This window comes from Spinacia oleracea, chromosome 1 (genome assembly GCF_020520425.1).
Source record: "Spinacia oleracea cultivar Varoflay chromosome 1, BTI_SOV_V1, whole genome shotgun sequence".
Taxonomy (NCBI): Eukaryota; Viridiplantae; Streptophyta; class Magnoliopsida; order Caryophyllales; family Amaranthaceae; genus Spinacia; species Spinacia oleracea.
The window spans coordinates 89,139,055-89,211,143 of NC_079487.1; the positions used below are offsets into that span (position 1 = coordinate 89,139,055).

Genomic DNA, 72,089 nt, shown 5'->3' on the forward strand with positions numbered 1-72,089 from the left:
AAATTGCTTTTCTAGTATTATATGTCGACGACATAGTACTTATCGGAAATGACATTCCTATGTTGAACTCTGTCAAGATTTGGCTTGGGAAATGTTTTTCGATGAAGGATCTAGGAGAAGCACAGTACATACTGGGCATCAAGATTTACAGAGATAGATCTAAGAAGATGATTGGACTTAGTCAAAGCACTTATATCAATAAGGTGCTTGAAAGGTTCAAGATGGTAGACTCCAAGCGAGGCTACCTACCCATGTCTCATGGAATGACTCTAAGCAAGACTCAGTGCCCAAAAACACTTGATGAGCGTAGACGAATGAGTGGGATTCCATATGCATCATTGATTGGTTAAATAATGTATGCTATGATATGTACACGCCCGGATGTTGCGTATGCACTCAGTGCTACGAGCAGATACCAGTCAGACCCAGGAGAGGCACATTGGACTGCATCCAAGAACATTCTGAAGTACCTAAAAAGGCACAAAGATGACTTCCTGGTCTATGGTGGAGATGATGAATTAATTGTTAAAGGCTATACGGACGCAAGTTTCCAAACCGACAAGGATGATTTCAGATCACAGTCTGGGTTTTCTTCTGCCTCAACGGAGGTGCAGTAAGCTGGAAAAGTGCTAAGCAAAGCACCATTGCGGATTCTACAACTGAAGCGGAGTACATTGCTGCACATGAAGCAGCAAAGGAAGCTATATGGCTAAGGAAGTTCATCGGTGAACTTGGTGTAGTCCCCTCCATTACAGGACCAATAGCTATGTATTGTGATAATAATGGAGCTATTCCACAGGCAAAAGAGCCTAGACACCACTAGAGAGTCAAGCATGTACTTCGTAGATTTCACCTTCTACGAGAGTTCGTTGAAAGAAAAGAAGTCGAGATAAGCAAAATTGGAACTGATGACAACATCTCAGATCCATTGACTAAACCTCTGCCGCAGGCGAAGCACAACTCGCACCCTGCAGCTATGGGAATCAAGCATATTGGAGAATGGCTTTGATGTCCTTATTTAATGTTTTAAAGTTTTAGAGTTTAATACTTTGTAAAACATTATTGGTTAATCATTCACATTAATGAATATAATTCATTTTTCCATTTAATTTGTGGTTTATTAAATGATGAGTCCCTTCAATTTGACGATATATTGAAGATAGACTGTCAGGACCAGTCCTGTGACTAAGAAATGTCTATCAAGTGAACTTGAATGTCAAAAGTTGAAAAGGTCCCTGGTCGGGGTTTTTCTATAAAGATGGACGCATAGAAAACGTTAGACGACTAGAATGCAAGATGACTAGTAGTTCTGTTTCTTGAACTATGTGGACATGGCAATGTCGTAATCATTTGCATAGATACTTTCTTTGGGAAGACTAGTATCAGACATACCTATGAAACTTAACTGTAAGAGATGAAAATCTGTCATAAGTAAATTTCATTAAAATTATTAGACACTAATCCTCAATACCTGAGTGATTTGAGATTACTTATTTGAGAGCTGCTTACTTTGACGTTGTCAACCGTCGCACTGTAAAAGGAGGATATAAAGGCAACGCTCAGGTAATCACCTATCAAACGAAGTCTAATCTCAAGATCGCAAGATTGGGATTGTCCTCCCATAAATTGGGATGAGATCCTGAAAGTTGTACAAGGCCACTCGGAGAGCTAGAAACTGTAAAAATGCAAGGCCGTGCTCAGATGAATCATAGGCTATGATTATCTGTTTATTTGATCAGTTGAACTCTGAAACCGAGAAACACCTCTGGACATAATAAGGATGGCAACTCTTACCTTATGTTCAACAGCAAGCATCGAGTGACAAAGGAATTAGGAAATGCACACTTGTCCCTAAGGACAAGTGGGAGACTGAAGGAAATAATGCCCTTGGTCCAAGTATGCATTTAATATTAAGTCTAATAAATGTGGTTCAGTATTAATTAACAAGTTAATAATTCAGTGAGATCAAGTGAGCTGAATGCCTAGCTAGAGGCCGCTTCAGTTCAAGTGGAATTAATAATATTAATCCACAGCTTACTCTTGACTGGACCCGTAGGGTCACACAAATAGTAATTAAACGGATCAAGTATTTAATGGCATTAAATACTCCATCTATGGATATTCGGAATCGGCGGATGTTGGTTTCAGTGGGAGCTGAGATCGTCAAAGGCAAACAATGAATACTCCGGAAACGATGATATTGCCAGAAACGGAAATATGGATCGTATCGGAAATATAAATATTATCCAAGTCGTATATGTTGCCGGAAACGGAAACATGGTACGTATCGGAAAATATTATCGGAAATGGAAATATTGCCGGAATCTGAAATATTGCCGGAAACGGAAATATTGTCGGAATCGGAAATATTATTGGAATCGGAAAATAATTCCGGAAACAGAAATATTAAATATTTGTTCGAAGCGGAAATTAATTCCGGAATCGGAAATGATAAATATTGTTCGTATCGGAAATGAATTCCGGAATCGGGAAATTAATCGGAAGCGCATCGTACGAATTAGCATCGGACGAGACTTGCTAGACGAAGGCCCATCACGAAGCCAGGCCCGCGTCCAGCAAGCCAAGCGCGCCAACACAACGCAGCCAAGGCCACGCCAGGCCCAGCGCAAGGCCAAGGCGCGCGCGCGGGTGGGCTGCGAGCTGCGCTGCTCGCGTGGGCTGTGCGGCATGCTCGTGCTCGTGTGCGTTTATGTTCGATACGAATCCTAAAGCTAATGGGATTCGTGCAATGATTAATTCCTAATCCTAATAGATAGAAATTAGTTTAAAAATAGTTTTAATAAAATTCTAATTAAAGCTAATTAGTATTCTAATAGGATTCCAAAACCCTCTTCATAGCCCTATAAATATGTGCCTAGGTTCACAATTTATGGACGAGTTTTCAAGTATTCAGAGTGACATTTTAAGAGCAAAATTTAGTCATAATATTGCCCATATTAGCCGGAAATCTTAAGTACCTTAAGGGCGATTCTAGTTGGTCAATCTTAAGGCGGATCCGGACGTCATGTGGACTTTATATGGAGGGGCGACACTTGGAGTCCTAAAGACTTGTTCTTGTTCGGTTCGGGCGCAGCTAGGGAGGGCACGCTACAAAGTGTATGCATCCTAGACTAATTATTTGATCATGTGTAATTAATTTGAATCATGGAATATAGATTTTTCCGCATGATTTATGTTGTTCATATGTATCATAACCTAACACAAAGGACCTTGGTGATACAATCAAAGAAGGAAATAAAGCAACAAGTCAAAACAAATCTAAGGCTATGATATTTCTTCGCCATCACCTCCACGAGGGTCTTAAGATTGAGTACTTGACTGTAAAAGATCCACAAATCCTTTGGAGTAATCTAAAGGAGAGGTATGACGACCAGAAAACTGTGATATTGCTTAAAGCTCGTTATGATTGGTTACATTTAAGACTACAAGACTTTAAGTCTGTAAGTGAATATAACTCATCTATGTTCCGAATTACTTCACAATTGAAGTTATGTGGAGAGAAAATCACTGATGCAGAAATGTTAGACAAAACATACTCTACCTTTCACGCAAATAACATTGTCCTGCAGACACAATACCTGAAAATGGATTTAAGAAATATTCTGAACTTATATCTTGTCTCCTTGTGGCTGAGCAAAACAACGAACTATTAATGAAGAATCATGAATCCCGTCCAATTGGCCCTACTCCATTCCCTGAAGCGAATGTGGCATCTCATAATGGGAAAGAAAAATATCATGCCAACAACAGTGGTCAAGGACGTGGACGTGGACGTGGACGTGGATATGGATATAGTCGAGGTCAAGGTCGAGGTGGTTCTTTCAAAAACTCGTATCCCCACCAGAAGTGGGACAATAAATATGGTAACAAACAAGAGAAAGATAAAAATGAGAATGTGACCAATGTATGTTACCGATGTGGAGGAAAAGGTCATTGGTCTCGTACATGTCGTACACCAAAACACCTGGTTGAGCTCTATCAAAAATCATTGAAGCAAAAGGGAAAGAAAGTAGAAACAAATCTTGTGTTCAAAGATGGAGAAGGTGATTTTGATTGTGGAAATACAGCTCACCTAGAAGTTGCTGATTTCCCCACCGCCCCTGAAGGGAATAATTAGTCCTCAGAGTCGTTTAAGGTCATTTAAAGAATAAAACTTTGATTTCTTGGATTCTTGTTATTTTATTTTGGATTTTTGTTTGTTAGAACTATGGTTTTATATGACATTGTTAAATTTCGGTTATTAAGTTATTCTTTTTGATATTTCATTTATTTGAAGAACATGAATACCCCTCAAGTTCAGGTAGCAAAGAATGTTGAAGATTTATGCCTAGCAGACAGTGCAACTACTTATACCATACTGAAAAGGAAGAGATATTTATTTTATTTGACAATGAAAGAAACTAGTGTGATTACTATATCAGGTAGTACAAATATAATTGAAGGCTCCGGAAGAGAAAATATATTATTTCCCATGGGAACGAAATTTGAAATCATTGATGCATTATATTCTCCCAAGTCTCAGAGAAATTTATTGAGCTTTAAAGATATTCACATAATGGATATCACGTTGAGATAATAAGTGAAGGAAATGTTGAATACCTTCACATCACGAGCATTACCCAAGGCACTAAGCATATTTTGGAGAAATTACCTGCATTCTCCACTGGTTTGTACTACACTAAAATCAATACATGCAATTGAAACATATGCTACAGTAAACCATAATTTTATTGATAATTTCATTGTTTGGCATGACCGGTTGGGCCACCCCGGTTCAATAATGATACGAAAAATAATTGAAAATTCACGTGGACATTAATTGAAGAACCAGAAGATTCTTCCTAATGATTTCTCATGTGCTGCTTGCTAACAAGGCAAATTGATAATACGACCTTCACCAGCCAAAATAAATTTTGAATCTATCAATTTTCTGGAACGTATACAAGGAGATATTTGTTGGCCAATTCACCCACCATGTGGAACATTTAGATATTTTATGGTTTTAATTGACGCATCTAGTAGATGGTCACATGTATCCTTGTAATCAACTCGCAACCTGGCGTTTGCGAGACTACTTGCTCAATTGATTAGATTACGAGCACATTTTCCAGATTTTCCTATGAAGGCAATTCGTCTTGATAATGCTGGTGAATTCACTTCTCAAGCTTTTGATGATTATTGCATGTCCATTGGGCTAAGTGTTGAACATCCTGTAGCACATGTTCATACACAAAATGGTCTGGCTGAATCATTAATCAAGCGTCTCTAGTTGATTGCTAGACCATTACTTATGAAGTCCAAACTCCCAAATTCTTCTTGGGGACATGCTATATTAGATGCAGCAACATTAATTCGCATCAGGCCAATGAGTAATCAAAAGTTCTCCCCATCACAATTGGTTTTTGGTCAGGAACCAAATATTTCCCATCTGAAAATCTTTGGATGTGCTGTATATGTTCCAATTGCTCCACCACAGTGTTCTAAGATGGGCCCTCAAAGGAGGTTAGGAGTATATGTTGGATTTGAATCCCCATCAATAACTAAATATCTAGAGCCATCTACAGGGGATCTATTTAAGACTCGATTTGCAGACTGTCACTTTAATGAGTCAGTCTTCCCAACATTAGGGGAGAAAATACACAGCTGGAGAAGGAAATCAGTTGGAATGAATTATCATTGTCTCATCTTGATCCTCGTACTAAACAATGTAAATTAGGAGTACAAAAGATAATTCATTTACAAAGCTTAGCAAATCAATTTCCAAACGCATTTACTGACCAAATAGAGTGACCAAGTCACATATACATACCAGCTGTAAATGCTCCAATTAAAATTAATGTCACAGCAAGACAATATCAAACTGCTAGTGAGTCTACAGCACGCCTGAAGCGTGGTAGACCTATTGGTTCCAAAGATAAGAATCCTCGTAAAATAAAAGGAGCGGCGATTGATAATGGCCAGAATGAGGAAACAAAGAATTTTAAAGAATATCCAGAAGAGACTTTAGACATGAAGAATGAAAAAATTTAGGTACTTGATAATGAAGAGATCTCAACTAATTATTTCATGTCTGGAATAAAATGGATCCGAAATAAAATCGACGTCGATGAAATTTGTGCATGCAATGTAGCAGTGTTATGGATGAAAATGAGGATCAGGAACCAAAGTCCATTGAAGAGTGTACACAAAGTGATAATTGGCCAAAATGGAAGGAAGCAATTGAGGCAGAATTAAAATCTCTTGCAAAGAGAGAAGTATTTGGACCAGTAGTCCGTCCCCTAAAGGTGTAAAACCAGTCGGATATAAATGGGTCTTTGTGCAAAAGAAGAATGAAGATGGAGATATTGTGAGATACAAAGCACGTTTAGTTGCAAAAGGATTCTCACAAAGACCTGGAATCGATTATGAAGAAACATACTCCTCTATGGTGGACGCAACTACTTTCAGATTCTTTATCAGTTTGGAAATTAGAGGACTTGATTTACGTTTAATGGATGTAGTCAAAACCTACTTATATGGCCCATTGGACAATGACATTTATATGAAAGTCCCAGAGGGATATAAACTGTCAGAAGCAGCAAATTCTAGTTCTCGAGAACATTACTGCATAAAATTAAATAGATCTCTTTATGGATTGAAACAATCAGGGCGTATGTGGTATAATCGCCTAAGTGAGTACTTGTTAAAGGAAGGATATAAGAATGGCCCCATCAGTCCATGCATTTTTATAAAGAGATTTGGAGCAGGATTTGTAATAATTGCAGTGTATGTTAATGATTTAAACATTGTTGGGACTCCTAAAGAGATATCATATACAGTGGAATATTTGAAGAACAATTTGAGATGAAAGAACTTGGAAAGACAAAATTTTGCTTAGGGCTACAAATTGAGCACCTAAAGCATGGAATCCTTGTGCATCAAACAACATACACAGAAAAGGTACTGAAAAGATTCTCTTTGGATCAAGCACATCCGTTGAGTAGCCCAATGGTTGTAAGATCACTAGATGTGGATAAAGACCCATTTCGCCCTCGAGAAAACGATGAAGAAATCCTTGGTCCTGAAGTACCATACTTAAGTGCAATAGGGGCATTGATGTACCTTGCCAGTCATACGAGACCCGACATATCATTTACAGTAAATTTGTTAGCAAGGTTTAGCTCATGTTCAACTCGAAGGCGTTGGAATGGGATAAAACATGTACTTCATTACCTCCAAGGAACGAAAGATATGGGATTATTCTTTTCTAACCAGACCTAAGAAGACTTAATTGGTTTCGCAGATGCAGGCTATTTGTCTGATCCCCATAATGCTCGATCACAAACAGGATATGTTTTCACATGTGGTGGTACTGCCATTTCTTGGCGTTCCATGAAGCAAACTATTGCAGCCACTTCTTCTAACTATGTGGAAATTTTAGCTATCCACGAAGCTAGTCATGAATGTGTATAGTTAAGGTCTGTAATTCAACATACACGAGAAAATTGTGGCATATCCATAGGGAAAGAAGCTCCAACAGTTATGTATGAAGATAATGCAGCATGAATTGCACAGCTCAAGGATGGATACATCAAAGGTGATAGAACAAAGCAAATTTTACCAAAATTCTTTTTCACCCATGACCTGCAGAAGAATGGTGATGTACAAGTTCTGCAGATTCGTTCAAGTGAAAATTTGGCAGACCTATTTACCAAGGCGCTTCCAACTACTACTTTCAAGAAATTAGTTTACCAGATTGGATTGCATCTTCTCAAAGATCTCAAGTTATGTAATCATGAGGGGGAGTAGATGCGCGCTGCACTCTTTTTGGTTTTTCCCACTGGGTTTTCCTGGTAAGGTTTTTAATGAGGCAGCATTGTTCGCGCATTAGGAAATATTTTATTTTAAGAGAGAAATTTTAATTTTGTATAATGGACATCCAAGGGGAAGTGTTATGAAATAATATATGGATGCCCATTATACCCCCGTCAATATTTCCGGAATATTCTAGGGTTCAGTAAAACCCTAACTATTGTACCCTATATATACCCGGTACTATATGAAATAATATAAAACCCTATTTTCTCTCTTATTCTCTTCTGTTTATTCACAACAAAAACATATTTCAAGTTTATGAAAATAGAAAGAATATAGTTACAATTTCAACAAAGCTCGAACAATTGCACACAATACAAATAAATGGTAAATTCATCTAAAAGATGTACACTTTGACCTACACTCGCTCCGTATTTAATTAAAAGATACACTTTGACCTACACGTAGTTTAGGATAGTGGGGTGAATTTATTAAAATAAGATAAAAGTGAGATAGTGGGTGAATTATTTATTGTAGTAAAAAGATGATGTGAGTAAGAGTGGGGACCATAAGATGGAAACAAATGTTAATATAATTGGAAGTGGGACTGTAGACGCCTACATTTGTCCCTGCGCCCGACACAGTGTGTTCGATGATGAAACCAAACACCTCTTGACTAAGATTTCCTAAGCATGCAATGAACGATCCGTGACTGACTGATAATCCCGTAAACCACATTTCCATTTTTAGAAACTGCTATTTATAGTAACCGCTATGCTTAAACACTGCCTAGAATAGTAACCATGTTAGATAAAATATCTAAGTGTTTGAATCGGAAAAAAAGGTCCTGATCCAAGCGCTGGAATTTTCTAGCGCTCGGCAGATCTCAGTTGGAAAATTCCATTTCCGAAATTTATCTTATTCTGGCCTATTTTGCTATAAATAGGGCCTCTGAAAACCGGAAAATAACACTCAATTCCAACCCTAAACCCTTAAGCTTGAGTATTGACCGAAGCTTTCTAAAGTCCCGATTCCTGTGTCTGCCGTATTTAACACACTGTTAAGCAGACCCTGCCCACACGACTGCCTGATCTCTGAATCTTGTCGAAGTGCTGCTGAAACCTAAACACAATCCTAAGCCCAAAATACTCAAAACTCTGGAAGAATCATGTCCCATAGTTAGTCAGTCGGTAAGTTCGAAAGCCAAACGGAAAGCTAGTAAAGTCTAGTGGTAGGTGTTCTTGAGAACCGCATTAAAGCCTACGCTTTGCTATAACGTGAATTATATTTTTATCGCTTTCCCCACCATATAAATCTGCTAACTTTAATCTGTTATATTGCTCACACCTAAATCGGATAATTCTTGGACAAACCGGTTTATTGTTAAGCCCCTTTATTCAATCTAAATCAGTATTTTGACATCTGTTTAGTAAATATATGTGCATTAAAATCAATCCAGAGTAGTAATGTAGCATAACGCATGTCCCATCATCGTCACAATTGAACTAGTAAGGACCGCGCCGCATGGGCTAATGCTGGGCACTCCCTATAATAGTAAACGTCCCCCGAACTCTCAATCTTTGCTCCGCGGATGTACGTAGAGGGATCTCCAGATCAGGGATCACAAGGGAATCTATGGCCGTCGTGAATCACACATGTTTGCACTCCAGGCATGTCACGATAACCGGGTTTTGTTAGTTTTTTAAAAACTGAATGGCGACTCCTAAAGACTAGTAAAAAGAGGCTAACACACACAGTTAGTCCCTGTTTACTTAATATGCTTGCCACATCCAGAAGAGGGAAAAGTCGTGCGGGCCGTACACTCTATCTTTAAGAGGCGCCCCGTCGTGTTTTTTTTCGATCCCCTCACAGTGGCGACTCCACTGGGGACAATGCTGAAATAATCTATGCAAGTAGTGCGTCAGTGAGGAAGCCGTATAGCAGAAATCGAACGCTACACCACAATTATTTCCATATTAAGTTGGGACAACCTGAATATTCAATGTGACGAATGATCCGCGACAGAACCGCATAATCGAATCTCGGCTTCCTTGGCATGTTACATCTCAGAAGTCCAGACTAAGGACACCTATCAGCCCGGGGGTGCACGCGCTTCGGATGTTATCCACTCGATGCATTCTCAATGTAACACATCCACAAACACTAAACCGCTTATCTCCTAGGTCCATTCATGGTATATGCCACCCCAACACGTACCGGATAGGCCTTGATAAAATTCGTCATGAACCTGGCTACTCTGACAAGGGCCTGTTGGGGGATTGGTTGATAGGTTTGGTACACTTTGACACCCAATCCTTTTTGAACCTTAGAGACTAGCATAAACTAAGTGTGAATTATACCTGAAATCATGCTCGTTGTTAGTTTGATGTAAATTTTTATGTGCTATGTGAAACTAATCAACCAGACACTTAGTTTAGGGTCAACAATGCTTATCAAACTCCTAAAACATACTCTAAACGTCGAAACAATATTAAGGCTACGAATCAGAAATAAAATTCCGCTGTCAGGAGCCTAGCGCCAGAAAAAGTAGTGCAACCCTGACCAGCGCTAGAAAATTCCAGCACTCATAAATAGAGCGCAAGAACATTCTAGTGCACGCGACGAGGAAAAGAAAAATAGTTACAGTGGCCAGCGCACCAAAATTCTAACGCTGACCAGGCCTACGCTGGAAAATTCCAGCGCTGCCTTACTGTACGCTGGAAATATCCTGCGCACACATATTTTTCGTCGCATTTGAATTACTTACCAGAACTCGAAAATTCAGAACACAGTCTATCGTGCAACCAATTCTAAAGACCAAAATACGCATTTGCCTTAAAAGCACTACGTAGGTCTGGCTGAAAATACCCATTCCGGAATGCATATTCAAAATTAAGCCAAAGGTATTTCCACAGAATTGAAGTATCAATAATCCGCATTAGCTTTTACAAATTCAACCTAAAGGCCAGTGCGCACAAATTATTTATCACTTGCGTTGGAATGCTAAACGTTTGAGCGAATGAACGCTCTAACGAAGTATCCATTTTGGTAAAATTCAAGCCACAGAGTAAAACTGACTAAAAGGATAAAAACTGCACAAAAGCCCGCAGGCGCTGGAAATTTCCAGCGCACCACAGGCAAGCGCTAGAAATTTCCAACGCTGCAAATGCAAGCGCTGAAATATTCTAGCACAGCTGGCTTCACTCTCGACAATTTTCGCGTACTCTGGCCTAACAAAAAAAACGATTCGTAAAGTAATCATTGGCTCACATGATACTTTTGAGTGGCACGACAACATTCGAGCTAAAAAATAAATAATTTGACGTTCACCTGAGTTAAGTAATTGTTCTAAACTACCCTTACCCAAGAAATTGAGCCATTCCGAGTCAGTATTAAGTTGGTATACTATAGTACACCAATCCTTCATCCTAAATAATTGTCTTGTAACATAGGGCTAATTCTGCTACTTAGCGCTAAATCAACACATCCCTTGCAGAAATACTTTGTCGTCCCCCATGATCACTAACCAAGGACAACTCTCGACGGAGGATCAATTCCTGATTATGGCTTCGAGTCACAACTCCACAAGGACAATCGCCTCCGAAAGTGCACCCAAACCACGACAGGGATTCTACCTGCCCGTGACACCTAAAATAACGAATGTCTGGATCAGCACGCCCTCGGGCTACTACTCGGCCTCGAATGATGCCCCACTAAGGGAAGAGCTGAAATAATGACTATGGCACTGCAAGATGAGGAATTTGATCCCACTAAGCTGATTACACCCTCTCCAAGACCGACCGCACAACTTAACCGTGGCTGGCGCAAGACCTTCAAATGGACCAAGGCCAAAGGAATAAAATTTAAAGTATCCGCCGGAGAAGTCCAAATGTTCGACGAGTCTGAGTCCGAATTTGAGTCCGACAACGATGAATCCATCAATTCCCTTAAATCTAGTATAGATCCTAAAACTTTCACCCAGGAAGATCTCTTCAATGTAATGGTTAACGATTTTAATAAAATGAGTACAATTCGTGAGTATACGCCCCCTGAAAGTCTTAACAAACAAAACGAATGCCTTGCCAGTAATGAAACTGAAAACGAATATAATGAATTAATCAGCGACACAAATGAGCAAGAATGTAAGACTCCCATAATTGAGGACACTGAATCAGTAAACATTGGAACTGAGGAAGATCCAAGATAATAAAAATTGGTTTAACTTTAACTCCCGCTGAAAAGGCCGATCTAATCTTCACCCTTAAGGAATTCATAGGCGTCTTAATTTGCATGGTCCTACAAAGATATTCCCGGAATAGATCGAGAAATTGCTGAACACAAAATACCTTTGGATCCTAGAATGACACCGGTAAAGAAAAACTACGAAAACTCAAACCCGAAATAGCTCTAAAAATCAAGGAAGAAGTCACAAAATAGTTAGACGCAGGATTTATTAAAGTATCCAATTATCCAGAATGGGTGGCTAATGTAGTCCCAATGTCCAAAAAAGACGGACGAGTACGAATGTGTGTAGACTTCCGCGATCATAACAAAGCCAGTCCCAAGGACGATTTCCCACTACCACACATCGATATACTAGTAGATAATACTGCAGAGCATGCACTTATGTCCTTTATGGATGCGTACGCTGGCTACAATCAAATCCTCATGGCCGAAGAGGACATGGAAAAAACCCCATTCATCACCCCTTGGGGTACATACTATTACACCGTTATGCCATTCGCACTGAAAAAACACAGGGGCAATCTATCAACGGAGGGCGCCACATTACTCCACAACATGATGCATAAAGAAATAGAAGTCTATGTAAATGACATGATAGTCAAATCCAAGGACCGGCAAGGTCACCTACCATCCCTAAGGAAATTCTTCATCAGAATCTTAAAATACAACATGCGACTGAACCCGCAGAAGTGCACGTCGGTGTGACTTCAGGCAAGTTTCTTGGATACGTAGTTAGCACACGGGGCATCGAGATTGATCCATCCAAGATCAAGGCCATAACTAAAATGACACCGCCAAAGTCGGAGAAACAGATCCGGGGATTCTTGGGCAAACTCCAGTACATTAGTAGGTTCATTTCCAAACTTACTATGTCATGCGAATCCATCTTCAAAAAACTCAAAAAATAGGACAAAGCTGAATGGGATGAACAGTGTCAAGAGGCCTTTGATAAAATCAAAGAATATCTAAGTAACCCTCCAGCTCTATCCCCACCAAGGTCGGGCATTCCCATACACCTCTATCTAATAGTCACTGACACCGCCGCAAGTGTAATGCTCTCGCAAAACGTAGAGGGTACCGAACGAGCCATCTACTACTTGAGCAAAAAGTTTATTGAATACGAAACGCGATATACCAAGTTTGAAAAAACTTGCCTTGCCCTAGTATGGGCATCCAAGAAACTCAGGCACTACTTGCTAACGCATACCGTTCACATCGTATCTCAACTAGATCCGCTAAAATTCATACTCGAAAAACCAGCCTTGAGCGACCGTCTGTCACGATGGTTAGTAATCCTCTCAGAATTCGACCTGAAATTCGTACCCGATAAATCCATCAAAGGAAACACGTAGCCAACTTTCTGGTATAACTCTCCACTAACCAAAACACCACCACATAAGCATATCTCCTCCCCGATGAGGAACTTCTGATGATAGAGGATGACTACTGGACACTATACTTCGACGGCGTATCCAACCAAAAAGGATGTGGTGTGGGAGTACTCCTCTTCAGCCCAGAGGGTGCACATGTTCCAATTTCCGTCAAACTAGACTTCGAGGCTACCAACAATGCCGGGGAATACGAAGCCTGCATAGTCGGGCTGGAAGTTGCATCGAGCCTTGGAGTCAAACACCTCCGAGTCTTCGGTGACTCATCCTTAATTATAAATCAAATATCAAGGAAACGGAATGTGTGAAGCACAAGTCTCGCAATGTATCAAGCTCGCCTAGACCAATTAGCTGAGAAATTCGAGGAAATCGAATTCACATACTTACCAAGAGACGACAACCAAATCGCGGATGCACTAGCCAAGCTATCCTCCATGCCCAACATCCCGAATGAAATGGACAAAATGAGCCTCCAAGTCGAAAGGAGAAAAGAACCGGCCTATTGTTGCATCATTGACAACGAACCCGAGCCAGTGGCAGAGGAACCCTTGTATACAGACATACTTCGCTACAAAACAAACGGAGAGTTACCACCAGACACGTCGCCACGGGCCAAACGCGCTCTACGACTGTTGGCTTCACAGTATGATCTATGCCTAGGAGAGCTATACAAATATGCGCCCAAAAAATCAAAATGCTAGGTCTCCATCAAGACCGAGAAAAACGATTAATGGAAGAATACCATAGAGACGTATGCGGCCCACACATGAACGGGAGAATGCTAGCCAAAATAATATCGCGTTCAGGGTACTACTGGACTACTATGGAAACAGACTGTTACCATTTTGCCAAAACCGTGCCCCAAATGCCAAATATTCAGAAATCTGAATCACTTGCCTCCCTCAGAACTGTATACCTTCACATCCCCTTGGCCATTTTCCACCTAGGGCATCGACATAATTGGCAAAATCACACCAACAGGTGTCGGAGGACATGAATATGTCCTAGTCGCGATCGATTATTTCACCAAATGGGTAGAAGCATGCTCGTTTTCCTAGATAACGGCCAAACATGTCGCAAAGTTCCTAGAAAGAAAAATTTTCTACAGATACGGAGTTCCACACGAGCTCATAAGCGACCAAGGTTCCCACTTCAGGGCCGAAGTCCAAGAATTACTATAAAAATACCGAGTTAAGCATCACAAGTCGTCACCGTACAGGCCACAGATGAATGGAGCGTTCGAATCGTCCAACAAAAATCTCAAATTTATAATTGAAAAAATGGCCGAAAATTACAAAGATTGGCCTACTAAATTGCATTTCGCTGTATGGGGATACGAACCTCTATCCGCACATCTATAGGAGAAACACCATACTCCCTAGTATACGGAATGGAAGATGTTCAACCCGTAGAATTATAAGTTCCTTCTCTTCGCATAGTCTTGGAAAGTAAGCTGCCAGAAGTAGAATTGAGCCAGATACGACGAGCTCACTTTACTTGACGAACGAAGATTAAGATCTAAGCACCATGTACAAGTATATCAGAAACTAGCGAGGCAATGCAACAAAAGGGTCTAACCTCGCAACATTAAAGAAGGATATTTCGTACTTAAAGTAGTCTGTGCACCAACCACGAACCCCCGAGGCAAATTACGACCAAATTGGACCGGGCCATATTTCGTAAAAACCATCCTCCCAGGAGGAGCGCTAAAGCTATCTGACATTGATGGGGAAAAATTCACAAACCTCACTAATCTAGATCAGCTAAAGAAATATTACATCTAAGAACAAGCCAAAGTAGAGATCAGTTCAATGAGCAAACATTCATAACTCACAAACCAATAAAAAAACAAAAAAAACCAGAAAAAGTTTTCAGCAAACCAATTTACAATAAGGCATTCAATAAAATTGTTCAGACTTTATAGGCTAGACTCGCACATTTGGCAGAAAATACGCTAGGAGAAATGCGACATAAAAGACCCCAATAGTTAGAATATTCCAGCGCTCCTGAAACAAGCGCTGAATAATTCCAGCTTCACACAGCTGTGCGCTATAATATTCCAACCCCCGCTTTTGAGCGCTAGAATATTTCAGCGACCAACTCAAGTGCTCCGAGATTTCCTGCACACCAACGGGAAAACTTAAAACACTTAGGGGTACAAATCATATGCAATCTCTGTGCGTAACATGGCTAGAACTACACGTGACCTGATTATGAACTAAGGTTACTTGGGACGGATACGTAGCCAATCCAAATATAACGGATTCGGTCCCGATAATCTGCAAAATTTTATTTATTTAAAGCAACAAAAGCATTTCCATACATTTCCACGAGATTCGAAATAAATAAAAAATTAACTAACAACACAAGTTTATTATCTATGCAATAATTCTAAAGGCATCCCTTAACAAGCTAAGGAGCACTTTTACTCCTAGACCTACATTACCAAAAGGGGAGTGTCCGCTCAAACTATGTAGAATTCGGATCAGCACGGGAAGCCATCACCCGTAGATATGTAGCACCACTCTCGAAACGTCGCCAAGCCTTCTCCCACGCATCCACTTCTTCCTAAAATTCACACTCTTCAAAACAATACGTAGCCACAAGCTCCAATGGAAAGGGAGAGCCCCAACCTTGCGAAAGCGATCGTAAAATCATAAAGCACGGTCCGCACTTTCAGAAGCTCTCAGACGAAGAACATGGGGTCTGTACATAAACCAATTCCTCTCACACGCCAAAACTCGCATCTTATCCTTAAACTCAAGGAGAATGTCGTCATTAATAAACATGGCGCGAACTAGAGAATGATGTCAGATAAAGATCGGGGGCACATCCACCCTCTATTTATAATCACGCCTAGTAAGAATTTGAGTTTAATAAAAACAGATATACGAATATGTAATTCCGCAGAAAAAGAAACCACCGCTGGAAATTTCCGGCGCTCAAAATCAAGCGCTAGAAAATTTCAGCGCTGCCAAGTCAAGTACTGGAAAATTCCAGCACTGGCAACTCAAATTCGTATAAACTCCATCAGCCACACATATTTCGATTTTGAAGATCAATTAATTTCCTAATCTTGTGTAAAATCTTTTATAAGACTACCTATCCTAGGACAACTAGGATTGTACTATTTTCATGAAAATTATTTACTCGAGCTCGTTTCCAAATAAAGATTTTACTTTGACTAAGATTCTGATAAGCATTGTGAAGGGGAATACAATTAAATACATATTCAACATAGAGGAACAATCTCCAAAGCCAGGAAGCATGTATAAAGTACATATTAAGCAAACTTACTTTCGAAGCGTGTTTCCCCTAGTTCAACGATTCACGAACACGAACAAAGAAATCCAATTTTCGTTCCTCTACTTGGTTCACCGACATGTTCAGACCCGTCTTAAGATTCGTAGCTTAGACGTCACTCAAGAGTTTTTAGATTTTAGGGAAGAACAGTATGAACGGAGGCAAAGAGAGAATTAAGGTTCTCTTAGATTAGGTTAAACTGAACTCATGTAGAATTAGAATAGTAGTACGGTTGAAAAAACATAATTGATGGTGGTGTGTTATAACCCTAAGGTTATAACATGACCGACCAAGGCACAAGGCCTCAACCGCCCACAAACGCACCAAGCCCACGAGCAGCGCGCTCAAGGGCATCGCAGCTGTGGGCCTTGGGCCTCGCTGCTTTGCTTGCTGCCTTGCTGCTCTCTACGCGTACGCCCAACCATGCCTTGCGGGCTGGCTTCTCGCTACTGGCGAGCTGCTGGCTTGTTGGGCCTTGCGCGCATGTGCGCTTGGCTCAACGGGCCGGCAGCCTCGTCTCGGCTCGTATTCGCGACCAACGCCTTACGGCTATTGTTTATCGTATAGTACTTGACGAATCACCGTCGTACGATACGATTATTCGTTTCGCCTAGCTTACGAATATTCGCAATACGATATACGATTCCGATTCAACGTCATATCTTATATTTATGTTTTTCCGAACTAATTCCCCAAAATCTATTAAATGAATTTCCGATTCATTTAATCCCGTGATCTGTTATATGCCATTGGTGTGACCTTATAGGTTAAGTCAAGAGTAAGCTGTTAGCCTAATATAGATTAGAACTCACTGATCGAAAGCATTGCTTCAGCTAGCTGTTCCGATCACTTGATCTCAATGAATTAATTTCCCGTAATTAATATGAACCTTGGTATTAGACTAATGCACCTTGGGTGAAGGACACATTTCCTTCAGTCTCCCACTTGTCATTCAGACAAGTGTGCACTTATCCTTATTAGGTCGATAAGTCTTTCTCGGAATACTGAGTTCAACTGTTAAACTTTTACAGAAGGTTAAGCCTTAACCATTCTGAGCACGACCATGCATTTTCACAGTATCTAACTCTCCGAGAGGCCTTGTTACACAACAACACCATATCCTATCAAAGATAGGAGGACAATCCATTCTTGCAATCTATGAACACTCACTTTGATTCATAGTACGCCCAATAACTGCTTTTATAGCCTCCTTTTACGGTGGACGTTTTGCGAGCATTAGAGCGAACTAATCTTCAGACGAGAAATCATAATTACTCATGTTCTGAGGAATGGTTCTAATCACCATTAATGAGAACTGCTTATGACATGACTTTAATCTCTTAAAGTGTTCTCATGGTCAATCCGATACAAGATTCAATAAGTATCTATGCAAAATATTCTAACATCCAGTCAATCTAGTTCAAGAAACCGAACTACAAATCTACTTGCAATATAATCTTCATTAGTCATTGGTCGTCCGCCTTTCAATGACCTGGATTAGGGATCCTTTGTGACTTCAATATTCAAGTTCAAGAAGTAATCACTTGTACTTTTCATTTAATAGTAAACCAAATTAAATTAATATGAAAAAAAGAATTTCATAAATATGAAATGGTTAAACCAATTGTTTTAAACACAGATCTAATAAATGTTCTAAAACAAAACATATAAAATCAAAGCCATCCTCCAACATGCTTGATTCCCATGGTTTCTACATGTGCGTTGTGCTTCACTTGTGGCAACGGTTTAGTCAATGGATCCGCAATGTTGTCGTCAGTTCCAACCTTGCAAATCTCGATTTCTTTCCTTCAACGATTTCTCGAAGTATGTGAAATCGCCGAAGTACGTGCTTGGACTTTTGGTGGCTCCTAGGCTCCTTGGCCTGGGAAATGGCTCCACTATTGTCGCAATACAAAGCCTTGGTCCTTTAATGGAGGGGACAACCCCAAGTTCTTCGACGAACTTCCGAATCCAAACAGCTTCCTTTGCTGCTTCTGAGGCAGCAATGTACTCGGCTTCAGTTGTTGAATCCGCAATAGTGCTTTTCTTAGCACTTTTCCATCTTACTGCTCCGCCATTGAGGTATAACACAAAACCAGACTATGATCTGAAATAATCTTTATCGGTTTGAAAGCTTGCGTCCGTATAGCCTCTAACAATCAACTCTTCTGTACCACCATAGATCAGAAACTAATCCTTAGTCCTTTTTAGGTACTTTAGGATATTCTTGGCAGCAGTCCAATGCGCCTCTCCTGGGTCTGACTGGTACCTGCTCGTTGCACTGAGTGCGAACGAAACATTTGTCCTTGTGCAAATCATAGCATACGTGATGGATCCAATAGCTAAAGCATATGGAATTCCACTCATCTTCAGATTTCTTGGGACATTGAGTCTTGCTTAGATATGTGCCATGTGTCATGGGTAGATGGGCTCTCTTGACTTCCATAATATTGAACCTAGCTAGCACTTTGTCAATATAAGTGCTCTGGCTTAGTCCAATCATCCTCTTAGATCTATCCCTATAGATATTGATGCCCAATATGTACTGTGCCTCTCTTAAGTCTTTCATTGAGAAACATTATCCAAGCCAAGTCTTTACAGACTCCAGCATAGGAATGTCGTTTCCAATAAACAATATGTCGTCTACATAAAAGACTAGGAATTCAATTTTACTCCCACTGAATTTCTTGTATACATAAGATTCGTCCTGACTTTTGATGAAGCCAAACTTATAAACTGCTTCATCAAATCGTTTATTCCAGCTCCTTGATGCCTGCTTTGATCCATAGATGGATTTCTTAAGCTAGCATACCTTTCCTTGATTCCTTTGATCGACAAAACCCTCCGACTGTGTCATGAACACAGTCTCTTCAAGAACAACATTCAAGAAGGTAGTTTTGACATCCATTTTCCATACTTCATAGTCATGAAACACGACAATCGTAAGGATTATCCGAATAGACTTAAGCATAGCGACTGGAGAAAAGGTTTCATCGTAGTCAACGCCGTGAACTTTCCTGTAACCTTTTGCTACCAATATAGCCTTGTATATGTACACAATTCCATCTTTGTCTTTATTCAATTTGAAGGCCCGTTTGCATCTGATAGGTGTAAACGCATCCGACAAATATACCAAATCCTAGACTTGATTTTCAGACATGGAGTCTATCTCAGATTTCATGGCCTCTAACCATTTAGTGGAGCTTGGGCTCGTCATAGCTTGCTTGTAGGTCATAGGTTCATCACTATCTAATATGAGAACATCTAAGTTTTCAGTCAAGAGGACGCCTGTCCATCTGTCCGGTTGAACCTTAGTTCTATGTGACCTACGAGGGGAAATAACGTCTTGAGGAACTACTCCCACTGGCTCTTCTAAAGGCCTTGGAGTTTTTTTCACTTGAACTGCTTCTAAAGAGTTCTTGGTTCGTTGTTCGTCTCGAACCTCTTCGAGGTCTATTATTGTAATACCTCGTATTTTTATAATAATTATAAATATATTTTTATTATATTTATGAAGCATTTTATGATTTTTAGAATTTATCTCGCATTTAAATGTTATTTAAATGTATTTTAATTAAGTAGAATATATATTATTTTAATTAATTAAAAACGAATTTAATTTTCGAGTCGAGAAATTTATTGGGTCGCAAGTAATTTTAAAGGTTTGGGTTTTTAAATAAAAGTCCAACTAGTTTTATTAATCGAGCTCAATCAAAAGAATTTAATTCTAACTCTAAAGCAAGCCCAATCATTTAATTGCTAAGCCCAATGTCAAGGTCCTAAGCCTAGCACACTAGGGATTTGAGAGCCTATAAATAGGACTCTCCTCATTAAATGATCCCCTTATTTTTCATTAAAGCCTCTTTCCTTTTCTTGCCCCACACTCTTCCTCTCTCTCCTCTCTTGTGCCGGCTCACCCTCACCCGCACATGAGCACTCACGTGCCCTGTGTCGTGCCTTGTGCCCTCGTTGCCCGCACATCCCTCGCCCACTCCCTCTTTCTCGCAACTGATGAGCGGCATTTATGTCGCTCTAAGCCTAGGATTTTATAGAATTTTATTATGATTTTTTATAGTTTTGTATAGTTTTGTTGCAAATATTCCATTTATGTACTTTTCAGGATAAATCTTGCAAAATGATGGAAAAAGCCTGAGATTTGCTCGATCTGGTCCTGTGCGATCGCACGGAATTTTTGTGCGTTCGCACAGGTTAGGGAGATGGACTTCAAGCCAAGCAGTTTTGTGCAATCGCACAAGCAGAAGAGCTCGTTCGCACGAAAATGGAAAATCGATGCAGTAGCTCTCAGCAGATTCGTGCGACCGCACCAAATCAGCCCGCTCGCACAGATTTTTTGTGGGCTCGCACGGAATTTCTGTGCGAGCACACAGGCTTTATTGAGAGTTTTTGCTAGGATGAGTTTGTACGATCGCACGGGTCACAGGGCCCGTTCGCACAGTGCGAAGGAATTGAATTGTCGCAGAGCCTGTTCGCACCATGTCATAGCCCAATCGCATCGATGCGATCGCACCTGGGTCTGCTCGTTCGCACGGCTGCGCGGGATTCGACTTCGAGATTAAAATCTCTTGTTTTTGGGGTTTAGTATAAATATATTTTCTTTATTTTCATTAATTAGTTAGTTTTAGAATTACATTTTAGAAAGTTTTTGGTAATTTGTTCTTCAAGTAAGAGCTCTAGAGAGAGAAACTAATAATTCCAAGCATTCAAATTCTGTAATTTTCTTCAACTATTTCCTTTTCTTCCTTGCAATTCAATTTTAGTTCCTTAATTCTTCCTTAATTCTTGAACTTGTTTGTTTGTTAATTGTTCTTCATCTTAATTGTTCTTCATCTTCTATTTTCTTGATTTCATTAATCTTAGCTTCTTGATTCTCCATTTCAATTTTCTAGTTGATTGTTAGTTTGATTCCTTGAATTCTCTCATCTATTCTTTCAATTCCATGTTATATAGCTTAGAACTAATGGATTGCCTAGTTGTTAGAATGATTAGTGAGTAGAATTAGGTTAGGGAAAGGGGAGAACCTAGGGTCTAAATTAGGGGAATTAGTTGTTTGATTGTTGGTAGATTCATGTGATTAAATTAGATTTGATGTTAGGAAATTCATGCTAGTGGATTGGTAGTTGCAAATACCTTTCAATTAGAATTCCATGGAACCATAGGATATGTTTGGCAAGAGATTGTGGACTTATCTTGTGTGATCAAATAGCGGTACCTATTATATGCTAGTTAGCCTAATCTAGGAGAGCTTTTCCGCGGATTAGTCGCTTAGCGTCCCCTATCCGAGAGGTGGAGGGGTCGTCTTTAGATGCTATTTGCCTAATTGTCATTTCGTTGCATGATCACCATTGCTAGATAGTAGAATTTGATTCCCCCGACTCCCTAGCTTTCCTTTTCCTTGATTCAACTTAGTTCAATTCTTAGCTTTAGATTCTTGAAAGTCACGATTAAAAATCAAATTGCTATTCGAGCTAGATTAACTTTCGAACTCAACAACTACCGTTTCTTTGGGACGATCCCTTTGCTTACCGCTAGCCGGTTAGTTAAGTGGTTTTATAAATATTGTTTAGTGAGGTGATAGGCTAAAGTCGTATCACCTAATCAAAAATAAACCTAAGTCCACTAGCTAGGTAGCAAGGGAAGTCAGGATCGAATCCACAGGGAAACATGCGTTCTTTCTACTATTAATTAATTAATCTAGACTATTGGGAACAAGAGTTTGTTGATTGATGGTTTGCTAAGACTACGACGATAATCAAACAATTAAGAATAAAGATATTAAAGAATCTAGGGCATAGGTTCACCAACAAATAACAATCCAGGATAATGAACAATCACGATAATCAACAAAGTAATTAATTAGACTAGCATGCTCTCTCGAATCGATACTAATCATAGACTTAGAATTAACGGGCTCTCGCTACGTATTAACTCAAATTCCACCTATTGACACAAGCCTAAACATCAAATTGCATCTCTCGAATCTTAATTTGATATTGCAAAACTACCACAATTATACCTGCGCAAATCTAATTGTATAGTGAAATAAACCAATCAATAGGAATTAATTACAATGCCAACAATCACAATTATTCAATATCCCTTCATATTAATCATGGATCCCCAAACCCTAGAAATTAGACTACTCAAGCATATTAACGATAAACAAAGCAATTAGCATGATTGAAAACATAATTAAAGCAAAACAAATGATTGAAATAAAGAACAATACCTAATTGAAGAACAATGGCAAAGGAAAGCTTGAATTTTTATTGAATTTGAAACTAAGTGTTTTGAACTAAATTTGAGAGAAAACTAAGCTTAGGAAAATAATCTAAGTCCTTAATACTAGAAAATAAGATGTCCTACTAAAACATAAGAGCTTGGTATTTATAGTTTTTGCCCAAACTAAAATTAGGAAACCTGAAAAGAATAAGGAAAGACGCGCGCACAGCGCCTTAGGTTGTCGTCGCCCGGTCGGGCGGCTTTCCGCCCGACGGGCGAGAAGCTCGAAATCCGCCCGACGGGCGCAGGGCTGCCCGCCGGGCGGAGTGAGACTTCTGGAAATCTTCTCCGCGCGCCCGGTCGGGCAGCTCCCGCCCGTCGGGCGGAGGGCGACTTTTGCTTCTGAAGCTCCTGATGGGCGCCCGGTGGGCACCAGGCGAGATCCCGCACGTCGGGCGCCCTCTGCGACTGTCCCTCTGTTTGCTCGCCCGATGAGCGAGAGGAAATCAACCGGCGGAGGGCTAAGTGATCCGCCCTTCATCCACAACACCGAGTCTAACTTCCGGGGCTCAATCATGAATCATCTAAGGCTCCCGCAAGTCGACAAAAGTCGTCCCGAACTCCCTCGGGATCACGTAGTGGCCTAAATCATCAAGAAACGGGACTAAAAAGACCAATTTCTCACCAAGTATTCCTGGAACTCAAGGCACACTCAAATACATAGATTAGTACTAAAAACAGCCCCTAAGAGCTCATTTGACGCATAAAAGTACTAAGGGACGGGGGTGAAAACACTATATAAAACGCACATATCAAACTCCCCCAAGCTAGATCTTTGCTTGTCCCTAAGCAAAGAAGTCATCGATGAATACATAAACCAACTTCACCCCAAACACATCTTAAAACAATGGATACGATTCAAGATAAAATCCAACAAGCATGCGTCAATGTCAACCAATCAAATCTATTCGACCGCTAATCCACCTTAACAATCGTCATGCAAAGCGAACCACAAATGCACAATGGAATTCAAGACTAGTGCTCACACACTCGTCACTCATTTATGTGGCGGATAAAAGATGTACCCGTTCGCTCTCCTCCCAACATATAAGTGAACAATGCCCTCCCAAACTCACAACACTCGTGTGTCTAGAAAAACATACACTCAACCTAGTAGTCGACTCGGAATGTGTCATGTCATAACTTGCATTGATAAACAACTATTTTCACATAAGTACGACTCTATGCACAAAGGTCGGAAGGTCTTCAAAGCTTGTAATGTTAGGCTTAGGTAAGGGTGCGGTAAATTTGGGGAAAATGTGAGCTTAAAGCCTTGGCTTTGGGGAGCATAAATCCTAAATACAACCATGATCAACCAAAATAATGACCATAACTCACCCACTCAACACATGACAAAACAACAAATAACCAACACCATACTTTCTTGCCTTTTTCACAATTATTACCAATCACTTATAAGGATATGAATTTGCAAAACTCGATTGAAACAATGCTTTGAACTTTTTCTGAGAGTAATAGATTTTTCTCTTTCTTTTCTTTTTCAATCTCTCTTTTTTTTTCTTTTCTTTTAGAAACCTTCACATTTGTTTTGTTCTTTCATCTCTTTCATTTTCAACTCATTTTTCAACAATAAACATGATAAGACGAACTCCTTTTTCAACAATACTACAACTCCCTCACATCACTAGTATTAGCTCCCCCAAGCTAGGCTTGGGACTAGTAACCAATGGGGTTTTCGCGGGCTTGTAATGTGGCTAGTCACCGAATAAAGGGCACAAGCAACAACATGGGTAGAAAAGGAGGGAACAAATGTATCTAATTTCATCTGAAGGCTACCTAAATAGAAAAATGCCTTCGTCCTCCACAATGTGCATGTATATGAGTCATAAAATACTACTAATAGTTGCAAATCAATACTCAAAATCAATGACACACCAGGAAGCTATCACACATTCCTAACCAAATCAACTAGCCGAGCACCAAGTCCACAAATAGTTAGTCAGAGTTGACTCATGTTAAGGCATCTAAGCAATCGGATATCAAATCATGGCTAACACATTTACATTGCTCATCATCAAATACCAAGAATCAAAACAACTTTCAATCTAGGGGCACAGGGAAGCATGGTTTTGTATTCATCGGAACGTATTTTTGTATTTTTTTTTTCAAAGCAATAAACTACTCTAGAAAGCAATAAACACACAAAAATAAACACACATAAAAATAAACACACCAAAATAAGTAAATGCAAAAATAATAAGAAAACATACCTAAAATGTACAAGTGAGTGAAACACCCCCCCAAGCTAAATCAGACAATGTCCTCATTGGCTCAAAAAGGAGATGATTGAAAGGAGAAGTGAAATAATGGGAGTGAATCCCGTGTTTAAAGCAGCCTTATCTCCTCTCGCCCGCCGGGCGGAGGGCGACAAATCAAATTCTTCCGCACGCGCCCGGTCGGGCGGCTCTCGCCCGTCGGGCCATTTGCGAACTTGCTCCTTACGATGTTTTCTAACTTCTCGCGCTTAGGAGCTAACACCTGTACATCATCAAACACCCAAAACAGTAAAATAATACCCTCTCCTCACTACTCTAAAGCAAAGAATAAACTACAAAACACACAAGATAAAACTAAACTATCGAAAGCAATAAAGTACACTACGGAAAGAAATAAATGGATAGTGAAGACTCATCCCCCGATTAGATTGATGCAATGTCCCCATTACACAATCTCAGTTTATGTGCATACAACGAAAGGAAGGGGATGAGAGCCACGACAACTCATCGAATGGGGGCACCAAAGATGGTGCCATCTTGTGTCAATTCAAATGCCTTGGATGAGCTATGTGGCGCGGGAAGTGACAGACCACGACCCCGATCATGAATACGGTGCCCACCGTTCACCGAGCTTTCGGCCTTTCGGGACTCAGCATCATCAAATCGTGCTTCCTTTCGAACCCATGCCGAAGAGTTCATACTCCGATCACCTCCACCTGCGAAACAATTTGAAACATGCGCTTTTTCCGAGGAGTTATTAGAGTTAGTATGAGTCAATTTAGTATTAAAATAATCATTAGAAACATTGACTCCAAAACATGACTACTCTACCATAGGGCTCTTAGCAACATGGGTTAAATTGAAAGTAACCTTGTCATCCCCCACATTTAAGGTCAGCTTGCCATTCTTGACATCTTTGATTGCCCCCGCAGTGTGTAGGAAAGGTCGACCTAAAATAATAGGAATCTGCCTGTCCTCTTCCATGTCCAACACAACAAAATCAACAGGAATAAAAAATTTACCTACTCTAACAGGCACATCTTCTAAAACACCTAGGGGGTATTTTACAGATCTATCAGCCATTTGCAGAGTTATGTTGGTAACTTTTAAATCACCCATGTTCAACTTAGTACAAACAGACAGGGGAATGACACTAACACTGGCACCTAAATCACATAAGGCTTTGTCAATAAAAAGGTTGCCAATATTATACGGGATAGAGAAACTCCCGGGATCCTTCAACTTGGGTGGAGACTTATTTTGTAGTAAGGCACTGCACTCTTCAGTAAATGCAACAGTCTCCACCTCACTAAATGCTTTCTTCCTAGTCAAGATGTCTTTCATGTATTTAGCATATGCAGGTACTTGAGTAATTAATTCAGTGAAAGGGACCGTTACCTGCAGATTCTTTACCACTTCTAAGAACTTACCAAACTGCTTGTCTAGCTTGTTCTTTAGCTGACGATGAGGGAAGAGAAGTTTGATAGGTGGAACTTGTATCTCAACTTTCTTCTCAACCCTTGTGCTAGCCTCCTTCTCCTTGACCACCTTCTCACTTTTCTCTGGCACAGCATCACTGACAGGTACTTCAACCTCTTCTTCAGTCATAGGCGGCCCATCATACTCATATCCACTCCGCAAGGTGACAGCATTTACAGACTCTCTGGTCACAGGCTGTGAACACTACTACAAAAACACCCTATGGAGTCGACCTTTTCGAGTCGCCTCAAATAAATAAGCGACACCTTAGATTTTAGAGTCTCATTTTATAGAGTAGGCAACGCATAATATTTGATAAAAGAATATAAAAAACTAAATAATAAGCTTTCGAGTCGCCTGCTACATTGCAGGCGACACGTAAACCATATGCGTCCCTTTTTATATCATAGGCGACTCTAAAAGTTTGAGTTCACGAGTCGCCTATAATAAGAAAAGGGATGTATACGGTTTACGTTTCTCCTGTTAAATTATAGAAGATGCGTAAAGTTTACACGTCACCTGTTCTAATACAGGCGACACCTTATATTTGGTTTTACGGGTCAGTTGTTACATTAAGGCGACACCATAGATTTATAAAATTAATAAATAAAAATTTAGTTAATTGGGTCTAAATTATCAGATTATCTATCGGCTGGGCCTTCACTTTCATTTTCAGTTTCATCTCAATTCTTAAACTCCCTCTCACCTTCCTCCTTAGTCCTCCCTGGCTCCCTCATACTGTCCCTCGCACTCTCTCTTCGAATTAGATGGCGAAGTTTTCTCTACGGCGGCAACCCATGGTGTCCGACCACCTTCCTCCCTTATCCGTTGTCGTCTTCAAGCTCCTTGTGCCCCGCGACGGCGACCAGGCTATGGAGGTTAGGGTTTCCTTCAAAAACGTAGAATAAGTTATTTTTTTAATTTAATTTTTTGTTTGATATAAAAGTCAAGAATTCATGTACATGTGAATTGTTGTAATTGGATTTCTATCACGTTGATGTTATCGAAAAGTTAGCGGCTATGATTCAAAGGTCGGTGGACCACTATGATCGACATTCAAATGTCATTAATGACAGAAAATAAACACAGCAGAAATTTTAACAATTTCTTCCCTTTTTGTTCGTGTCATTCTCACAAATTTCCCCTCGAAAATTACTAGATTGTATTGTAATGTTCAATTCTTGTAAATTGAGCTTTGATTTTTTATTGCTATCAAATTAAGTTGAGAACCTTTATCATAATGAGTAATTGTGCATACAAGAGGAAGAGGCGGTGGAGGGTAGGTTATTTTCTATGTTTTGTAGCTTAATTGTTGGGTTGCATGCTTGTTTGCCGATTCTATGGTTTCTGAGTTTTGGTGGTTTGAATTTGTATATCATAATGGAAATTTTGTTAGTTTGATTCATAATTCTATTTTCTGGAGTTAAAATATGTAGAATAGAGTTTGGTGGATTGAAAATGATTGTTTTCTGGAGTCACGACATAGGCAGAGTGGAGTTTGGAGGACTGAAAATTGTTGTTCCTAGAATCGGAAATTGTGTATATTAGTCCAGATATTGGTGTTCTAAATTGATTCCAAATTGAACCATATAGGGGTTGAGTCTGTGCTTGTCTATGAGCATTCACATGTTTGACATGATACCAGGTTTTTGCCAAATCCATGCTTATCTCCTCGTAGATAGCCTTAATTGCTGGGAGCATGAGAATTAGTTTTCTTGGACAGTTACATGCTATGCTAATTCAATTTGAAATTATTGAATTCTACACTTACAGCTTATAGTTAGCTTGCTATAGGTTAACCAATAATTGCTTTTGCGAATGGTTGAGACTTGATCACACAGTCACTTTGGATGAACAAAGCTAGTGGTTATTCAACTTTTGAACTCAGATGACCCTTTAATAGAAAGAGAATTGTGGTTGTGTAGTATATATTTTTTTAATCTTAATACAGCAAACTTATAGTTTGTGTAATTGTGTAAATATGGTGTCTGAAATTAGTTTGTTTATTTGATCCTCTGGATTTTTAACACAAACTTTAGAGAATCTGATGCAGTGACTATTTTGCATATGACTGTCAATCTTTCAGAAGTAAAATTAGACAACTTAGCATCATTTTAGATAAAAAATTTTGGAAATGTTTATTGTACTTGAGCCACTCTGTAATTCATATCCCAATTTATGTTCAGAAATCACTCAGACAAGTAATGTGCTTATTTATCTTTTCTAGTGGAGACACTTAATTTTCAAGAAACATGTATTTGTAAGTGCGTGCAGACTGCACTAAATGCATTATTTTTCTCATGTCTCTGACTCAAATGTGGTTTCTCGTTCACATTATTCCTTGTAGCTCGGTAGTTATTCAATAAAATTTCACGCTCGTTAGGTAATGGCCTTATGCACCATATTTGAAATGATATGTGACAGAGGTCCTTATTTTATCAACCTTTTTTTAAAATATTATAACACAAACAATTTGAATCTGTTGTCTAAAAATCCATATCCCAGTGCAAATGTGTGCTGCCGACCGGAAGGCTGTCATGGAGGTAGACTAAATATACTGCATCTAGTATCAAATAGTATGAACTATTTTAGACCTTGAGGATTTATCCATTACGTTCTGACATGCTTGAGCCTAAATCTGTTGAAACAATAAACAACACGATACTAGATGCAATGAAGGTATTACATTATTGTTTAATGCAACAAGTATTTGGAGATCAGTGTTTGTTGACTGAAGTTAACTGAAATATGTTTGCCAACAGGCTTCATATTCCGAGTTCATGGTCGATGCACAAACCAGTGCTACTCGTGGTATATTACTGACTTCTGATAAGCTTTAGAAAAATTTATGAATTGTGATTCTCACTTGTGAATGTTTGGCTATTTTCTGACGAGTGTAGTTGTCTACTGTGTTCCATTAGCAGCGTAGAAGTGAATTTTAACTTATAAAGCAACAACTTTCTCAATTTTTGATACTTGGTGTTTGGGGATAATTTTTTTGATACCTATTTTTTGTAGTATATTATTTTCTCTAAGACATTCTTTTAAACTGAAAATATTCTTTTTTATCAAAAGTGTTTTTGTCCACAGTTTCTTCTGTTTGGAGGATCTAGCTCTGCCCGAAGAAAGTACAATTTTAGACACACCAAAGTAGCAGCTACACTGTCTCCAATATTCCTATTTTAAAGAAAGACTGGTAAACTCTTGTACATTGATGTAAATTAGCAGACATTGATACAAAAGAACCTCTATTAAAATAATTCCCTACCATTTCATTTTCCCTCCTTACCACAGCTTTAAGTTATTTAAATGGGGTGACATGAATGAATAACTAATTTATGTGAATGTAGTATTTGCTAATTGGATATTGGATAGATTTTGACTTCTTATGCCTTTTGAGAATGAAGTATGCCAGATTTGTTTGTTGAAGCTAGAGGATTATAATACAAAGTTTATACCATTTTGACACTTATTTAGGAATGTTTAGAAGGTTTTGACTTGAAGATGGTTGATAAACTTTTATGATTTAACTGTTTCAGAATTTTGGATCGTAAATTAGTTAATTTTCCTTTTATTTGCAAAGTGAAATGTGGAAATTTTGTATGTTTCAGTTACCAAGACGAATAGAGCTGAATATGCCCTAAGTTTGCTCCGTGAGAAGAAGAACGGGTTTGACATCGTCATAAGTGATGTACACATGCCAAATATTGATGGGTTTAAACTCCTTGAGCACGTTGGGTTAAATAAGATAAATCGGGGAGCTGAGATGAAGGGGACCGACAACTAAAACAAGATAAATTCTCAAGGTAGATTCTTGATCTGAAACAATTACCAGTCAGCTTGGTTTTTTTTTTCCATAGCCAGCTCCGAGATTGGCTTGGAATATGTATGCAATGACTTGTGTAGTTTTTCACTGAGGTAGTGAGTAGGATGATAAGTTTTTCACTGACTTTGGGTGCTACCAAGTACCAATGAAGAAAGTTTAGCACGTAAAGATGATGAGAAGGTTTTTTGTCGTTGTCTATTGTTTGCGCTGCTCTTATTTCAGGTTATCTTTCTTCTGCAGGTTGGAACTTGGTTATGACCGAGGTCGTAACAATGTTGGATCATATACAGACCCCTCTTCCAATGCGTAAGAAGGTAATTACTTGGTAGAGCACCTCACTGAAAATACTTTCATCATTCACTTTGTTAAATCTTACAATGTTTCTGGTGCTCCCTGCTTATGAAACTCGTTTTCTTTGTTTGACTTGGGTGCATTTAAATTTATCATCTAAAAGTCAGGCTGCACATACCTGGCTTCAAATGAGCAAGAACAACTACTCGCATTATAGCAGGTGATTCTGATTAGTCATTTATGGGTTTCATGACTTTCAACACAATCTCTTTTCCATTGTCTTTTACTTCCTTTTAAGAACTGTTGATATATGTTGATGCATCCTGAATTATTAATCATGTGATATTGGGTCATAAATGCTTGATTAATGTATAGAGAATGGAAAGTCGACAACTACTAGTCTGCTTATCACCAGGTGGCCTATAGACTTTTATGATTTTATCATATCATTAGTTATCTCTTGTAGATTATAATTACTGTCATTAATTCTTTGCATTATCTACTGTTGTAGAGGGATATCATGAAGAACATGGAGTTGGATACCATAGTATGCTGTCTATGGAGAGTATCTTCCATTGTGGTTTAGTTTAAGGTAGTATTTGTTTGTTTTCTAAATTTTTTAGTCTCAACACATTTTTCAGCTGAGTATTTCAACTAGTACTACCATTAGCTATTCTTGAAAGCCTATTAGCTCAAATGGTAGAGCAATGTGCCACACACATATATGTAGGTTCGAGTCCTACATAGGCTGCAACTTATATATATATATATATATATATATATATATATATATATATATATATATATATATATATATATATATATATATATATTATACACATCGCCTCAAAAGAAGTAGGCGACTCTAAAGAGTACCATATGAGTCGCCTCTAACGAAATAGGCGACACCATAGAGTACTATATGCATCCCCCAAACTAAGAAGGCGACACCGTAGAGTACTATCTGCGTCGCCTAAAACGAAGTAGGCGACACCATAGAGTACCATTAACGTCGCCTCAAACGAAAAAGGCGACACGATAGAGCACCATATGCGTCGCCTAAAAATACAGGCGACATCATATATTACCATATACGTCCCCTCAAATGAAGTAGGCGATTCAAAAAAATACATACAAATTCGTAGATTTCCTCTTTGGAGTCGCCTCCAACATAAGAGGCGACACATAAACTGCCCTACATTGTCGGGTGATAGGCGACACGTAAAGTGGGTACCTATAGAATCGCCCCCTGTGGAGTCGCCCATGAGGCGACTCTATAGGTGGTTAAGAGGCGACTCCAAAAGGGTTTTTTGTAGTAGTGGAAGGGAGTTGACCTTTGGGTCTCTATGTAAGAGTAGTAGCCATTTGTGCCAACTGCTTATCCATGACCTTGTTATGAGCAGTAGAGCATCAATCTTGGCATCCTTTTCACTCAGATACCTCTGCAATTCCAACATCATATTCCTCATCTCTACAAGCATGGGATCAGATTGTGCGGGTTGAGGTTGTGGAGGAAAACCAGGTGGTCCACTAGACTGCGGGTTATAGTTATTTCGCGGTTGGTATGACTGTTGTGGTGATGGTTGGTAGGGTTGTCGTGGTGGCGGAGGGGGTTGAATCTGATGGGGATTCTGGACATTAGTACTCCTATATGATAGCATGGGGTTATTTTTGTACCCCTCATTGTAAGAGTTGGAGTACGGATTGTTCTGCTTGTAAGATTGGAATGCATTACACTGTTCGATTGAGCTCCTACATTCCGGCGCGTAATGACCTTGCATCCCACAACTATTACAGACATTGGAAAGCTGAACACTCATCGCGGCTACACTAGCGTGTTGGGTGGATTGGGACGATGCGTTTTGCATATTATCTAGCTTATGATGCAGGGCAGTCAGCTGAGCAGTAAGTTGTTCAATAGAGTTCATCTCATGCTTAACACCCCGGTCGGCAAAACCTCTAGGATTCCCATATTGGGCACTATGGATAGCCATCTCCTCAATTACCTCTAAAGCTCTAGGTACCTCTAGTTGCATAAACCTCCCACTAGCAGCAGAATCCAGAATAAGTCTAGACTCATTACCCAGACCGTTGTAAAACTGTTGGATCAAGAACCAATCATCCATACTATGGTGTGGGCACTCTCTCTGCAGATCTTAAACCTTTCCCAGACTTCGAACAAACTCTCGTCTGCTCGTTGGGTGATGGAAATTATCTCTCCCCTCAGGCGGGCTGTCTTCTCAGGTGGGAAGTACTTCACATAGAAAGCAAGAGCCAAAGAATCCCAATCAGTGATTTTCATAGCGGTGCGATTGAGACTATTAATCCATAGCTTTGCTTTCCCACTCAATGAAAATGGAAAGAGTATCTCCATAGTCTGCTCTGGCGTCAGATTCTTTTGCTTGATGGTGGCACAATATTGAATGAAAGACTGAATATGGAGGTTAGGATCTTCACCCTTTTCCCCACCGAACTGGTGTCTCTCAATCATATTTATCAGCTGGGGTTCGATCTTAAAATTCTCAACCGCAATAGAAGGCATGATTGCCTTTGGAAGCACAGACAGACTTGGCTTAGAATAGTCTGTAAGCCTTGGCACAGGTGTGGGTGGTGGTGGTGGTTGATCACCCATCTCTGAATCTGTATGGAATAGATTACTAATCAGATAATCGGATTCAGAGTCAGAACGGTCTCTCAACTGTTCAACGAATCTACGCCGTCTACGAAAGGTCCGTTCAGGTTCAGGATCGAACGAGGTCAGATTGCTGGTATGGACAGTCCTGGGCATAAACAAGGAAAAACTAGAAAACAACCGTGAGATCCGGTCGGGTTCCTTGAGAAGTATCAAACAATAATCTAGAAAAACAATTAATAACAGAAAATAAAACCGTTTCCCCGGCAACGGCGCCAAAATTTGATAGGCTAAAGTCGTATCACCTAATCAAAAATAAACCTAAGTCCACTAGCTAGGTAGCAAGGGAAGTCAGGATCGAATCCACAGGGAAACATGCGTTCTTTCTACAATTAATTAATTAATCTAGACTATTGGGAACAAGAGTTTGTTGATTGATGGTTTGCTAAGACTACGACGATAATCAAACAATTAAGAATAAAGATATTAAAGAATCTAGGGCATAGGTTCACCAACAAATAACAATCCAGGATAATGAACAATCACGATAATCAACAAAGTAATTAATTAGACTAGCATGCTCTCTCGAATCGATACTAATCATAGACTTAGAATTAACGGGCTCTCGCTACGTATTAACTCAAATTCCACCTATTGACACAAGCCTAAACATCAAATTGCATCTCTCGAATCTTAATTTTATATTGCAAAACTACCACAATTATACCTGCGCAAATCTAATTGTATAGTGAAATAAACCAATCAATAGGAATTAATTACAATGCCAACAATCACAATTATTCAATATCCCTTCATATTAATCATGGATCCCCAAACCCTAGAAATTAGACTACTCAAGCATATTAACGATAAACAAAGCAATTAGCATGATTGAAAACATAATTAAAGCAAAACAAATGATTGAAATAAAGAACAATACCTAATTGAAGAACAATGGCAAAGGAAAGCTTGAATTTTTAATGAATTTGAAACTAAGTGTTTTGAACTAAATTTGAGAGAAAACTAAGCTTAGGAAAATAATCTAAGTCCTTAATACTAGAAAATAAGATGTCCTACTAAAACATAAGAGCTTGGTATTTATAGTTTTTTCCCAAACTAAAATTAGGAAACCTGAAAAGAATAAGGAAAGACGCGCGCACAGCGCCTTAGGTTGTCGTCGCCCGGTCGGGCGGCTTTCCGCCCGACGGGCGAGAAGCTCGAAATCCGCCCGACGGGCGCAGGGCTGCCCACCGGGCGGAGGGAGACTTCTGGAAATGTTCTCCGCGCGCCCGGTCGGGCAGCTCCCGCCCGTCGGGCGGAGGGCGACTTTTGCTTCTGAAGCTCCTGATGGGCGCCCGGTGGGCACCAGGCGAGATCCCGCCCGTCGGGCGCCCTCTGCGACTGTCCCTCTGTTTGCTCGCCCGATGGGCGAGAGGCAATCAACCGGCGGAGGGCTAAGTGATCCGCCCTTCGTCCACAACACCGACTCTAACTTCCGGGGCTCAATCATGAATCATCTAAGGCTCCCGCAAGTCGACAAAAGTCGTCCCGAACTCCCTCGGGATCACGTAGTGGCCTAAATCATCAAGAAACGGGACTAAAAAGACCAATTTCTCACCAAGTATTCCTGGAACTCAAGGCACACTCAAATACACAGATTAGTACTAAAAACAGCCCCTAAGAGCTCATTTGACGCATAAAAGTACTAAGGGACGGGGGTGAAAACACTATATAAAACGCACATATCATGAGGTTATTTTCTATTCAACGACAGAAAATACGATTATCAGCAGCTCGCAGCGTGCACTCGTCATGCCCTGCGCTGCTGTTCTGCCTCTGATGTTACTGCGTCTCTCTTGCGCGCCCAGCCAGCCCTCGCCCTCATCTCTCTTGCGCGCCCTCGCGCCAGCCCCTCACCCTCGCCCCTCGTCTCTTGCGCAGCGCTGCTGCGTGCTCATCGCCCTTGCCGCGCACACACATACTCGATTGTGTGTGTGTGTGTTCTTGTTTTGATTCGTTCGTTCAATTCTTTCGCCCAATCACAATTAATTCGTGGTTGTTCCGTGCTATAGGCCGGATTCGTATAATTCTCTTATTCCTTACCTATTCTATTTCAATTCCGTATTTTAATTATATTATTATTATTGTTTTGAATAATTAAAATGCTGGAAAACAGTTAAGAACACCGTATTGTGATGTTTTATATGTTTTAATTCTTGAGGAGTATTTTAATTATTAAAGCATGAATTTTCGAATTTGTTTATTTAATAAAGGCTTGATTTTTATGGTGTTAAAGTGATTTTATTGGAAAATTCAAGTTAGGGTTTTAACCTAGATCTAATGGGTCAATTGATTAGCATAATTAGGTGATTAATTTAATTATGATAGTCGATTATATTTTCATATTTATAAAAAGGTTTAAAGTGTTGATTTTTATTGATTTTAAGGGCGGAGAAGTATGTTTTCGTACTAGGGATTGGTTTTGCAAATTGAGAAGATTAATTTATTAAAGAACGATTAATTTCTAATTGTTATCAAGGTTTTATATTTTATAAAGTTGCTGGAAATTTAATGAACATGGAAATAATTAAGGTTTCGTTATTTTGATGATAGGAGGTGATTTCTATGTGAGTGATCGCATTTGCAAAGTGGCCCCTACGCTTAGATATTCAAGGTACGTTCAAGTCTAGGGCGACCACACTAATTGTCAAGGGACATTACATGATTGCTTATGGATGTGAATTTTATTACGTGAACTTGGTGGATTTATATTTGATTTGGTGGACAATCATGTGGAAATTTATTATTGGAATTATTGATTCGTTCATTGAACAAGCATGTTGATACTATTGTGAGTATGAATTTCATTGTCAATCATGCTGTTCAATATTTATGCATGTATGGGTTGTTTCACATGCAAGGGATGGATTATTTATTGTTATGCTATTGTACGGGATGTCTAGCATACTTTTGAGCCAATTATTCGTACCTCGTTTTACTATTTATTTTACCAGATGTGAAGGGTTAGGTCAGAGCTAACCCACCACACATGTAGGGTTTAGTTGAGAATATTTTATATGAAATGAATTAGGATTTTGTCGTGCAAGGGCACAACCCTTATGTTAACAGGCATGATGTGGAATCTCACTTTTGTGAGAAGGACCTTGGTAGTAATTTCAATACGTCTTGATTTATTGATCACAAGTCCTAAAGGATTAAAATGAGATTGTTTTGTTTGTCGTTTATTAATTGTATGTATGTATGTGTGTTCGAGTCTCGAGTTCACCATTAATAAAATATTAATAAACGTAAAGTGCAACCAGAACAAGTTTCAAAACTCTTGGAACGTATATACCTCGAGTATGAACAATGGGGGAAGACTTGCCGGAAAACTCGTTCTCCAACTAATGATACAAGACGTTGTTTCATTTAATTTATGCTGGAATTCCGTCGGTATGGCCCGACACTCGGTATGGTCCGATTTTCATTATATTATTTATTATGGTGTTTGGTGGGCTCCCAACACCCTTCCTTCATAGAATATTCTTTTGGCCCGTTCGAAGCTTATTCTAATTAAATTGTGAGTCAAGAGTCGAGTCAAGAGTCGAGTCTTGTATTCATGATTTGTTTGTTATTTATTAAATGGCTTTTGCATGTTGATTAGTATTTTAGCGAGTGATACATGTTTATAGTTTTATTTCACTCTAGCCTTGTAAGTACTGATCTTTTGCTGACTACGTGCTTTGTGTCTTTTGGTCATGGCCTTCGCCTTAATGCCCTATGATGATCCATCATTTGAACTTGCATTGTTGGGGAGTAGATTAATTTAGCAGGATGGTAGATCAAAGTACGATCGAAATCATGTAGCTTGGGATGATTGAGAGTTGCATTCTTTTGTGCTTTGAAACTATTTAAATTATACTTTAATTATGTTTTGGAGTTTATGGATTTTTAATACTTTGGTTTTGGGCCGTTACGGTTCCAACTTGTAGGAGGCCTCAATAATTGTTATTTATGTTGGTTTAAAAGTTAGTTGACATTAATTTCCGCTGCGTAATTCTGGTACTAGCCTTAACCGTTATCATGGTGGCGGTAATACTTTAATAATTCCTTTATTTTAAGTTGGAAAATGGTTTTATAAAGCAAGGAATTATTAGCTTGTTACAAAGTGATATTCAGAAGCCTAAGGCTTCTTTGTAGTAATATATACTACAAAGTGGTATACTAGAGCTTAGTTTCATTCCTTCTTTGTATTAAGCAATACTACAAAGTGGTAATCGGAGACTAATGCTTCTTTGTAGTAATTCATACTACAAAGTGGTATTTGCGGAACTTTAGGATTTTTAAATATTATTTTCCTAAAGTCAAAACGTATTATTTTGAGTACTCAATATTTTAAGGGTCAAATACCAATTATTTTGGGTCGTTTGAAATGAGTTGAAAAGTTTGGATTATTATTTAATTTAATTAATTTTTTTCCGAAATTTTTATTTATCCGAAATTTTCGAATTAAATTCGAATTATTTTTATTATTTTCGGATTATCTTTTATTTAAATATCCGAATTTTATTTATTTATTTATTCGAAATTTTTTTTCGATTTTTTTTTAAAATTTTTGAATTTTTCTTTTTTTATTATTAAATATCCGAAATTAATTTATTTAATTAATTGATAATTCTTATTAATTTTCGATTTTAATTAATTAATTTATTTAATTAATTGATAATTAAGTTAGGAGTTATTTCTTAATTAATTTCGAAAACTAATATTACTTCCAAGTGAGGAATGGGTAGATTAAGAAGGGCATATTAGTTAAGTATGCATTTTATGTGATTATGTGATTTATTAAGTGCTACGTATGTGTTTTGACCATGTTTTATCTTGCTTTGTGTGATTATTTGCATCATAATTCATGTTGAGCATATACTTGTGCATTGAAATTGTATGGCTCCACGAACTATTTATTGTATCCTTTTTGGGTTGGAATTTCTTTGGGAACGCGTTAGTAAGACTTTTTAGTTGTGAATTTTCAGGATTTAAGATGCTACCTTCTAAGTTCTCAAGTCTAGGATGCCTAGAGAAACTGGATAACGAGACTCCTCATATGTATGTTCAGAAAATGGTGTTTGCTTGCTACTACTTTGCTTCAACCAAGGATATGCCACATCTTAGGCAAAAGGATATGATGGCTAGTATGGTTATTCATTGCTTGCCCCATAAGAACCCTTACATAGACCTTAAGAACAAGTTCAATGACATGCACTATAATGATGGTACCGCTAATTGGTACAAATATGGGACTGGAGATGGTAGGTGGAAGTATGATACTGAAGTTCTCACTACTATCTTAGAGGTTGCTGAGAATAGTTATGAGGATGGAAAATACTCTGCGGGTCTAGGTATGGGCTATGCAAGAGAAGAAAGTGATGGTGAAGATGGCATGATACATGATGAGCAAGCTAATGATGTTGAGAAGGATGATGAGATGTAGTTGAGATTGAAAAATCCTGTAGTTCATGAACCAACAATTGAGATATCTAGTGGATTTGAGGATGAGCTTGAAGAGAACAATGTGTTTGATACTGAGCCACAACAGGATGATGAAGCTAGGGATGAAGATTTTGATCCGGAAGAAGACTTGGATGATCCTAATGATCAAGACTTTACTCCAGAGCAATACAAAGAAAGAGATGATCGTCGTGATGACATTAGTCTTTAGAGAAATGTAATCCTTAGTTATTTATTTATTTGAATAATAAAGTGGCAAAGCTACTATTTATGGTTATTCGTTCAATTATGGTTTGGAGAAATAAAAGTAATGTTATTGATGGATGTAAGACTTTACCATTGAAGTATTAATAAAAGCATCAAATTTCCTTTTTGTTATCTCTTAAGTTCAATTTTCGATTTTAAGTTTCGTGGGTATCGCAAAGGGATTAATTGTTATTTCTTCAATGAAATTTTATGTGCAAGGTGGTCAAATTAGCAACCATCTAAATTACATGCATCGAATAAGCGGGTGAGAAGGCCCCAAAGTGGCACCAACTTCCCTAGGACGCGTTTTACTTGTGTTCTTGTTGCGAGTGGGTTCATTGTCGAACTAGTGCCTTAGTGATTTCGTGTCCAACCAATATTAAAGTTAGTCTTTTATTCTATTTAGGAGAAGGAATATGGATAACCAAGAGATTTCTAAAGTGGTTAGACAAATAGCTGAGGTAGTTCGAGACCTAGCTCAAACTAGATCCAACCTAGTGCATGATCCGGCTGGGGAAAAGTTTAAGAAAATAGCTCAAAGCAAGCCTCCGCTGTACAATGGAGAGATTGAACCAAGTGTACTTGAAAACTGGTTGAGAGAATTTGATAAGCTTATCCTAGCTGTGAACTGCCCCGAAGACCTTAGGGTAAACAGTGCTGTGGTTTACCTTAGAGGTGAAGCTGATTCATGGTGGCAACGATGTGAGAATTCCCTTAGAGCCACACCTAACTTTGGGTGGGAAGCGTTTAAAACCGCGTTGAGGAACAAGTTTTACCCACCTTACCTGAAGAAGAAAAAGGCGCAGGAGTTCATCGAACTCAAAATGGAGGGTTTGTCTGTAACAGAGTACTATTCTAAGTTTATAGAGATGTCTAGGTTTGCACCTGAAGTGGTGGAAACGGAAGAGCTTATAGATCATAGGTTTGAGAATGGACTAACCATGGACTTACAGTTGTTGCTGCCTGGAGAGAACTTTACCTCGTTAGACACCTTGTACGGAAAAGCTGCTCACCTGTATGGGTTACAACAAAGGAAGAATGGAAGTAATGAGAAAAGAAAGGATGTTGGGAACTCGAATCAGGGGAGTAACCACACACAATCAAGGGAATTTTAAGAAGCACAAAAGGAATAGGAATTTCCAGATTAGGGCTAACAATGGTGGAAATCGCAACAACCAAGGTGGTGGATACCAGTCTGGAAGGAATGTAGTAAGGACCTACGACTGTAGGCGCTGTAACGTGAATCACCCTGGAAAGGATTGTGACGGAAACCTAGTGACCTGTAGATTCTGTCAAAAGTTAGGCCATAGGGAGTATGAATGCTATTCTAAGAATGGAAAGCCTAACCAAGGTAACCACCAGAATAATAATCGGAATAACCAGAACTGAAATGGAGGAAATGGAGGTGGAAACCAAAGGGGTTACCAAGGTGGTAACAATGGAAATGGGAATCACCAGAACCATGGAAAGACTAGAGGAAACCAACTGCAGAATGGGAACCGAAACAACAATGGAAACACCAATGGAGGTGGCTATAACAAAGGAGTTGCCCAATGGAAGCTGAATGTGATATCTAGGCAAGAAGCAGAAACTTCCTCTGACGTCATAGCTGGTACTTTTTATGTTAACTCTGTTTTAGTTAAAGTACTATTTGATTCTGGTGCAACATATTCTTTTATTTCAGTGGACGTTTTGGGAAAATTAGGTTCGAAAGAGCCTGAAACAATTGAGGTACCTATAGTCATACCTACTGGTAGCATAGTGAAGTGTACCAAAATCCATAGAGATGTGCCTTTGACCATAGCCAAGACCGTATTCCTATCTAACCTGATTGAGTTTGAATTAGGAGAGCTAGATGTGATTCTAGGGATGGATTGGTTGGCCATGTTCAAAGCCAAAATAGATTGTGAGAAGCAGAAGGTTCACTTGAGGTCTAGCTTAGGCAAAGTAGTGTCGTATCGTCGTTTTGGTAAACCTAAGAACTTAGGGATTATCACGGCAATGGAACTCGTGAAGCTAGTCAGTAAAGGGAACCCAGTCTTCTTATGCAATGTGAGAAACCTAGAACATGTGACCAAAGATCAATATGAGGACATTGTAGTAGTGAATGAATTCCTCGATGTGTTTCCGGAAGAGATCCCGGGGATGCCTCCCAATTGACCTATTGACTTTACTATAGACCTAGCGCCTGGCACTCCGCCTATCTCAAAAGCACCATATTGAATGGCTCCAGCAGAAATGAATGAGTTGAAAGGCCAATTGGAGGATCTGTTAGAGAAGGGTTATATTAGGCCAAATGCATCGCCTTGGGAAGCACCGGTCTTGTTCGTGAAAAAGAAAGATGGGAGTATGAGACTCTGTATAGACTACAGGGAGATTAATAAGGTCACGATCAAGAATAAGTATCCTTTATCTAGGATAGATGACCTATTTGACCATCTGAAAGGAGCAGGAATCTTTTCAAAGATCGATTTGCGCTCAGGTTATCATCAATTGAGAATCGATGATCTCGATATACCAAAACCACATTCAGGACTAGATACGGACATTATGAGTTCACTGTTATTCCTTTTTGGTTAACAAATGCACCTGCAATATTTCTGGACTTAATGAACCATGTGTTCCATGCTTATTTGGACAAGTTTGTCGTGGTTTTCATAGATGACATCCTGGTGTATTCGAAGAGTGGAGAGGATCACGGTGAACACTTGAGATATGTGGTGAGTACGCTGAGAGATAACCAGTTGTATGCCAAGTTCTCAAAGTGTGAATTTTGGTTGGAAAAGGTTTCATTTTTGGGACATTTTGTGTCTAAAGAAGGAGTGGCAGTAGACCCTGCTAAGATCAAAGCTATTAGCGAATGGCCTACACCCAAGAGTGTGACTGACATTCAAAGTTTTCTGGGATTAACTGGTTACTATAGACGTTTGTGCAAGACTTCTCTAGGATAGACAAGCCAATGACAACCTTGATGAAGAAGGAAGCAAAGTTTGACTGGAACGACCAGTGTAAGGAGGCGTTCCAAGCTTTGAAGACGCGATTGACAACCGTGCCAGTGTTAACTTTTCCAGATGAGAGTGGTACCTATGATGTATATATAGTGATGCTTCTAAGAATGTTTTGGGTGTGTATTAATGCAGAACGGAAAGGTTATTGCGTATGCATCAAGGCAGTTGAAACCGTATGAATCCAATTACCCTACTCATGATTTAGAACTAGCTGTCATAGTGTTTGCATTGAAGATATGGAGACACTATCTGTATGATGTGAAATGCAGGATATTAACGGATCATAAGAGTTTGAAGTACATTTTCATACAGAAGGAATTGAATATGCGCCAACGAAGGTGGTTGGAGTTAATCAAGGATTATGATTTGGATATTCAGTACCATGAAGGAAAAGCCAATGTAGTTACGGATGCCTTGAGTAGGAAATTAAGTCATAGTGTGAATGCGTTAGTAGTTGCTAACGAGCTGTGTAAGGACATGCAGCGATTGAATCTAGAAATAGTGAGTGGTGAATGTCTTGAGGGAATAATGAATGCCTTAACCATCCAGCTGTCGATATTCGATGAGATTAAGGAGAATCAGGCTGGTGATGTAAAGTTGGAGCGGATCAAGGAAAAGATTTCGCAAGGAAAGGAATTAGATTTCAAGATCCATGATGATGGGAGTTTGAGGTACAAAGGCAGGTGGTGTGTGCCTCAAAAGTGTGGTGAATTGAAGGAGAAATTGATGAGATAAGGGCACAATACGCCATATTCTGTGCACCTAGGTGGCGACAAGTTGTATAAGGATTTGAAAAAGATCTATTGGTGGACAAGAATGAAGAATTTGTGGCTGAATTTGTGACTAGATGCCTGACTTGTCAGAAAGTCAAGATAGAACATAGGAGACCTCAAGGAAAGGTCCAACCTTTAGAGGTTCCGAGCTGGAATTGGGACTGTATTTCAATGGACTTTGTCAATTGTTTTCCCAAGTCGAAAACTGGAAATGATACAATTTTGGTCGTGGTAGATAGGTTGACCAAGTCGGCAATGTTTTATACCAATGAAGGAAACTTGTAAAATGGAACAACTTGCTAAATCTTACATTAAGAATCTTGTGAGATTACATGGAGTTCCTAAGGATATCGTATCAGATAGGGATTCAAGGTTTCTTTCGAACTTCTGGAAAAGTGTGCAGAAGAGCTTTGGTACGACATTGAAAATGAGTATAGCGTTCCACCCAGCCACAGGTGGACAAACTGAGAGAACCATCCAAACCCTTGAGGACATGCTTCGAGCATGCGTCATCGATTTTCAAGGAAGTTGGGAAGATAGTATGGATTTTATGGAGTTTTCATACAACAATAGCTATCATGCTAGCATAGGAATGACACCATTTGAGGCTCTGTTTGGACGGAAATGTAGAAGTCCACTTTGTTGGAATGAAATTAGTGAAACCGTAGTGTTGGGACCTCAAATGATAGAGGACACCATGAACCAAATCCAAACCATCCAATCGAAAGGTCAAGCGGCGCAGGATCGCCAAAAGAGTTATGCAGACTTGAAATGTAGGGATGAAGAGTTCAACATAGGTGATAAGGTGTTGCTAAAAGTGTCACCAATGAAAGGTGTTATGAGATTTGGAAAGAAAGGGAAGTTAAGCCCTAAGTTCATAGGCCCATACGAAATCTTAGAACGAATTGGAAAGGTAGCATATAGACTAGCCTTGCCTATGGACTTGCATAGAGTGCATAATGTGTTCCACATATCTCAGTTGAGAAAGTATGTTCCGGATAAGTCGCATGTGTTGGAACCTAAAACCATAGAATTAGACCAAAGTTTAACTTTCGAGGAAAGACCTGTCGAAATCATGGATAGTAAAGTGCGTAGTACACGTACTAAGGATGTGAAAATTGTCAAAGTATTTTGGTCTAATAAAGAATTTGAGGAAGCAACTTGGGAAGCCGAGGACGAGATGAGAAAGAAATAGCCCGAGATTTTTCCCGAGGTTAGTTGAGTTACGGGGTCGTAACTCATGTCTTTTAAGGGGAGTAGAGTGCGGTAGAATTTCGCGCCTTTTACCTTGTTTTCCCCTATTTTATGCTCAATTTAGTGCTTTTTATTGAATTTGCACTCATTATTGTCTTGTTTAATCATGTAAAGAGTACATCAACTTAAAATTTTTGCAAGTGAACGCATTAAAGTCTCATCAAGTCTCAAGTTTTGAGTTTGAATTTTGATTTCCGAACCCAAGTTTCGGGACGAAACTTCTTTTAAGGAGGGTAGACTATAATACCTCGTATTTTTATAATAATTATAAATATATTTTTATTATATTTATGAAGCATTTTATTATTTTTAGAATTTATCTCGCATTTAAATGTTATTTAAATGTATTTTAATTATTTAGAATATTTATTATTTTAATTAATTACGAAACGAATTTAATTTTCGAGTCGGTAAATTTATTGGGTCGCAAGTAATTTTAAAGGTTTGGGTTTTTAAATAAAAGTCCAACTCGTTTTATTAATCGAGCCCAATCAAAAGAATTTAATTCTAACTCTAAAGCTAGCCCAATCATTTAATTACTAAGCCCAATGTCAAGTTCCCAAGCCTAGCCCACTAGGGATTTGAGAGCCTATAAATAGGACTCTCCTCACTAAATGATCCCCTTGTTTTTCATTAAAGCCTCTTTCCTTTTCTTGCCCCATACTCTTCCTCTCTCTCCTCTCTTGTGCCGGCAAACCCTCACCCGCACACCCGCACACGAGCACTCGCGTGCCCTGTGTGCCGTGCCTTGTGCCCTCGTTGCCCGCACATCCCTCGCCCACTCCCTCTTGCTCGCAGCGTGCACTCATCGTGCCCTGCGCTGCTGTTGCCTCGTCTCTCTTGCGCGCCCTCGCGCCAGCCCCTCGCCCTCGCCCCTCGTCTCTTGCGCAGCGCTGCTGCCTGCTCATCGCCCTTGCCGCGCGCGTACTCACTCGATTGTGTGTGTGTGTGTTCTTGTTTTGATTCGTTCGTTCAATTCTTTCGCCCAATCACAATTAATTTGTGGTTGTTCCGTCCTATAGGCCGGATTGGTATAATTCTCTTCTTCCTTACCTAATCTATTTCAATTCCGTATTTTAAATTATATTATATTGTTTTGAATAATTAAAATGCTGGGAAACGGTTATGAACACCGTATTGTGATGTTTTATATGTTTTAATTCTTGAGGCGTATTTTAATTAATAAAGCATGAATTTTCAGATTTGTTTTTTTTAATAAAGGCTTGATTTTTATGGTGTTAAAGTGATTTTATTGGAAAATTCAAGTTAGGGTTTTAACCTAGACCTAATGGGTCAATGGATTAGCATAATTAGGGGATTAATTTAATTATGATAATCGATCAATTATATTTTCAGATTTATAAAAAGGTTTAAAGTGTTGATTTGTATTGATTTTAAGGGTGGAAGAAGTATGTTTTCGTACTAGGGATTGGTTTTGCAAATTGAGACGATTAATTTATTAAAGAACGATGAATTTCTAATTGTTATCAAGGTTTTATATTTGATAAAGTTGCTGGAAATTTAATGAACATGGAAATAGTTAAGGTTTCGTTATTTTGATGATAGGAGGTGATTTCTATGTGAGTGATCGCATTTGCAAAGTGGCCCCTACGCTTAGATATTCAAGGTACGTTCAAGTCTAGGGCGACCACACTAATTGTCAAGGGACATTAATGATTGCTTATGGATGTGAATTGTATTACGTGAACTTGGTGGATTTATATTTGATTTGGTGGGCAATCATGTGGATATTTATTATTGGGATTATTGATTCGTTGATTGAACAAGCATGTTGAGACTATTGTGAGTATGTATTTCATTGTCAATCATGTTGTTCAATATTTATGCATGTATGGGTTGTTTCACATGCAAGGGGTGGATTATTTATTGTTATGCTATTGTACGGGATGTCTAGCATACTTTTGAGCCAATTATTCGTACCTCGTTGTACTATTTATTTTACCACATGTGAAGGGTTAGCTCACGTAAGCCATCGCACATGTAGGGTTCAGTTCAGAATATTTTATATGAAATGAATTAGGATTTTTTCGTGCAAGGGCACAACCCTCATGTTAACAGGCATGATGTGGAATCTCACTTTTGTGAGAAGGACCTTGGTAGTAATTTCAATACGTCTTGATTTATTGATCACAAGTCCTAAAGGATTAAAATGAGATTGTTTTGGCTGTCTTTTATTAATTGTATGTATGTATGTGTGTTCGAGTCTCGAGTTCACCATTAATAAAATATTAATAAATGTAAAATGCAACCAGAATAAGCTTCAAAACTCTTGGAACGTATATACCTCAAGTATGAACAATGGGGGGAGACTTGCCGGAAAACTCGTTCCCCTACTAATGATACAAGACGTTGTTTCATTTAATTTATGCGCTGCAATTCCGTCGGTATGACCCGACACTCGGTATGGTCCGTATTTTCATTATATTATTTATTATGGTGTTTGGTGGGCTCCCAACACCCTTCCTTTATGGAATATTCTTTTGGCCCGTTCGAAGCTTATTCTAATTAAATTGTGAGTCAAGAGTCGAGTCTTATATTCATGATTTGCTTGTTATTTTTTAAATGGCTTTTGCATGTTGATTAGTATTTTAGCGAGTGATGCATGTTTATAGTTTTATTTCACTCTAGCCTTGTAAGTACTCAGGTTTTGCCGACTACGTGCTTTGTGTCTTTTGGTCATGGCCTTCGCCTTAATGATCCTATGATGATCCATCATTTGAACTTGCATTGTTGGGGAGTATATTAATTTAACAGGTTGGTAGATCAAAGTACGATCGAAATCATGAAGCTTAGGATGGTTGAGAGTTGCATTCTATTGTGCTTTGAAACTATTTTAAATTACACTTTAATTATGCTTTGGAGTTTATGGATTTTTAATACTTTGGTTTTGGGCCGTTACGGTTCCAACTTGTAGGAGGCCTCAATAATTATTATTTATGTTGGTTTAAAAGTTAGTTGACGTTAATTTCCGCTGCGTAATTCTGGTACTTGCCTTAACCGTTATCACGGTGGCGGTAATACTTTAGTAATTCCTTTATTTTAAGTTGGAAAATGATTTTATAAAATCAAGGAATTATTAGGGTGTTACAATTGTTCCAAAAAGACACCGTCACGAGCAATGAATACGTTGTTCTCTGACTTGTTGTAGAAGTAATACCCCTTTGTTTCGTGTGGATACCCAACGTAGTAACATTTGTCAGATTTTGGTTCGAGCTTGTCCGAAATCAATCTCTTGACATATGCTTCGCAACCCCAAATCTTCAGAAAAGACAACTTTGGAAGTTTCCCAGTCCATAATTCGTATGGAGTCTTTTCAACATATTTTGACGGAGCATGATTCAGTGTGAGTACTGTTGTTTGCAACGGATGTCCCCAAAATTGTAAAGGAAGTTCGTCTTGACCCATCATTGACCTGACCATATCGAGTAAAGTCATGTTTCTCCGTTCCGACACTCCATTCCATTGAGGTGTCCCTGGAGCAGTCAATTCAAAAAGAATACCACATTCTTTTTGATGGTCATCAAACTCATGGCTAAGACATTCACCTCCTCGATCTGATCTTAGAGCTTTGATTTTCTTGCCAAGTTCTCGAAAGGGATCCCTTGGAGGTAGTGCTTTGTTGTGGATCTTCTGCAGGTGATAGCAGTTCTTGGAGTGCTGAAGTGGATGCTCTAGAGTTGGCTCTTGATGGTGGAGAGCTTGAACCCGAGGAGAGCACCAAGGTAAGGAGGTTAGTTTGGTCGGTCTGTTCTGTAAAATAGATAAAGAAACCCGAACTTAAACCTCTTCCTGCCAATCTGAAATATGCATTTTTGGATGATGAACATCTTTTCCCTGTGATCGTCAGTACTGCACTCGATGTAGACCATTTATCCCAACTCCTTATTGTGTTCAAAAAGCACAAAAATTCAATGGGTACAGTATTGACGATTTAAAGGGCATTAGCCTTGATTTTTACATGCATAGGATACATCTATATGATAATCAAAAGCCATGAATTCAACCCCAATGTCGTTTGAACCCCATTATGCAAGATGTTGTGAAAGCTGAAGTTATGAAATTTCTTGATGCGAGTATTGTTTATGCTGTGTCTGACTCTAAGTGGGTGAGTCCTGTTCAGGTAGTCCCAAAGAAAGGGGGGACACTGTGGTTAGAAATGAGAAGAATGAATTAATCCCAACTAGGGTATTTACAGGGTGGCGCATGTGTATTGACTATAGGCGTCTGAATTCTGCTACTGAAAAAGACCACTTTACCCTTGCCTTTATTGATCAAATGTTGGAAATGCTAGCCTGTCAAAAGTGTTTCTGTTATCTGGATGGTTATTCTGGCTTTTTCCAAATTCCCATACATCTAGATGACCAGGAAAAGACCACCTTCACCTGTCCCTATGGATCTTTTGCACATCGTAGGATGCCCTTTGGTCTGTGTAATGCACCCGCTACATTTCAACGTTGCATGATGAGCATCTTTTATGAGTTTATTGAGTCTATCATGGAAGTGTTTATGGATGACTTTAGCATCTATGGCACTTCTTTTGATTCTTGTTTGGTTAATTTAACTAAAGTGTTGAAAAGGTGTGAAGAATGTAACATGGTCCTAAATTGGAAAAGTATCATTTCATGGTTACTGAACGGGTGGTCTTGGGACATTTGATATCTGATAAGGGCATCCAGGTGGATCGAGCTAAGGTCCAAGTGATTGAAAAATTCCCCCCTCCAGTTAATGTGAAGGGTGTTAGAAGTTTTCTTGGTCATGCGGGGTTTTATCGCCGCTTTATCAAGGATTTTTCTAAAATTGTTAAAAAACTGACCCCCCTCTGACCCAACTCCTCCTCAAGGACTCCCCATTTGTGTTTACTGATTCTTGTCTTGAGGCTTTTGACAGGATTAAACAGGCACTGATTTCGGTTCTATCATCCGTTCTCCCGAGTGGGATCTCCCGTTCGAGATTATGTGTGATGCAAGTGACTACACAGTTGGGGAAGTTTTGGGTCAGAGAAAGGAAAAGGTCTTGCATGGTATCTACTGTGCTAGTAAGACCTTAGATGAAGCTCAGGTTAATTATGCTACTACTGAGAAGGAGCTTCTAGCCATAGTCTATGCCTTGGACAAGTTCCGCACTTATCTGATTGGGTCCAAGGTGATAGTCTACACTGACCATGCGACCCTTAAGTATCTTCTCTCTAAGAAAGAATCCAAGCCTAGGCTTATTCGATGGATACTACTGCTGCAGGAGTTTGATCTAGAGATCCGCGACAAGAAGGGGGCTGAGAATGCGGTTGCAGATAACTTGTCTAGACTGAGATATGATGATGGTAAAGTGTCTACACCGATCGATGATTCATTTCCGGAACATCACCTACTTGCACTTGCCAGTCAGTCACCATGGTTCGCAGACAATGTTAACTACATTGTGGGGGGTATTCTTCCGTCCGATCTTACATATCAACAGAAGAAGAAGTTCCTGCATGATCTTCGGTTCTACTTTTGAGATCAAGGTTGTCAGGATCGGGATCTCACCTTGGATCGATGAAGGGGGGTAGGATCGGATCGGTAGAATCGGATCGTCGTAAGATCCTACTAAATAGTAAAAATAATATGCATATTATTAAAATGCAATGTAAATCATGTATTCAAGTAATCTTAATACTCAAAGATCATTTTTTTGCTCACATAAGATTAATACTTGCGTAGATTCAAGTGCAATTAATAAGAGGTGTGCAAGTTTGTTGAAATTAGGATTTTAGTTATGATCAACTACAAATCATAATTGATAAAATTATATGAATTTCCTTACCTTTTAGTAAAAATGATACTTCTTTTTTTATAACTAATTTATTTCTAGAAAAGTATGATAATTCTAATAATATGTGATTATGAACTATTTAGTAATAAAAAAATGATTTACTATCCTAAATTATTTTATGCTAGATCGAATCGTAGGATCGGATCGTTGGATCGTAAGATCGTGTTAATATCCTACCACTTAATTTTTTTTATTGAGGTAGGATCGTAATATCCTACACACATTAATATCCTATCTAAGATCCGGATCAGTGGCGTGTTTTGGGATCGTAGAGTCGTAGAATCGTAAGATCCGAATCGGGAGTTTAACAACCATGTTTGGGATGAACCTTATTTGTTCCGTGAAACTGCTGAAGGGTTGTATAAACGATGTGTTCCAAAATGGGAAGTCCATGGTATTTGTAGGGGGTTTTTTGGTTTTCCCGTTTCCTACAAGGGGGGAGGCCGGCTCGTTTAGAGAACCGTTTGAATTTTTGCACCTCGAAGGAGTCGCCACCAAACTTTATTTAAGGTCTTGTTTGGAAAGACCGTAAATGACTCTATTTTTGGATAAGGCCTTGAATCCTTGAAATGGATGGGTGAGATCCGGGCTCGGGAACGAAAATGCTTATTCGGCGAGCTTTAGAAATGTTCAAGTACGTTGGCACAACATCAGTTCGAAAATATACCCTAGATTAGACTATGTGGGTTTGAATTTAGAGAAAAATAGAATTTCTAATTGTACGGTGGTCACTTTTCTTTAAAGATTAATTTAAGGAACCTAAGGCCGGTTTGTCCAAGAAATTATCTTTGTTAAGCGTGATGTAACCTTTGTATTTTGTTGTATTTAGCATGTGCGGTGATGAAAGCAATAAAGCAAGTAGAGCAACATCACAATAGTAAATAAAGTGCGGAATTAGTAAATACAAGACCCCCTAGAAATAGACTAGGGAGTAGGTCCACATTGCCTAGAAATGGACTAGGCAAGTAAAGATGCGGAATTGAAATTGCGGAATTGAAAGTGCGATATTGAAATTGCGGTATTGAAAGTGCGATATTGAAAGTGCGATATTGAAAGGTGCGATATTGAAAGGTGCGATATTGAAATTGCAATATTGAAAGGTGCATAATTTAAACTTGTACTTGGGCACATGAGATTCGAACGCCAAGCGACTCCTTAAAAAGAAGTGCGCCCGACACGAATTCAAAGGCAAAAATCTCAACTTCGGAGAGGTTGCTCAACCCAAATATCCTAGATTTTGCATATTAAACTTGAAATTGAAAGCTTGAATATTGAATGTTTGAACTTGAAATGATTGAAATTTGAACTTGAAATGATTGAAATTTAATGAACTTGAAATGATCCTAGTTTAGATAGGTAGTCATGAACAACCCTAAACATGGTGGGATCTTGAAATTTGAAAACTTGAACTTGTATATTGAAAAATGGAGTTTTGAATCTCAAAAGACTAAACCTTTAAATTCTAAAAGGTGTCATCTTGGATTACTCCATACTTGAAGGTGATTCTAGTTCAAAGAGATGATTGCAAGCAACTTTGAACATCCTTGAATCTTGAAAGTTTGCATTTTGTATTTTGAAAAAGTCTGTATTTTTGTAAAGCATGTATAATTGTTGCAAGTGGTGTTTTTTAATGGCAAAAACACCAACTTGCTAATCATTTTAAATCAAAATAACATGTTTAATTGAAATGATATTCGGATTTACCTATTTAGGTTCAGGCAAGAGCTCCCAATTGCTTAGATTTTAGGAATTTTTGTATGTGTTTTTGAGGAGTTTTGAGTTGTATTTTGTGGCGTAATGTCAGAATTACGACGTTGTATTGTTGTGCTCCCCCTTTTTTCGATGGAAATGAGGGGTATTTATAGGAGGGAATGGTGCAAAACGCCAGCACACGCCAGCGCAGTGCGCTGCTGACGTGGCTTGAATGCCGCCAAAGAAAGGACGCGGGCTCCGTCCTTGTTTCGTCTTGTAGTGCTGTACCCGTTGTACAAATTGTACTAGGTTTGGCGTTTTGTATTTGCTTGGAGGTTAAGGCATTTGTTTAGCGTCTAAAAACAAGCCTTTCTCAGGTTATTGAATTCCGGTTTTACGGGACGGGGCCCGACATGCTCGGTTTTGTGGGTCGGCGCCCGAATTTGACTTGCCTTATATTATTTTGAGTGGAAAAGGCCTAGTTAAACCAATGGGATGGTCTACTAGTTGTTATTGTACTTGGATTTTGAAATTGGATTTTGAAAGTTGTATTTTGTACCGAGTTCCGGGACGGGAACGACCTCGGGGATCGGGTTTTGGACCTTGGATTTTGGAGATGTTCATAGCAATTGGGATTTCCGCCTGGAGTTACTCCAATTACCTAGTAAGGATAATGGTATCGTCATCATCCCAAAGGGGAGACACAAATTAGGTGTCTACAGAAGCCCCCAGTTTGACTGAGCGTTCGGTTAGGAAAGCGCAAGTTAAAGTATTTCGAAAGGGACGAAGAATGATCAAGATGTTCTGCAATCGAGACCATTCTTTGTACGCCGGTACCTGCATAAAACGGGCATTAGAAAAAAAGACAGAGTCTACCTCGGTGCGGTGGCGATGACTCCGATTTGTACTTGTACCTTTCCGCCTTCAGTTCAGGACGGAGCTTGGCATGGAACATTTTGAACCTCGAACTTTTGAATTTTTGAATTTGAACACCCAGAGTTGATCCGTTGGGATGTGCTTTGCTGGGGATAGGAGCTTTTTACTGGCCCCTAGAGTTTTGAAATTTCGACTGACTTTCCCGAAGCTTGGGTCCGTTGGGAGTTTGACGCCTGAGTCGTTGTATTTTTTGGAATTTGTATTCTTGAAATATTCATCTGTTTGCACTTGGAGATACAGGTGTATACCCGTATTTTCGATGGATGGTTCGATGCGACGTTTGATGCTTGGTGCGGAAGACCGTAGCAGCAACGGACGTGCAATCAGCACGGGAGACCGAGCGCGCTGCAGATTCGCGCATGCAGCATGGCAGCGCAGTGCGCTTGGGCGGTGCCTGGCGCGAGGCTGAGCTATAAAAGCTCCCATTTCCGTGCCATTTTGAGGCACACTCTCTTGAATTCTTTGCTCTTTTCTCTCTCAAAGGTCGATTAAGCTCTTCCTTGGTCTTGTTCTTGCCTTGTCCATGTAAGTTTTTCATGTTTTGCTTATGAAATAACTCTAGGATTGCATGTAGTCTTGATTTTTTGTACTCTGAAATGATGCTCGTATGCTTAAGCTTCTTGAATCTTGTAGAAAACTGTTTGATAGCCACTTAAACTTGAACTGTTGGAACTTGTAGATTTTTTTTCTTTGACCTTGTATCTGCTTCGGGACGGATAGCCTAGGCGTTGATGTAGAACTTGTATACCTGCTTTGGCGTGGATAGCCTAGGCGTTGGTGTAGAACTTGAATACCTGCTTCGGCGTGGGTAGCCTAGGCGTTGGTGTAGAACTTGAATACCTGCTTCGACGTGGGTAGCCTAGGCGTTGGAGTAGGAATTAGTATCTTGAACTAGAGGCCACTGGGGATTTTGTTTCGAATCTTGTGACTTTGTATAGGCCAATATAGGATAGCCCCCGGTTTAGAATTTTGATATTTTGTATGCTACTTGATTTAGTATGCCTCGTCACACTCGGAGGAAGCTCGCTGAATCATCTGTGGTTTGAGCCGCCGAGGAAGACGCTTCGGATGATGAAGCGACTGCAATAAATGCGCCAGGTGGGGGTATGGTTCCCCGAGATGTGCCCACATTCCCTGGTACTGGTTGGATCCCTTCCGACCTGGTGTTTCGGCCGGATTGGCACTTGTCTCAGCGGCCTCGCGCTGGCATGGTGATTCTTGTACTGTGTTTTGGGTTTGTATTTTGTAATTGTATAGGTCTTGAGCTAACTCGTTCACCTGTAGGCCGATGGAAAGCCGTTTCGTACTTACTGGTCCTTGGTGGAGGTTCAGAGGGCCTTTAAAGCTCTTCGTGCTGATGAGGAGGCTTTGGAGATTTGGTCGCAGACGGGCCTGGCTGACTTCTGGCGTACCTCTGGAGGTTCTTCGAAGAGAACGGGGATTAAAAACCGTTTGTGGGCTTTGTTAGAGCGGTGGTGGGATACAACTAACACTTTCCACATGGCATGGGGGGAGATCACTATTACCCCTCTTGAATTTGCTATGATTACAGGTCTTCCTTTTTCTGTGAGGAATGTGACCTTTGATTCTGAGCTGACGTGGCGCTCGGCCGCTGCCAGGGACTTGCTCGACCCTGTTGTTGACTTGTCGGATGACGATGCTCACGCTTCCGTGAAGGTGATTGTGGAGGCTATCTGCGATGGGGCGGTGTCCGCGGAGCAGAGGGTTAGGCTTTTCCTCCTAGCCTTGGTGAGTAGAGTGAGGGCCCCGAGTAGGAACAGTCGGGTGCACATCAAATTCTTGTCCGCTTTGCGGGACTTGGGAGCTGTTTCGAGCTATAACTGGGGTGGCTTGGAATACAACCACCTTTTTTACGAGATGAAGCGGGCCTCCCGGACTGCACTGGGGAATGACCCGAGCATGGCTGCTCTGTGGAGCGTGCTGGAGGTATTTGAAACTCCTTGTACTTTGTACTTTGTACTTTGTACTTGTATGCTTGTATTTTGAACTTGACTGATGCTTTGCTTGTTCCTTGAAGGATTTGGATCTATGAGCACTTTCCGACTTTGGCGCCGGAGAGTACTAGAGATGCGGCTTACCCGTATGATGCCTCTTGGATAGGAGCGGTGCGCGTTGGTGCGTCTCTGGCTGCTTCTCGCAGGGATTGGAGAGTTCTATCCGCTGAAGATGTAATCTTTGTACTGTTTTGCTCTCTTGTATTTGTATTTGTGCTGTTGCCTGAGTTGTTTGCTTTGCAGGTGGTATGGCGTCCTTTTGCCAACGCGGTTGTACCTGTCTCGGCTGCTCGTGCCCATTTCCTGTCTGGGCGGCGGGTTTTGCTTCCAGGGGTGTACCGCCATATGTGGTATCTGTAAGAGCGGGTGTCCCTTCAACACCATTCGGGGGATACGCTTGTCCCCAAGGATCCACCGGAGTCCATGCTGGCTCTGGATGAAGATCTTGCCCGACTCTATGCGGAGGCTAGGGGCGAGGTTGTTTCTCGCTCTTGGAGGGAGTTTGTACACAGGAAGGGTAGCTATGATGACTTCCTGAGGAGGTTGGCCCCACCAGTACACTTCGTACTGCCGATGAGCTTTTGAACCATGTATCTTGTATTATTATATTCTTGTATTCTTGTATTGATTGCATGATTGTATGATAGTATGATTGTATGATTGTGTGTAGGAGGAGGAGGTTGATCTTGAGGACATCCCTCATGCTGATAGGATCCTCCGCTATGAGAACTCAGACGGGGAAAAGGTGGTGGAGACCATTCCTTGGGCTTCTCCTCCGCACCAGAAATCATATGATGTTGTACCTGAGCATTACGCCCCTGTAAGTACTGTTGCATTTTTAAAACTGTCTATAACTTCGTATGGGGAAATTGATCTTGAACTTTATATGCATGCGCCTCGGGCGAGAGTGCGTTGCTGGATGCTCTTGCTTGATTCTTGGAAGAGGAAGTGTGCCAAGCTGACCCGGAAGCTTTCTGGCTGGAATAGAGAGGTACCTTACTTGATCTTGAAACTTGTATTCTGGAAATTCGAACTTGGAAGTTGATTCTTGAAATTGTATTTTGTATAGGAGCGCCGTCGAGACCATAGAGATTCCGTTGACAGAGAGCCTCGGGCGGAGACGTCCTTGGGACAAGAGGGACCGAGTTTGGAGATGGGACAGGGGTCCGGTGCTGGTGCTCATCAGAGGCATTCCGATGCTGAGCGGGGAGCTTTCCCTTTTGTACCTATTGATCCCACCCGACATTCATTTGGAGGTGTTGGCAGTTCACGACCCTTTGTTTCTTCCCTTGGTTACTACTTCGGAGGAAGTGCTCCTCAGCCTTGGGGTGTAGGTCCGTGGGCTTGCTATGCGGAGATGGAGAGGATGCGTCAGACTCAGAAGTTTGGGTCGTACCCGTATATGCAGATGTCGCCGCCTTATCAGTATTCCTCTTCTCAGCAGGGAGTTCATCCCTGCACTGGCACACTTCGTATCTCGGAGGAGGATCCTAGTACCCTTGGGACGGAGCTGGATCGGGAGCTGGAGCGCCTTAGGACGCGTAACAGGGACAAGGCACCCGTGATTGATGTCACTGCTGGTGATGATTCAGACTGACCCTGCATGGTAGCGAGTTTCAGCTTGCCTGGGTTGATTTTGTATAGGCTGGATTGTATTGTATTTGTATGGTTTGACACTTCAATTTTGTATGGTTGAATTGGCTTTGAACTTGAATTGGTTTGAAGTTTTTTGAAGATTGGCTTTTGTATGTTTGAATGCTTGAACTTGTATGTGTTGTGTGTGCCTTGAGATTTTGTAGCTATATGCATGCATGATAAATTTGCAAAAAATTTGAAAAAATTTGCCCATTTTTCCGGGTGTATATATCCACTATAAGCCCCCACTTCGACTGAGGTTTTTTGGTTAGGAAAAGCGCAAGTCAAAGTATACTCAACTTTTGCTAATGCATATGCAGACTCGACTATGGACGCCGATCTAGGACTAGAATGCTTGAATTTTGAATAAAATTGACCCGAAATCTGCCCGAAGCGTTGATCCGGACTGCTTGAAATTGCGCGGCTTGCGGCTTTGGAATCTTGAATAATGGAGGTTGTACTATGCTGTCCGAAACACTAAAGAGTGTGTACTCGGAGTCATAAAAGAGTACGGTGGCCTCGTCCTTTGGTGCAGGCTCCCGGCGCCTGGCGCCTGTGGGCTGTCGTGCAAGCCGACTCTTGTATAAATAGGGAGGTTATTGGATCATTTCTTGCATCTATCCCTTCCCTGCTATCATTGCATATTGCTTCCTCACGAAAAGGAAAGAGAGTATGGTTGTGTCCTTTGAAAGTGCCTTGAACTCGTGGCTTGGTTCGCTAGGCAAATTGGAGAAAAGGGAGCTTGATGGCATGCATCTTGGGGTGCTGGTCTCTTTCCGGTTTGTAAAATTGGATTTGCACTTCATTCTTCCTGCTCTGGAGGCTTGGGAGCCGAATCATCATGTCTTCGCTTTGGAAATAATGAGGTATGTCCCCTCCCTGAGGAATTTAGTGCCATATTGGGGTGGCCCTTGATGCTTGAGCCATGCATGCCTAGTGTTGAAGAACACTTTTTCTTGAGTTTTGAAAGGTATTTGGGCTTGAAGCCCCCACTTTTTAGTGCTGTTGTATATGGCAGAGGGGTGGATTTGTCCCTCTTTGTCACCTACTTTGCTGGGCTTGATGTTCCCAAAGTTTTTCGCCTGAGAGCCTTGAGTTTTTGTATATTCGCTCGCTTCCTCTTTTCGAAACAGGGGTTTGGCAATGGTTATGCCTCCCTAATAGAGATTGTAGAGCAGTTTGCGAATGGTCGAGACCCAATGCCGCTCGTGGTGGGCGAAACATTGATGGGCCTTGACATGCTGAAATCGGACCCCTCTTCTCTGCCGTCGGGAAGTCCGGTATTACTCCAAGTAAGGATCTGGAGCCTTCTTGTATTTTGAAATTGTACTTGTACTTGACTTTTGAATGTTGAATTTTGAAGTGCGTTTCTTGTATATTCCCCAAGGTCTGGCTTATGGAGAGGCTCATGCTGGTGGCACCACCGGAGAACATGGAGAGCTATAATAGAAAAGGATTCATCGTGCGGCCCATGTTGTATGGTCGGCTTTCGCTGGATGAGTGGCGATGTGCACTCTCTGGGATTGAATCTTGTATAAGGTGGGTAGTTCCTTGGAGGGGGATTGCTGCTATGAGACATGCCCCTGGTTCCACCGTCTTGAGGGTGCCAAGCCTCACAATGCTGGTCTTCTACTCGCCTGCTCGAGTGATGAGATAGTATGGCTTGAAACAGGAGATTCCGGACTGTACTGAAGAGAACCCGAAACCTGTTGCGCTGAATGCAAATCGACTTGAAGTTTGGAGGCGGTATTGGGTCGCCAAACCATTCTTGAATATCCAGTTCCCACCTGAGCCAGTTACTCTGTCTGCGGGGTACATTGTATGGATGAGAGGCCTAAGCTAGAGGGACATTTCTTTCTCCGGACAAGCTAGAGTCCGAGGTTCTAGAGCTAGACGTCCTGCATCAACTGCCTATGAGGAGGGTGACAGAGTGTGGCCCATCCGGTACTTGACCGTTCGGAATCCAAAGGAGGTTCGTCGTCCTCCCGTTTTTGGAAGGCTTGCAAGTTCCTTTTCCCGCCGCTTGGGCAAGCGGAAGATTGATGATTGATTTCGGAGGAGCCAGGGGATAGTACTCAAGGTGCCGAGACTCGAGAGCATAGTCGCCCGACCCTAGATCTTTGTAGGCTAAATGTGTTTGAACTGCATTGCGATGAATTGTGTTTAGAATGTGTTTGGAAGATGTGTTTAGAAAGATGTGTTTAGGAAATGAAAACGCTTTTGAACTTTGCTTCACTTGATCCTGACTTTGTATTTGAATTAGCTTTGAAGGCCTTAGGGCCAAATAAGAGTTGTTGTGTTAAATTCCGCTCGAACATGCTTTGCTTTGAATTGGCACATTTGGAATAACAACAATTGAATTTTGAAATTTGATTTGACTTTTTAGGATGCCCTTAATTGAGGAAATTTTGATTTTTTTTGTATTAAAGTGGCCGGGCCTCATGATGAGGTTGCCTACGTGTCCCGTTAGGGAATCCGGCCGGACGTAGTTCTGACTACCTTACAGGACTTGAATTTGAATTCTTGTACTTGAACATGGAACTTAGACATAGAACTTCTTGAGTTGATCGAGGTTGGTAAGAGATCTGAATTCTGTTCCGTCGATGTCTGTTAGTTCGACTGCTCCCCCGGAGAGGATCTTCTTGACAATGTATGGGCCTGCCCAGTTGGGTTTGAATTTTCCCCTTGGGTCTATGGTGCTTTTGCGAAGGGCTTTCAGGACAAGCTGCCTTCCTTGATGTTTCGGGTTTTGACCCTTTTGTTGAAATGTCTGGCCACTCTGCGCTGATAGACTTGTACATGGTGAGCGGCTTGAAGCCGATGCTCCTCGAGCATGACTAGCTTGTCATATCTTGCTTGTAACCATGCAGCTTCTGGGATTTTGCTTTCGAGGACTATTCTTAGAGAAGGTATCTCCAGCTCGATAGGTTGCACTGCTTCCATTCCATAGACCAATGAGAACAGAGTTGCACTAGTTGAAGTGCGAATTGAAGTTCGATATTCCCACAATGCGAAATGTAGCTTCTGGGGCCAGTCCTTGTAATTGGTATTCATTTTCATGATGATGGTTTTGACATTTTTGTTGGCTGCTTCGACTGCCCCATTGGTTTGTGGGCGATAAGGCGAAGAGCGATGATGTTGAATCTTGTACTCGGTGAATAGATCTTCACACTCTCCTTGAAAATGGGTTCCCTGGTCGCTGATGAACTTGTGAGGAACACCATATCTGCATATGATGTTTTCTTATATGAACTGGGCCACTTTCTTGGAACCCAACATTTTGAACGATCTGGCCTCGACCCATTTGGTGAAATAGTCGATAGCAACTAGTATGAACTCATGACCCCCGGTGCCTGTTGGAGTGACTTTTCCAATGACGTCGATACCCCAGGCTGAGAATGGCCACGGTGATGATTGAGAGTATAGCAATGATGGAGGAATGTGCTTCAGATTCGCACAATTTTGACAGGTAGGACATTTCTTGATAAAGAAGTAGCAATCCCGTTCGAGGGTAGTCCAGTAATATCGTGCCCTGATGATCTTGAGAGCTAGCATTTTCCCATTCATGTGGGTGCCACAGACTCCTGCATGTATGTTGTCCATGACTCTTTGAGCTTCGTGCTTGTCAACAAATCGGAGGTTAGGACCGCTAAGGGACCTTTTGCATGGAATGTCGCCTTCTATGACGAAATTGGCTGATTGTAATCGTAGAGCCCTTCGATTCTTGCTTGAAAAGTGTGGGGGATACTCTGAACTTTGTAGATACCTTTGAATGTCTGTAAACCAAGGTTCATCTTCGTCTTGCTCGACGTTGTCAATAGCATAGACATATGTTTCTTCTTGACGCGTTTCAATTGTAAGTGGCATTTCGGCCATGCCGCATGGAATGTTGATCATTGAGGCCAGTTTAGCCAGTTGTAGACGCCTACTTTTGTCCCCATTCCCGAAAGGGAAGGTTCGATGATGAGAACATAAATCTCCGCTTGGCAACGCATCTCCTATAAAATGACGAATCTCAATCACCCTTTTCATTTCACCCGAACTTGCTATTTATAGAAACTTGCTAAAAATAGTAGCTGCCGTAATGGGTAGCCGCTAAAAGTGGCAAACCGTAAAAAGATGGAACTTGTCAGAATTAGGTGTTGCACTCCAACATAAATCCTAAATGAGATGGAATTTGCGATAAGAATCCTATTCCTTGTATAATTCAAAAATAAAGAGTCACGTATTAAATAAAATCCTAACGAACCTAGAGTTCGTAACGGGCCCAGACGCATTCCATCACAAAGTTAATACGCGCTGAAAGACTCGGATAAGCCTCAAAGACTCCGCATGCCACGAGTCCAAACCTGACAAGGAAATACGGCCCAGGCCCTATTTTCAACGTCTGGCTCTGGGCGCCGAAATCTTGGCGCCAAGCCCTGGGCGCTGAAAATACCTGGTACGTGTTTTTTCCTAATTCTCTTTGGATTAGAGCTCTAAAATCCTATCTGGCCTACACATGTTTTCCTATAAATAAGACCTCAAATTCGACGTGAAACACACAATTTAATATCCTGAGTAATGACTCGAACTTCTAAGCCTAAGCCTCACGCTACGAAATTGTTCCCGCGTTCTGTCGCAATCGATCCAAAAATCGAACAGAACGCATCCTGTCCCTTGTAGCTGAAAAACTAAGCCTGGAAACTTGAGATTTGTTAAATAAAAGGAGAAATAGCAAAGCCAAAGCGGTTAGTTTTCTGAGAACCGCAACGCGCCCCCTCTGGGGCGCGTTGTAATATGTCCCTCGCATGATTTAATCGCTTTCTTATTATCCTTAACATGATTTAATTGCTTTCTTATTATCCTTAACATGATTTAATTGCTTTTATTGTTCTTAACATGATTTAACTGCTTTTTATTGCCTTTCGTATGATTTAATTGCTTTTATCACCCTTAGTATGATTTAAATGCTTTCCTCACATGTTATAAAAACCGTTAAACTATTAAATCTGATTGTTGTATCACATAAAGGATATACTTTGGGAAATCGAACTATCATGCTAGGTCCCTTAAATCGACTTAAAACAGATAATCGCGATCGATCTAGTATTATATGCTGCATATTGTTAAAATCAACTCAGATTAGTTTAATAGTTAACGCATGTCCCTTCAATTATTTATGCTGAGCTAGTAAGGATATCCTGCCTCTGGAGTTATCGTAGAGTGAGTACTCCTCTCGGTAGTTACAGTCCCCCGAACCCTCAATCTCTACCCTGGGGGTGTATGTTGAGCGATCCCCACCACCAGGGATCACAAGGGAGCCTACGGCCGTCGTGGTCAAACATAATTGCACTCCCTTTATGTCACGATAACCGGGTTTTGTCAGTTTTTCTCATTGTCGTTAAAAACTGAATGGCGACTCCTATATTACTATTCAATTGGGTGTAAACTCACAGGAAATCCAATTACACTTGATTTGACAAAAAAGAAACGTCACACCCACGAGGGACGAGGTCACGCATTAGCCTCGTGCTTTTTCGACCCCCTCACAGTGGCGACTCCGCTGGGGAACGTTAACGAAATACTCGTGCTCGTAGGTAATCAAAATAGCCGAAGGGTGAAACGATCCTACTCCGCGTTTATTTCCTTATCAAGTTGGGACGACCTGAAAATCAGCATATTAATGTGAACGGGCAGAACCGCATAATGAATCTTGGCTCCCTCAGGGAGTTTGGACTAAGGATACCCATCGCCAACCGGGGGGTGCATACGCTTCAAATGTTGTCCACTCGGCACTTTCGCTAGTAGTACACCCATCCCAAATCCAATCGCTCGCCCACTAGGTCCCTATCGCCTGCATGCCCCCTTGGCTTGCACTTGCGGGTTGGCCTCTTGGGCGAAATTCGTCTGTTGAAGCCACTACCTCGACCGGGGCATGTGGTGGATCTACGATAGAAGCAGTACCAAGCCAGGCGCAAATACTAGCCATAGAGACCTTTCATAAACTACGTGACATATTTAATTTTTAAATCCATGTTTGTAATGTAGTTATGTGTAGCGAACTACGTGACTATGTTTGTGCGTACGAATAATGCTAGACAAACAATGTTAAGAAACCAACGACTTTAAAAAATTGCCCAAACATTCATGAACCGATTGGCCAAAGAGTTATACTAAAATACGTGTTCCGCAAACCCGAACGATCGCCACCAAAACAAGCGACACTCGGGATGGCCCGTAACGAATCCCACAACGCAGCCACGCGTAAAGGACGTTATTAGGCAAGCACGCAAAAACGAAGTCGCATAAACAAAAGTATACGCAAACAGAAAACGATTACCAGCTAGGGACGCATTTTCAGCGCCCCTGGCTGGGCGCCAAAATTTCTAACGCCCAGCGCTGGGCGCCGAAGTTGCTGCCAGGCCTTTTGGTCAGGCACAACAGCCTCGATGCCCACGCATAATAAATAAAAATATACGTGACAAAAAACACTTTCCGTAAAAAAAATATATATTTCTACGAGGGCGTATGAAAAAGCACTCGATTTTGAAAGCGACTTGCAAAAAATAAACTACTCTTTGTGTCGTTGCTAGGCCTTCCACGACGACTATGTCCGGCACAGAAACCGAACACACTAATGATTATGAATGTCACACGGGCAAGTGTTTCGAAAATCCAAAGAATGACCAAAAAAAAGAAATCCAAAATGTACCAACTGAGAAAGTAAAAAACCCAATAAGAGAGAGTCAAAGTCTAGACTAAGTAATGCTTAAAACTTTGGGGCCTAAACTTTAGCTTGTCTTATGAATAGGGCCGGTCCTGTCACTTGGTGCCGATCCGAAAATCAAAGGTTAGTGCGTCTCGAAGATACATCACCAGGTTTAGTGACTCCAAGCTCCGTCCGTCGTTCCCCATTTCAAGGATCTCCTCTCCCCCAACCTCGATTCGCACCCTCAGACATGTCCATCGAAGATATGCGGGACCAGATGGCCCAAATGACCCAACTCATGAGTCAGCTGAAAATGGAAAACGAAGCCTTAGCAGCTGCGCAAGCCAAGCATGACCTCAATAACGAGAAGAGGATCGAAAAAATGGTTCTGCAGCAAACCATGGGGAGCAAGTACTTCTCCCTCGATCCTGAACCTTTTCCTGGCAAACTACCAGAAAAGTTCAGTTCATCTGACTTACCCAAGTTCAAAGCCACGGACAACCCCCGTGATCATCTCTTGAGCTTCGTGAATGCCATGAACTTGAAAGGCGTGGACAAGTCCATGTATCTGCCTGCCTTTCCTTTGTCCTTGGAACCTGTGCCGCTCAAATGGTACTACCACCAGGACCCTAAGCTCTTCCCCACTTTGGAGGACTTTGTCAATGTCTTCATCAAGCTATACTCGTCGAACATGGATTTTCAAGTCACCATGCGCTAGCTGGAAGTCCTATGCCAAAAGAAAAATGAAGGTTTACAACCTATTTTGCTAGATGGAGGGACCAGGCGGCCCAACTAATAAATAGGCCTCCCGAAACAGAATTGGTCCAAAAATTCATTGACAACCTGGACCCCGCTTACAGGCAACACCTTAGGTACCTGGGCCTTGATACCTTCAAGAGAGTTTACGATGTGGGGATAAAGATCGAGGATGATCTCGCAAAAGCAACACAAAACAAACCCCCCTACAAAAATAACACCTACAACCGAGGCCCCACGCCTCAAGCCCAAGAGGTCCATGCTGTAGGAACAACTTCAACCCGAAGGAGCCCCGGAAGGTGGACTCGAGACCGAAAGTTTGCCCCACTCGGGTCAACTCTAGTACAAGCTTTCCAAAGACTAACCAACCAAGGTAAACTGGGTCGAAGGCACCCCACACCCGATCCTCCATTCAAAAACAAGTACTGGGTCGAAGGCACCCGCTGTGAATTCCATCAAGGGAACGGGCATGACAACGAAAACTGCTGGAACCTAAAACACACGATCCAAGATATGATAGAAGATGAAATTATACCTCTCCCTAATATTGGCAAACCCAACAACAACAAGAGCCCACTCGGTTCTTGTCACATCTCTCTCGACCAACCAGAAAATACAAGCTTTGATCCCACGGTGTATATCACGCCTCAAGGTGCACCACTTGCTAGGGTCCCCATGGATCAAATCGAGAGAGAAGTGTGCGGTGTGTGGGATGAAGATGCTGAAGATGTCTACTTGTCCCAAGTGCCGGACCAGGATATTTTTACCGAAACTTGGCCCGGGCACGCTCTCATTGACACCACCCCTCAGGAGCCCGAAGTCGGCAATCTCACCCGATCTGGAAGGGTGTACCAACCGGATATTCACCCATCTCCCATGGACGATATCCTAGTTAGACAAACTCCTGAGAATGGGCGGCACCCCACCGTCGCAGGAGTCATTGAAAATCCTCTCCTTAAGCAACTAAAAAGAACCAAAGCCGAGATTACCATCTGGGATCTCATGTGCACTTCAAAAGAGCATCGCGAGAAACTTATTCGCTCACTTGACCTCATCTCAGTACCTACAAATATCACACCTGACTCATTAATTAACCACGTCACAGGAGATGCTGGAGAAAAGGCTATAGTTTTTACTGATAAAGACTTGCCCAAAGAAGGCGGTGCCCACAATAAGGCTCTCTATCTAGTGGTTGGATGCAAAGGACAAAACATCCCCCTAGCGCTCGTAGATAACGGTTCGGCAGTCAATGTTTGCCCGCTGCGAACCGCCCATTGCTTGGGGCTAGGAAACGATGACTTCCAAACGTCCACGCAGGGAGTACGAGCTTATGATAACTCGCGAAGGCCTGTGTTGGGAAAAATCAATCTTGCAATACAAACCGGGCCTGTGGCACGCACCACGGAGTTTCAAATAATCGACATCAAGCCCACTTTCAACCTCCTTTTGGGGCGCCCTTGGCTCCATGACTTGGGAGGTGTGGCTTCTACCTTGCACCAAATGGTTAAACTCAATCATAACGGGGTAATTCTGGAAATTCGCGCCCCCCCTCTTGACGTTAGCTGTACTATAGTTGGAACGGCTGAAACTGCGGACGACCTTTACGGTTTTCAAATGGACGAAGCCGTCCAGTTTATCGAAGACTATGATCCAGCATTCCTAGACCCGCACGCATCCCGAATCATCCCTAAAATGCTGTTAGCTCAAGGATATTTCCCAGGAACCCCATTGGGCATAAGGAAGAAGGATTGTACGTTTCTTCCCCTACCCAACAAATCTACTCCCTTTGGCTTAGGCTATAGACCAACGGAGGAAGATATTGCAGACTGCTTGTCCAGGCTACGCCTTAAGCCAGCTAAGGCCAAAAAAACCACTCTTCTTCCCCCATATGAAAGAACTCTTAACGGAATGTTCGTTCGGGAAGGAGAAGAACACCCGTACTGTGATTTCCCTGAACCCTTTGTTCAGGATGGCTTTCTAAAACCCGGATTCGAAGTTTTCCATGACTGCCATACCTTGGATGAGGCACCTCACCTCGCCAAGGACAAAGCAACTGAAATATTGGACAACCAAGCCCTATGGACATTATTCAACGAATCGAGGCCTATGGAGGACGAGACTGTGATGACTACCCTAGCTTTGCAAGATGAAGGTTTTGATCCGACCCGGCTAATTTCCCCTGCATCAACACTAGAAGAGATCGAGAACGGATGGGTGAAGACATTTCAGTGGGTCAACAAAAAGGGTATGGAATTCAAGATGAGTACCGGCGAAGGACCAAAATTTTATGAGACCAAACCCAAGGCTTGAGCCACAAAGAGCACCTTAGTAAAAAAGGCGCCTAGTAGTTCTTTAGATTGATAGAAAAAATAAAGACTTCGGATGGTCCTAAGACCCCTTAGAAAATAGGCTAATTTTTTATTTCAGTATGTTTTCCTTACTTTCCAAATTAATAAAGGCGCAAGATTTCTCCTAAAATTTTCATTCTAACACTAAATAAGCACTAATCATACTTGCAAATATAAAAAAAAATAAGGAAGCGGCCCAGTCTAGGCCCAATAACAAGACCCACCCAGGCCTTGAATCGTGACATCGAAATCAATACCCGAAAACCCGCAAAATAAACCATACCATCCCCTTCATATTTCCAAGACATAAGGGTCCAACCCGCCCGACCCAAACAAACCAAAAGAAATCAAATTCAAATGATGCAAATGTTGCTCAAAAAAAAAAAAAAAATCGTAAAACAGAACGTCATCATTTACACCATTAACAACGCGCACCTCAATCCACCCAAAAATCCCGCACAAAGATCTTCATATCTTACAAACCCCAACTCCATTTTCAAAACCGTTTCGAGTCACGAGTAGAAAAAATTAATCCGGACAAAAATGCATTTCACGCTAACAGTCAAAAAGGTCTCCGAAATAGCCCTAAAATCAATTTTAATACGAATAAAAAAGCAAGGCATAAAACGGAAAAAATAAATGCAAGAACATGTGAAGCAATGCCCAGAAATCATTTTCAACGCCCAGGGCTGGGCGCTGAAATCTTTGACGCCCCAGCCTGGGCGCTGAAACTATCTGCCTGCCTAACTTTTTTTCCAGAAGTGCTCGTCATTTTATCCGCACATAACGGAAAAATAACGAACACTAGGGGGGTACACGTATCCAGATACGCGTACAAAAAAAATTTTAGCCGTAAAAAAAAAAAAAAAAAAACACAAAAAAGCACAAGGAAACATTTCATTTACGCGGCTTACGGCAAAGAAAAAGCAGACGGGAATAATGATAACACTTCACTTATTTGACCAATTAAATAATATGTTTCCACCTCAGGGCATATCTATTAAAATTCGGCATCCTAGAATTTATTCTAGCTAGAACTACGCGCGACCTGATTCTGACAAGATACGTAGGCAATCCTTAACAAGGATTCGGTCCAATCAAAAGAAAACATACATACATGGTACAAAGTGTAAAAAAAAAGAAAAAAGGAGAAACAGGAAAAAATGAAAATGAAAATAAAAATACGCCTTTATTAAAAAAAATGAAAAGAAGGAAAACAATAGTGCTAAGGAATGAAAAACAAACACAACTGAAATAAATAAAAGGGCACCTACACCCTAGTAAGAACTACACTACTCTAGTTCTTCCGGATCATCGAATAAAGTCTTGTAGAGGGCGATGTTCGCGGGGTCCACCCCGGCAAGTTTCTGCGCTGCTCCCATATCAATCTCCATAAGAACCGGCTTCTGGACATTAACTCCAAAGATGCCAAGGCTTTAGAAATATTCTAAGTGTGAACAGTTATAGCCCGCTCAGCCTCAAGGGCACAAACAATGGTGGGGGAAGGATCATCAACATTATCTGGATTAGTCACTGGTTCCACTAGCGGCTGAACTTTCCTGACCCATACATTGTTCCGGCGACGATCTTCGCGAGAGCCTGTATTTCTAGCAACAGCAGGCCCCTCCATGTTAGGTATCTTTTTAGGCCTAGAATTGGAGCGGGGAGGAACTTCCTTTCGTTTTCGATCAGGACGAGCTTTCACAGTCTTAATACTATGGGTGCGAGGATTGGCAGAATCACGGCCCTCATATCTAACCCGAATGCGAGGCATCAAAAGCTCAGCCGGCTCTCCCTTTCGAGCCTCGGTCCTTACAGCTTTGTCATCGGAACTCATCCACAACTTGTAGTTTTCAGAAAGACCCAAAGAGCCATTTGTAGTCACGACCCAACGCGGGAGACCATCATAATACTTAGCCCATGCTTGAACCCGTGCTTGTGAAAAGGCCGCTACTTTAGGTGGTACTGTATCAGAAAAGGGGATAGTTTGCCTTAACCCGTATTGACGCATGACTCGGTAAGGGAAAACATAAATGGGCCGAGATAGCCCGAGCAAAGATACATAAACTGACACATCAGACCCCCCCGTCATAGTAGTCAAACCCCACCACGGTACCACCCACTTGATAGAACATATACCATGAGTAAAAAAAGGAAGCCCATTCGGCCTCGTCCTGGCCTCGGTGCAAATACTTTCGGTTACCCAAGGCTACGGGGCGATAATGTTTAGGATCGGCAGGAATTTCTAAAAGCCTAAGTCGTTCCATGAGCCAAATCTGCAAAAAGAACAGGTACGATTAGATCAGATAAATAATAAATAAAGAAACGGAACCTGGGGCGCACTTTCAACGCCCAGGTCCAGGCGCCAGAAATTCTAGCGCCCAGCCCTGGGCGCTGAAAATCAAGCCCCAGGCAGGGCTGGCAAAAAATATATGAAAAAAAAGAATGGAAAAAAGAGAAAGATCGATTACTTGCAGCAATAGGGGGCTTCCCTTAAAAAATCCGGATTTGGCATCCTTCTTCAACTCATCCGCACTCAGCAAAGTCTCAGCAACAACCAACGGCATAATAGAATAGCAACTTTCCATCTGGCTAATCAAGGGGATCAACCTTATGTCACCGAACTCACTATTGTTATTCGACAGCAAGTAATGATTCAACAAGCAAAATACAAGGGCTCAAATGTTCAATTTTTGTTCGGTCATGTTTTTACTAGGCCTAAAGTGGTGTTTCGCAAGCTTAGCCAAATTAACCTCATCACCTACAACAATCTCTGCAAGCATGTTAGCATCCAGTCCTAGGAAAGCCCCTATGGTTGTTTTACCCTCTTCAAAGGTGCCAGGAGTGGCAGGAGTAGCATTAGTAGGATAACCAAGGATTGCGGCAAATTCATCTGGCAAAGGACATATTTCATTACCCCGAAACGCAAAAACATGATGATCGAAATCCCAAAAGCCTAGGGCTGCGTACAGAAAGTTGTAATCAATTTTAATTTGTTGTAAGCCTAAAAGTGCCTCTAAGTGGTATTCTTTCAACAAAGCCTTTTCTGTAGGAGTAAGGGCTCTTAGCCAGCGCCTAACAACTCGTTGGAGGGAGAAAGGAGGAATCGACATGACAAAAAAGAAAGAGGAAAAGTTCAAAACTGGACAACTGCAAGAAGGAAGAAAGCTGAGAGTGATGGAAAAGAAGGGCGTATCTAACCTCTATATATAGCTAAAATAAAAAAAATCGAGTGACATCCTGATTCCATTCGGAACGCGTTGCGAAATCCGCAAACCAAAAATTGCCAGGATAGTACTTTCAGCGCCCAAGGCTGGGCGCCGAAATTATTAACGCCCAGCCCAGGGCGCCGAAGATGCGGCCCAAGGCCCGGATCTCGCAAACGCGGAACAGGAAAGGACTTCTAAAAAAAACAAACCAAGCATGTTGGTGGACGCAAGGCCCTATTGAAAGCAAGATCAAGCCCAAAAACACATTTAGGACCCAAATAGTGAATAAATGTAAAACTGGTCAAAACTTTGACTCCTCTCAAGTCACATATGTACATTTTTTATTTCAAAACAAATATAAGCAAAATAAAAATCAAAGTCATTCTTCGAAACACCAAGAAAAATATTGTTAAGTCGTTGGTTTCTCAAAATGAAAAATGTTTGTCTATCAAAAGATTGATGCGTGCCTGATATTGTTGAAAATAAGCTTTGTCGCTCGAAGTCCCACTCCACGACTTCGTCAAAATAGCATACCACTATAAAGGCCGCTCGCACATACGAGCGCGACCCCAAGAAGGATTAAAGGACATCATAAAATACATGCCACTCTAAAAAATGACCGTTAAGCTCGAGTGCTTGGGGGCTTAAAAATGCATACCCCAGCGAAGAGTGCGCAAAGTTAAAATCATGATCCTGGACTACGCTATATGCAGTCCCATGTTTGGATAATCTCAAAAAAAAAACAACGGATTTTGACCTCAGAGTAAAAGTAGCCCTTTATATTTGTACATGGTCCTTTGATCAAAGACCAAGTAATGGCAAAATCGAGCCGCAAGGGCCAGCTCCAAACCATACGAGAAGAAGACCACAAACAATGGTCCGTCTAAACGCATTGTCAACCCACATTCAGGTTGCCACTACATCCGAGCATCCCTCGAAATAATTCACTCCCGCGCCACGAACCGCGCGAGTCCCAAATATAAAAAAAAAAACTAATTTCGGGACGTCCACCCTCAGCGGACAAGGCTCGCCATCTTCAGCCGGCGGGGTCTGCGTCACTAACCGCGCAGGTCCTCAGTTTTCGAAAATGAAAAGAAAAAAAAAATCTTCAAAACAAAAATAGGCTCGCCATCTCCAGCCGGCGGGGTCTACGTCACAAACCGCGTAGGTCCTTATTTTCAAAACATCCAAATTGGTTCGTCCACTTCTATCGGACGGGGCGTCCACCCTCAGCGGACAGGCTCGCCCACCTTCAGCGGGCGGGGTCTGCGTCACTAACCGCGCAGGTCCTTAGTCGCTGCAGCGATAATTTTTCTTGGTTTCCCTTTTCCAAAAATCAAAGGATGGTTTATCTTTTTTCCAAAAATTAAAGGATGGTTTATCTTTTTCCAAAAATCAAAGGATGGTTTATCTTTTTTCCAAAAATCAAAGGATGGTTTATCTTTTTCCAAAAATCAAAAGATGGTTTCCCTTTTCCAAAAATCAAAGGATGGTTTCCCTTTTCCAAAAATCAAAGGACCCTTATTTTCAAAAATCAAAAAATTGGTTTTCCGCTTTTCCAAAAAAGAGCGATGTGCTGGATTTTCCTTCGTTTTACGTCCTATAAAAACAAGGGGGTTTTCTCGTTTAGCTAACCCTAAAAAATGAGAATCTTTAAAATCATTTTTACCTCGTGATTGGGCTTGGCCAGGCCTAGTTACACTTTACAGCTTTGATTTCGAAAAAATTTGTAGCCACTCCCAATGACAAAGTGAGGGGTTCCTACGCATCTTTAGATACTTCCAATGACAATGTGAGGGAGTTTCTGTACTATCCGTTGACAAATCCCAATGACACGTGAGGGATATGTCACCACTTCAAGTGATGACCCTTAAGTCAAATGTTATCACTCGGGGGCTCGTGAGACCCTCGCAAAGCAAGTCACATACACTATGGCTTGTGTGACGCACTCCGTCTAGTACTTTGACCATCGTCTTGTCCCGAGACTCAGTCAAAGTGGGGGCTAACTGTAGACGCCTACTTTTGTCCCCATTCTCGAAAGGGAAGGTTCGATGATGAGAACATAAATCTCCGCTTGGCAACGCATCTCCTATAAAATGACGAATCTCAATCACCCTTTTCATTTCACCCGAACTTGCTATTTATAGAAACTTGCTAAAAATAGTAGCTGCCGTAATGGGTAGCCGCTAAAAGTGGCAAACCGTAAAAAGATGGAACTTGTCAGAATTAGGTGTTGCACTCCAACATAAATCCTAAATGAGATGGAATTTTCGATAAGAATCCTATTCCTTGTATAATTCAAAAATAAAGAGTCACGTATTAATTAAAATCCTAACGAACCTAGAGTTCGTAACGGGCCCAGACGCATTCCGTATGCCACGAGTCCAAACCTGACAAGGAAATACGGCCCAGACCCTATTTTCAACGTCTGGCTATGGGCGCCGAAATCTTCGGCGCCAAGCCCTGGGCGCTGAAAATACCTGGTACGTGTTTTTTCCTAATTCTCTTTGGATTAGAGCTCTAAAATCCTATCTGCCCTACACCTGTTTTCCTATAAATAAGACCCCAAATTCGACGTGAAACACACAATTTAATATCCTGAGTAATGACTCGAACTATTAAGCCTAAGCCTAAGCCTCACGCTGCGAAATTGTTCCCGCGTTATGTCGCAAT

General features: G+C 40.8%; 2 protein-coding genes across 6 annotated transcripts; both read left to right on the forward strand.

Moving 5' to 3' along the window:
• Nucleotides 1–3,673: 3,673 nt before the first annotated feature.
• LOC110796964 (uncharacterized) lies at nucleotides 3,674–4,138 on the forward strand. Its single transcript, XM_022002061.1, has one exon. It carries the CDS (start codon nucleotides 3,674–3,676, stop codon nucleotides 4,136–4,138), a length of 465 nt encoding a protein of 154 aa, XP_021857753.1.
• Nucleotides 4,139–27,279: 23,141 nt separating this feature from the next.
• On the forward strand, nucleotides 27,280–39,158 carry LOC110796967 (two-component response regulator ARR14). Of its 5 annotated transcripts, none has more exons than XR_008926024.1 (8): nucleotides 27,280–27,645; nucleotides 29,843–29,963; nucleotides 30,379–30,573; nucleotides 30,834–30,907; nucleotides 31,048–31,104; nucleotides 31,396–31,476; nucleotides 36,130–36,190; nucleotides 38,550–39,158. XR_008926024.1 is itself a non-coding variant. In XM_056834761.1 (4 exons), exons 1-3 carry the CDS (start codon nucleotides 27,535–27,537, stop codon nucleotides 30,552–30,554), a joined length of 336 nt encoding a protein of 111 aa, XP_056690739.1. In that variant the 5' UTR covers nucleotides 27,280–27,534; the 3' UTR covers nucleotides 30,555–30,573; nucleotides 30,834–31,383. The 5 variants fall into 5 exon arrangements, 1 of the variants encoding a protein (XP_056690739.1); XR_008926025.1 differs by having other exon boundaries at nucleotides 29,858–29,963; XR_008926026.1 differs by lacking the exon at nucleotides 31,048–31,104.
• Nucleotides 39,159–72,089: the final 32,931 nt, after the last annotated feature.

What these genes read in the sequence shown, in the direction of transcription:
- LOC110796964 (XM_022002061.1), top strand. Translation starts at nt 3,674, where the DNA reads ATGAAGAATCATGAATCCCGTCCAATTGGCCCTACTCCATTCCCTGAA.
- LOC110796967 (XM_056834761.1), top strand. Translation starts at nt 27,535, where the DNA reads ATGGCGAAGTTTTCTCTACGGCGGCAACCCATGGTGTCCGACCACCTT. An exon ending in ACGGCGACCAGGCTATGGAG is followed by an intron (nt 27,646 to 29,529) that starts GTTAGGGTTTCC and finishes GTTTGCCAACAG; the next exon opens with GCTTCATATTCCGAGTTCAT. An exon ending in ACAAACCAGTGCTACTCGTG is followed by an intron (nt 29,579 to 30,378) that starts GTATATTACTGA and finishes TGTATGTTTCAG; the next exon opens with TTACCAAGACGAATAGAGCT.